This window comes from Dreissena polymorpha, chromosome 3, assembly GCF_020536995.1.
Source record: "Dreissena polymorpha isolate Duluth1 chromosome 3, UMN_Dpol_1.0, whole genome shotgun sequence".
NCBI classification, from domain to species: Eukaryota; Metazoa; Mollusca; class Bivalvia; order Myida; family Dreissenidae; genus Dreissena; species Dreissena polymorpha.
Window position 1 is genome coordinate 99,873,893 of NC_068357.1, and position 72,089 is coordinate 99,945,981.

Genomic DNA, 72,089 nt, shown 5'->3' on the forward strand with positions numbered 1-72,089 from the left:
ATAAATGGACAGCCGGCATGTGAGTCCCACTTGAGCCGGCTTGTTTGTTATTTAGGGAAAGGAGGAATTTAAAATCTAATTACCACAATCAGGGTGCATTCCAAATACCTTTTTAAAACAATTTTTCTTAAGAATTTCAACGAGTGCATAAAAGACAGATTTTTATGCTGCCTATCGCAATGTGAAATACATTAAAATTACATTTAAATTATTCAATAAACCAGTGTTCTTGTTCAAAAAGCCCATGCGTTCTGCACGAGTTTGCTTCACGAAATGTGAATTTTGTCGCCGATTTCAGACGTATTCAATGATGTATTCTCATACCCTATCTGCGGCGTCTCATCAGGGTCTACGCTGTTTGTCAAGGCTTTTTTTCTAGACGCTATGGATAAATGGGTTAATATGCACGACGAAAATATTGTAGCTATTACCTACTTATTTACTTTTTTTACATGGGAGATAACTTGTTATTTGTTCTGTCATAAAGTGTCATAAAACAGTACATTATTTAATTACCATTTATTTGTCTAATAACTGAATGTGCTCGGATCAGAGATTGCCATCATTGTTTGTTCAATGCAGTGTTTGGCATGATTTTCCGTTTACCAGGTAATTCAGTGTTTGTCTTGATTGTTTGCTGGATGTAATGTTGATACAGATGCATCTTTGCTGCGGTCTGAATGCATAAGTTAATGCTTTCAAGACAAAACAGAAACAAAAACGAGTTTTTATTTCGATATTGTATGTTTATTTTAACATTTTAATTATATTAACACACATATTTACTGACCAGCAGTTAAAGATGTTATAAGAAATAATGAAATGCTATTTACAGCGACTATATAAATATATATATAAGACAGATGCGAAAAAATAAACAAAAACACTTCCTCTGCCCAAAATATGAGGATCAGATTCAGTCTAAAAATGAATCTGTGAGTTGATATCTTTGAACACAAGACTTCGAGCTACCCAAATTCCAACATGAAGGCTCTATATCATTAGAGCATGGATACAAACACGAATATATTGATCACATAACTGTTTATTGATAACATATCTTTTTTAATGTATTATCTAGTTGGAGACACAAATGTTTGATTGTTCCTATCTTGATAACAAATTAAATGACCCGCGTCTTGTAAAAATGGGTTTCATTCCATATGCGACCAGTGTAGCTCCAATCCAGAACTCGCACAGTCTCATCATGAGCTCCTTTGCCCCTAATGAGACCGCGAAACCGGACTTTATAACAAACCGCGTAGCACCTGATAACTGCTCACGCTGGCCGCATATGTCATAATGGAAATTTTCGCGCAACGTGGGTCAAAATTACATTCATTTCAGTGTTTATTTTATAAATATCATATTGCAATCATAGAACTAAGCATCTCATCATCAAACGACGTCAACATTAGATATGGAAAGTTTTATGGTAATTGCACGTTCACATTATCCGGCCATTTTTAACATTCGTTTTACATCGAGTAGTGACCTCATTGTGTTCATCGCCGCAAAAGTCGGTTGAAAATGTTGCTTTTCTTTTTCCGACTCTTTAGGACCACTTTCACAACTGTTTGAAAAACATCTGAAATTCCTGTCATCGACGCAGACGAACATTCGATGAAGGCATCGGCTCCGATTGCCTTGGCAATGTTGCAACCTTCATCGTATGTCACGTGACTCTCGTTGTTTGGAATCCGGATGTCCGTCTGACAGCCAATAAGAATAATCGGCTTTTTCCGTTTCGTCTGCGTTGTGGTTTCCGGAATCCACACGTCCCGAACATTCTCCAATGTGTCTCGGTCGACGACGCTGTAGCAGACGATGATGACTTCACTGTCCAGGTAACTGTACGCCCGAACACTCTGGTAATCGTGCTGAAAATATTTATTATTTTAAATTGAAAACGAATACTTATATTATTTTCATTATACAATACATATATACTAATAATGAACATATAATGAACCCAAAACGTGGATTGTCTCCATGAGATTTGCTATGTCACGTTTTATGTTCATCGTTTATCAACAACTGTGAAGCTGTTATTGAGGGAATTGTGAGAATATGTAAGAATAATGATACTAAACGTGACTGAAGGGCCGACTGACATATTAGAAGACCGACATTTGATTGGGATGGTTTTGATAGAATATCTGGAAGGCGAACGTAAAATGGATATGTACTATAAACTATAAACTATTTGGTCTTCTCACAAGTATACAAGTATACAAGTGAACCAGGGACTTGTAAACTCTAAAACCGGTCAAATCCAAGATTATAATCCGTATCTAATCTCAGTCCAACTATACTTGTATCTTTTCAAAAATTCCTATCAATGAAAGCGGACCATTTTAGCCGATCAAAATTTAGAGATAATAAATACTAACATTACTTTTATCAAACAGGATGGCACATGAAACAGTCATGCGCTTATCAGATACACCTATCACACGCTAATGAAATTGCTAAATTAATGTGACTTTAATTGTCATATATCGATTTTAAAGTTGCTATCGTCACTTAACAATTCTCACATGACCTTCAAGCTGATTAATTTTAGCCCGATCGTGTTGTAAACAACGTTATATTTTGTAATTAGTTAAACCTGCAAATAATGTGTCGCCTATATGTATATATTTACTTTATTTTGCTGCGCAGATATTCCAGACCCTTTTATAAACCTTGTTTGAAAAGTATTTTAATAGTGCGCCGTATCCGTTCACAACGCAATAAAAGCAAAACAGACGCTTGGTTCAAATGTATTTTGCTTTGTTAAATAAGGAAAGCACGTCATAATAACAATTGCTGTTAGCAAAATGTGTACCTTACTGCTACTACGTATTTGCATTTCCTGTGTTAAAAATAGCAACCATATATAAAAAAGCAACACCCTAGCATTAATGCATTGTTTAATTACCAGGAGATCATATTCGTATAATTCGGTCAAATAATTTAGAGATTCGCGGAAAAAGTAACGAGCGTTCCAAGTAGCTCCATTATATTCCAAATGGTTATTTTGAAGCTGTTTACGGGCACTTTGCTAAAAACCGTGGCATCAGTTGGTTTATTAACCATTGCTTTATTAGCGGCATTTTCGTTTTCAAAGCATAATGAAACTTTTATGACATCCTTGAAAAGTTTGCTTGTCATAAATCCTGATGACACGATGGTTATGCTCTCAGAGGGGAAAAGCGAGCGCTCAATTTTCTACTGGAATCGATGTGTTTACTTCCAGATTTAGTAGAACTTTGCCCCTGGAGGAATGTAATCCAAGAGGAAACGCGTGACCGAATTAAGTTGCGTCTGTAAGGCGATTCTCGGTACGGAGATTCGAGGACTTGTTTTGCACGGTAATTTATAATGACTTTCATTAGGTAATAATTTCCCATGCGGTACAGCAAATAAATTCTACCTTATATATTTATATATTTGTGATTGTGGGTTTTGAAAGTTAGATGTATGAAGTGTGTTTTGGTATCCTGCCTAATAAGTAGATTGTTTAAGTAGATTGTTCTTTAAATAAAACTGAATTGGTTTCAATCGGTTAACAAGTTGTTATGTTTTATAGACCTATTTAATTGCAAGTGTAAAATATCATTGTTGATCGTTTCGTTTATGTTAACCATGTTAAACGCATACTCTTGATTCAAAAGTATATTACCGCAGTCTTACTTTTAAGATATTATTTTGATAGTAACCATCAATAAAAATTTATGATTCGTTCAGTTTTCACTTTAATGTATACTTAAACCGTTTCACCCACCATATATTATTCAAACCAAAGCATTTTTGCAATGTCATTGTTGTTTTCATTACAAACCAACCGTGTCCCCCTTCGAAAGTATCGTTTATGCGGTTGTCATGTTTACTATTTTGTACTACTTTGGGCACGTTTATTTCACCAAAACATAAAATGGCCTTGATTTATTTTGATATTATGTATCGTACGGGTATTCATACAATTTATTTCAGTCTGTAGGTGTTGTAATAATGTCATATACGTCTGTTTGAATACTAAATGTGTCATAAAACTGACGCTGTCAAAACATGTTAAAAACAGCGATTGATGGTTAATGTGTTTAATCTTTATGAGCCCACTGACTGGGATGCAGAAATTATTGTACTTGTTCGTCCGTCCGTACGTCCGCACGTCCAGAATCTTATGTTTTGAACTACTCTTTATGTACTTGGTAGATCTCGCTTAAACGTTCACAGCTGAATGACCGTAATATGTAAATGATCGTCAAGAGAATATGTGGGCAGCGATGAATTATGGCAGAATAATGGCCATGTGTCTGTCTTTTTACAGTCAACATATAACACATAGTCGTCAGTTAATTCCCCTTCAATATCTGGAGTGATCCTGCACATTTGAAATACCTTAATATGCAGATGATTTAATTGATAGCAGTTTAGCCTGCGACAAGTTCTGACAGAATAATGGCACTTTGTCTGTGTTTGTTTTAATGATGAAACATATAGTTCCAAAATATTGTGTTTTAAACTCTTCAATTTCTTTGTTAACTGCGCAAAAAATTTCAGAGCTGAAAGAGCTTAATTTGTAGATAATTGTTTAGAAAGGAATTATGGTTGTAACGAGTTTTGACAGAATTGCGATCTTTTTCTTTTTTGTCAACTGTGGAATATATATTTTGATTTGTCTATGCTCAAGCATGCGTCGTGTGGCAGTGTCTGTGACTTATTTTTTTTTAATTAAAATAAAGTTGCATTTCTGCGAAATAATTAACATCAATTACTCGATTAACTTCCGCGTATAATGAATAATTAAAGACCGAAAGCTCACGTTCTTGAATGCATTATATGCGTTTGTTCCTGTGTCAATATAATGCAAATATTTAATAAGTGAACACGTGACCAAATCAATAAATCAATTATTCAACATGTCAGTCGGCTCATCACACACTCAATCAAGTTGTACAAACATCAAACATGGTACAAGATAAATTATAAAAACACTACACATGCAGTTATTTTATCAGTTGTCTGTATATCCAGTTTCTGATGTGATATTAATTCCACGAAGGCAAAGAGTACTGATTGCAACAGTCTTAGATTATCAAGGAAGGTAGGGAACGTATGCTTCAAATGCATGTGATCCGATAACTGGGAAACGAGGCTTAATGCATGTGCGTTTGGTGTCGTCAAAGATTAGCCTGTGAAGTCCGTACAGGCCTACTAGGGACGACACTTTCCGCCTAAACTGGATTTTTGGTAAGATGAAACTTCCTTGAAACAAAAAATACCATTTATGTGCGGACTTCACAGGCTAATCTGGGACGACACTTTACGTACATGTATTAAGCCCAGTTTTCCCAGAACGGGGCTCATACATTTGCAAACCAGCGGTCTGCATTCAAGTTCTCAAATAAGAATTGTACACTTATAAAAGCCAGGGCTTGCAACGCTCTTAGACTTTTAAAGAAGGTATGGGGAACGAATGAAAGAATTACTGAGGTATAAGTGATTTAATTTGAAAACTAAAGAAGGTTTGTAAGTACCTGGCCTGGTGAATCGAAGATACTGATAGTGTACTGCTCCCCATGTACGGACACGTTGCCTGCAACGAAACAAACACTACAAATTGATTGGTCAATGCATCAATTATGAAGCACCATCAGTTTTTCTACCTATCACCTTAAACATTATCGTAGTAAAATAAGTTCTTTTTACACTAGTGATATCGTTTGCTATAAAATTGTGCATATAATTACACCGCAGGTGTCCCTGGGGTTTCATTGGAGCATTAATATTCATTACTGTTTCCAAGTAATGTTGTTCTGGGAAATGGGCGGGTGAAATGTGCCGATTTTTATCGGAAGAGTACTGCGAAGTACTTTTGACATGTTGCTTTTGAGAATTATGTAAATCCTGGCGCTATTGCCCAGTTAAGTTTGTTTAAATGAACATCACCAAAGAACCGTATCCTGGACATTTAATCTTTGGGAAAATCCGAGCGGGTTAATGTGCAAGACATCTTATGTTTCCCCCTATGATCGACAATTGCTGCCGAAACCTAGATACCTTTTGATAATAGAAATTCAGATAGACGAAGAATAGTCTTTTAAATTTTCCTCCTTTGTGTTTCATTTTTATTTTTATATTTCCGTTAAAGCGAAACATGATATTGATCTCCATAGGAACCAATCTATTTAGACGTTCAGTTTCTGCAGCAGTATGTTCCTGTACTGCTTGCGGTTGCGTCTGCTCGTTATAAGCGGCATTGTTTCCATGAGAACCCATGTCGTATTGAATATGGTACAGGGAGATCTGCTGTAATGATTATATTTTATTATTTTCCGAGGTATTTTACCTATATTTTTGTGTCTAAGTCGCTGCTTGAAACCAGATGGTGTCCTTATTTAGCATGTTAACAAACGTATCTCGCATTCCGGCTTTAAGTTACCCATGCATTATTTGTTGATACACTAGTGTGCTGTAATAACGTGTTTATTTGAGGGCATGGTATTATGAGGTTGGCTTATTCCAAGTCTAAAATATTCATTAATCATTAATAAAAACAGCTCAATTAAAACCATCGTGCATGTTTTTAAAAGAGAGTCACGAGAACGCACATTTGTGCGAGTAAGTGCCGCACTTTAGTTTGGAGTCTGATTGAATCATATTGCTTTAACTGACAAGAGAGGTTAGGGGAGAAAAATCACGTTTTCATGTACGTACCTGCATAGTTGTCAAACACTGTGGCCACGTAGTTTTCGTCCGGGGTCTGATTGTTCGTGAACGCTAGCGCCAGGGACGTCTTCCCGACCATACCGTCGCCGACCAAGGTGCACGGAACAACGCTGGAGTTCATATGACTCTTCATGACCATTTCTTAAATACGCATGCGCACAAAAATGTCAGCTTTCTAAACTTGTGTTTGTATGTCCAGAAAAAATCACGTTGTACACGTAAATCTATTAAGAGTTGTTTCTTTATATTGTTTCTTTTTGACGTCACTCAAAGATGTATCCCAATGCAATTTATTGATTTGCATTGAATCGTAAATATGCTGATACGGCGCGCCAAATATTAGTTTGTTGCAAGCGAAATTCCTTAAATACGAACTGTTCAAATCTGGGATTGTCATCAACACATACGACTTAAAATAAGTTCAGATCTTTCACATGTGTGACCCTGATCGATTGCAAGGCGCACGTACGTAAAACAGTAAGGGTTAAACTCTTAAATTAACCGCACTGCTTCTAATTCACAGCAAATGTCATCTGCAAGTTTTCACATGAAGTAAATCATATGAACAAATACAGGTAACTCTACTGAATCAACGCTTACTCGATAGTGACAGTAATCAGAAATCAGTTATGAACAACCTAGCCTTATATACAGCCTGTTTATAGCCTCGTTTAGTAGCCAATAGCGAGAGGCGGGCGAGAGGATTGTTTGAGGCGAATCCTGTACAGATAAAAGTTATCAGCAGAGTCATATGAAACGAAAGTATGTTAAGTGTATTTTGAAAAATCATTGACGTACATCACGTTTTGATAGCGTTCTCTGAAAGGCCTCGTTCCCTTTCAAAGTTTACATACTTTAAGTCGGATACACAATCTAGAAGGAAAATTGTTGATAAATTTAGGTATTATCTTACTTAAGTACTATTGAACACAGTTGTCTCTTTTTCTCTTCCTTTTCCCTCTAAATTCTATCACCACCATCACCACCATCTTCACTAACTATTGCTACTGCATTCAGTGATTTGGTATTTAAACTCATGCGTGCAACATATCAATAAAATAATTATTTTATCAATAAAATAAAATAGGCATAATGAAATTAATAGGTTATTTTCAATATGGACGTGTATACATGTATATGGCCGTATGTGCAAAATCACATGTCGTAATCACTCATGTGGCAAACGCTTGTCTGGTTGTATATCTCGGTTATAACATGCCACGACTTAAATAGCTTAACCACACCACAATCATAATATATCACATGTACTGCTAACAGTTCGTGGTTTCGATATTGTTTGAACTCACATCATATGACACATATATTTAAATATCATTTGAAAGAGCATGTGCTTACACATAGATGATATAGATTCATAAAAAATATAATGATGTTCATACTGCTTGTTTTTGTCTAGCCCATTTGCAGTTAGCTCGATATAGCTGTCTCAATGATCGTCAGTCCGTCGGTAGGCGCTGTCCTGACTTCATCGTTCGTCATGCAAATGCAATAAAAACAATTACTATTGTTTACCATTTGCAGACAATTTGTCTGGCGTAAGACCAATGATCCCAGATCAACGGTAAAAGGGAAGTTTTGACACTGCCAATCTGCCAATTAAGGCATACTACATTTTGTCCAGGACTTTTAATTCGTCATAAATTTATCGGACTACAATTTTAAATAACTTGGCACACTTTTCAGCACGAGGAGATGAGTATAAGTTTGGAATTAGCAATTTGACATAAGGAATTACATAGTCCAGACTGTAACTTAAACTCATAATTCAGAAAGCAATTACATATTACCAGTGGGTATATTGTGTGTTGCAAACGAACTGTGTCCGTAGCTCAAAGTTCATTTTCAAACTTGGGGGGGGGTCAAAGTTTAAATATGTGATTGATGCAGGTTATCCGATGATTTACTTCCATTTTATCAAAGATACGATCTTCAGGTGATCCATGCTCAAATATTGGAAACATGCATTTTCGGATGTATACAAACCCCCGACTTTGGTAAAAGTAATTAACCGCTGTGCTTCCATAAATATTTACGATGTGCATTGATCACTTCCGTATCTGAGGTGATATCAACGATATTTGTGGATTGTGCGCGTATTTTGATCATTTATTTCACGAGCGGACATAAACTGCAAACAGTTTTACAAATATAACACGCTATAGTAACAGGTTCCGCGACTAATAGTGAAATAAAATAAGTCTAACACGGAACGAAACCAATCTGCTTTTATGTCTATTGCGTGCTCGAGAGTAAATGTCTGCTAGCGAAGCATTGAATCTAACTTCCTGTCGCGTACCAGTATATGTGTTACGTTGTTTAACGTTATGTTGTTACTGACATTAATATTCCAAAAAAATGAGGTAAAAAAGTTTTTACAAGTGTTATCTTTTTTTCTCATTCGAGTTTTAAATGATAATGCGTTTCAATATCTTACTTTAAAATTCATTAATGATATTGAACAGTTAGCGAGAAAACTTGTCATTTTATTCTAAAATAGACTAAACATTAGTCAATATACGAAATTCAAAGTAATCATGAACATCATTGGCTACAATTTTTAATGTTTGTCTTAACAGCAAACCGGTTGAATTAATTTTTTACTATTAAACTATATTTTATTTGTTAGAAAGTCAATAATAGTGTTTATGATATTTCATTAAAAGTATGTCAGTAAATATGATAAATGTACTTTATCATTAAAACAAGTAAGGCAATACTCCATTAATTGGATTGCAAGAACTGGTAAGTGGTTAGATCTTTTTGTTATGATATATCACGATCTGTATTTTGTTTTCCAAGAATACAGGGAAAAAGACATGTTAAAACCAGTGTGAGTGAAATTAGCTTCATCAGCTGTGAGTGAAATTAGCTTCATCAGCTGTTGAATGTAGTCTAATAGAAAATCTGTCTCAGTAAAATAATAAAGAATAAATATAATTCACATTTGAAACACTGTCTCCAGCTGTCTACGTAATGCTTTGTCTAGAATTGTCTCATACGACATTTAACGATCGCATTTCAAATATTGTTGATATACACCAGAGTATCATATGATTTACTGAATTACTTTTTCTTATAAAAAACACAAAGGCGAAGGACATTTGACGTTGAATTATAATGTGGAATATGTCAAAAACACGATACCCAAAACCTTTAAATATTTTTCAGTTACTAAAACCTGAAAATGAACTTTTAATTATTATATTAATCATGTATGAAACACGTTTTACTTACTGGAAACTTAATTTATTGTCAGTAACTCTACCATGGGCCCGGAAACTGTCTTTTAATTAGCCGAAGAAACGCACATCTCAATATATGCCTGTTCGTCAGTTTTTAAGAAAAAGCTTGATATAGTACTGATGGTGACTCTTTCTGTTTGAGTGAAATATCAAGAAAACAAATGCAGATATAAATTACAATAGAACTTTCTCCGAAAAATGAAACTAGTGAGGATAACTCAGCTATTTTATAATAGCTATGATCTCTTTTAACAATTCGGTATTTAATGACACATTTACATGCTTGTAAATGTATATATATACAAGTAAATTACAAGTGTTTTTTCCTATGTGAATAACGTTAGTACATGTGGTTGTTTCCACATGTAATTTTAGGGTATTTCATGAAATATTTGTAAATAGAACACATACATACTATTCTACATATCAAAGATCTTGAACGTAATAATATTTTATGTCATGCCTTTATTTTTACGATTCGATAAGTATTCAAGAACAAAAAACAGCCAACCATGGAAACAGTGCATGTAAAACTGTAACCTGTTATTATACCATAGAGAGTTCGCCAAGAACAAAAAAGTGTCGTCAAAAATGATTGTGTTGTTGTCAAACGTCAACTTCTAACGTTTTCAGCGATTAAACGCCAGTTAAATAGACGTTGAAAACATTATCAACTAGAAAACGTTTTAAAAACACGATACATATTATAGGTCATTTGTGTTAAGTGTGACTTTAAAAAAGAATACATGGAACAAATCTTGAACCATTAACAAGAAATTCACTCACTTACTGTTCTTAAATACCGAGAAAACATTGAAGAGGTCGAACACAGCCTTATTGGTGTTCACAAGCGATGATATACCGAATGATAGCACACTAAATACGGAAGCTTCACTAGCTAAAATAGAAGGGCGTGTCCCGAAAGGGTTGAATCCATTGAAAAAATGCAAACCATGTTGAAGTTTAATAGATTTATAATATAAAGGCGAGCTAACCGCTAACCATGAATAATATTTGCTCCGTGCTTTTCATGTATTTATGTAATGGTTCTAAGTAAAAACAAAAAGTAAACGTCACGTTGAGGAATAACACAATGCTACTATAAATAAATTAGTATTGATATAATCTACGAGAAGTGGCCTTAATGAAGATACATGCATACACGAATCTAGTCATACACTCCTTAATCAAGTGAATTGTTATCTCTTCTCAAATTGGCTGTAAGTGTGATTTATTATTACCGATGTACAGAAACACGACATGAACCCGACACTGCCCTAAACAAAAAAAAATCCAATTTATTTAAGTAAAACAATACTTTAAGCTCTCTGATGAAATTTATTTAATTTATACTTTTAATGTAGTAAGTTTATTTTTGTAACTGGCAAATACATAAAAAGGTTCCCATTTGGGTTTAAAATATTGATGACAACATATAGGATAGGCAAGGGACACAGTCTGTCTTTTGCCGATATAAAACAGTTGTTTTTCGAAGACTGAAATTTACTGAAATAAAATAAACACTGTTAATAAGAAAAAAATGCTCCTGTCATTTTTCACAGATAGTTCATTGTAACTCTGGTAAAGCACCATTTCGATTAACCAGGCAGCAATTCCTAAAACTAATGTTCTTCGCAACACCACTTACGTTTCAAAACGTGTACGAATTGCAATCGATACATTTTTAAAACCCTATTGTAAAACAATTAAGTATATTGACGTAGACAATTTTTTTATATAAGTAGACAAACACAAAATTATCACTCTATATTCACAATGTACATGCATTTGCCATAACTTAGCTCATATCAAACAACAGTTAGGAGAGCCTACCATCCCTCCAACAGGTTTATTGTTAACGGCTCTTGCTCTCCCGCACGGCCCTGGTAGAGGAAGGTATAAGGCGGTATCAACATTATACGTTTGTAAAATTATATAGCGTTTCAAGCATGCAAAGTTTGAATAATTTTGGGGACTTATGTCGCAGTAGTTTTGTGGCATGCTTTAGATCACTTAAATTACGTATATTTAAACTGAATAGAAAAGTAAAATAGTCTTGATGGCCGAGAAGTTATGGCGATTTAAAAAAAAAAAGGACGTGGATTCGAATCCCGGTAATTCTATTTGTTTTACTTAAATTTTTTATTTTGTTTTAAAACTTAGATGTTTAATTCTCTCAATAAAGACATTTCATGACAATCTTAACATCTGTCAAATCTGTGTGAAAATAAATATCTTTAAGATAATCGACTAGGGTCATGTCGGCCTTGCCTTGACATTTTTTTGTACTCGCTGTTGGCTCGTTCAGCAATTCAGTTTACATTATCTGACTTTATTGAGATATTGCGATCATGTTGAGGCACAAACAACCCTGGGTTTGCGGAAAATGACTGTCCTTGCTGAATATTCATGGAATGATAATTGTTATCATGCACTATGCGATACTGCAATTTGGAAAACGAGCTATACACATTCATTAAATTAATAGTTTAGGATGGCTTTTACAACTATTTGTTAATACATTTAATTAGTTCATGCAATATTCGTGGAATTATCAAATTATTTTTCTTGCTGTTTTGGTGACAAATAGTTCGCAATGACAATAACACCTGATGTTTGTGTGTTCGGTAACAATACAGCACAACGTTTAGCTCATATGACAAATTGAACAGCATATTTCACCTTAATGGAAACCCATTAGGGACCCCCGCTTCGTTTAATGTAAAGAAACTATCAGGGTTTCATCTGTCGCGCGACTTTCCGCGAAAAATTAGTTCAGATACCTTAGGGATCCGCTCTGAAATGTATTCAATAAAATAGTTACCATCGGGATTCCGGACATTTTTATTTTTAGTGGAACTTTCATTTTCCACGAAAAAGGCTAGTATAAATATAATCAGTATAAATAATTATCGGTGAATTTTCGCACATTATCAACAGAACATTCACATCATAATAATCGGTATTAATGTGGAAAAAGTGGGCTATAAAAATCGCGCGGATCTTCGACAAGGCATAACAATTTAAATAAACTGTGAATGCGAAGTATATATGCTTTTGAGAAAATGGTTCTTGATGAAAACGACTAACGACTTAAGTTTGTCTATGTATGTCAAACTTCTCGGTTATCTCGATTCTGATATTTTAATCTGATTGAAAACCCCTTGCTGCCTAATTATTGTGTTGTCGGAATGTACAGTATCTTGCGAAACACGACTTTATGTAGTCCATGTAGCTGGTGGCCATCTTGCGTTTAACTTGAACTATGTGACATAACATGATTTGTTCAACTCTTTAGTTAAGCGGTAACCACGCAAACGATTCTGATTGTCCGTTGACCAACATAGGCCCTTGGATAAAGATTGCGAAATACTCTGACTAATTCTATGAAATATGCAGTTTATTTTAAGGGATAGTGTAAAAATCAACATCTATTTTCAAAATGCAAGACGTTTTGGAATGCTGAGATATATACATATAATTAATGACTATACCACTTTAAGACAAGTGTTGATCTTGGATTAACAGAAGATATTTGAATGAAAATGTAGATGTATTTGATGTACCATTACACGTTACGTTGATCAATACTGGCTGTGGCCTTACCTTTTGATCTGGACCACATAGGAGTCATCAGTTTAATCTAAATGTAGTAATTGTTTATTGTGCATCACAGGATGCAGAATTAACGGGTTTTTACACACGGGCTGGACATAATGTAATCACAAGAACTTCATTTTTGCAAATATCTCAAGTTATCGAAATACATTTGCAAAAATCTTGAGTGCATGCAATACAGTTTTTCTTGCAGTTTTTCTTGCAGTTTGTGCCGACATCTTAACCTATAAGAATAAATCCTTGAAAACGTCTGAAATCGGAGACAAAATTTTACGTTGCGTGAAGCAAAAACCGTCTAGTACTCATCGAATTTTGAACAAGAACACAGGTTTATTAAATAAAGTAATTCTGGTGTATTTAACATGTCCATAAGCAGCATACAAATTTGTATTTTATGCACTAGTTGAAATGCTTAAGAAAAGTTGTTTAAAACAGTTATTTGAAATAAAGCCTCACTTTCCGCCGTGTTTACATCCATTAACTTTAAAAGAGGGAACCCCACACAGTCACGTGATCTTGCATTATGACTGACCAATCTATACTGGCAGCATGTTCTCTTAAAAAACGTTTGTGCACTAGAGATGTTTTCTTTCCTAAAACCAATATGGCAGAAACATCGCATACAGCATACATTCATTTTAAACCGTTTCTCCCGAAAACCAGACTGGAATAAATGATCAAGTTCTATCTTTGAAATATTGTTCTACTCTGTTATGAACAATCTTTATAGTATTGAGGATACGATGTTTTGGATAGAACCCGGTCTGTCGTTTAAAACACGACGTACACAGAATAAGTTTTATTAAGTTTTTTTTTTTATAAATTATATTATTACTAATAGACTGTTGTATCATCACTGATCCATCTTTGTATTATGTATTATGTAATATTATGTACTATATATTTTTCCGCCAAACGACGTTACGTTATTGTATGACGTTGACGTCACTTCCTTTGTATTTGTTTATATTAATGTACTACTGATGAAGGCTATGGCCGAAACATGTTTAGTACCTAAGACATTTTAATAAACAGTGACGTGTTTGTAAGATTTATTTAATTTTATTAAAAAGGGGAACAACTCTAGCAGGCTAGATTGAACTTTACCGGTACGCAGTTGTTTACCACTATCGACAAAGCGGGGGTTTGGGGGCGGTAGCCCCCGATACTAAGGAAATATATAGGATAAAAAGGATTATAAGGTGTTGCGTTAGTTGGTATGTGTTTGGTGTTAAGGGTTAGGGTTAGGGTACGCTGTTTGATGTTATGCATAAGTGTTGCGTACCGGTAAAGTTCAATCGTCCCCTCTAAATAATCATGACCGCCATGCCATCTGTTGCCGTGTTTATGTCTAAAAACTGTATTTCAAAATAAAATCAACCGTGAGAGATATCATTAAAAAAACTGCTGTCATATTTATTGAGATTTTTAGGTGAAAGGCTGAATACATATTAAATTGTACACACTATCCTCAGAGTTCTCAATCACATATTTATGTTATTCACGGTTTCTTTCCTTAAAAGCTTGCAGATTAACAGATTCCATCTAAAGCACAATTCTTTATTGCGTTCTTAATTGTTTTCCTCATGCACTACAGGATCGGATAAAGGAATTAAGGTAAACAAAGTCGAACTAATTAAAATTAATAATTGTAGTTAAAACCAAAACAACAACAAACTTCAAACAACATGTGATAGCTTGATATCCGCACACATTTATTCATTTTAACACACAACTAGCAACAACACACATGTGAACTTCATTAATATATTAGGATTACAAAATTACAGGTCGATGCATTTTTTAAAACGGTTGCATCGCTCTTACATTTATAGTTTTAAAATAACACACGATCGAGTAAACGTTCAATATTGATTGGTCCAAAACAAATATAGGCATCGGTCTACGGCTTCGGTCCATATACGGTTTGTGGCTGCCTGGCTGGTCACTATAATGCCATAGGGACCTCAGTGGAGTTTACTATTTCTTAAGTATCACATCTTTTCCCGTCAGTGTCAATTCGTCGAGTTAAAGTTTCTGCAATCCTTTGCTTTGTGCATATCTTAATTGCACATTAAGGATCTTTCAGTAAAAACTCAAAACCTGTAAATTATTACTTTGATTCAAAATTCTGTTAAATTGTGTTTTAATAAGGTACGAGCGCGGGGACACACTCATGGTCGTCACATTATACAACGTTAGAGACGAAGGGACCTCGTAACTTTTAAAAATACACACACGCTCTACAAACATATAATTACAAACATAATAATTACAAATTACTGTTTCCATTAGCTAACATTATATGAAATATATGATAGGACGGAAACGCTTGCTAACTGGTAAAATGGGAGGCCTATCTCCACGCTAAGCCCAGAATAAATATCTTAACACGACTTCATGTCTCATGAAGAAGCCGAAATAAATTACATTTGATATTTAGGTAACATATTCTATGTATTAATTAAGAAATAGTAAACTCCCTGACATAACATAAAAACGTATGCAAACACAAGAAAAGTTAATCAAATATTTATCATAAAACAATTGTATTTTTTGAGGCAGCTATTAATACTAACTTTTAATGCAATTGTTTCGAGGACACGCCTTTGTACAGTTATTATAAAAATAGGAATCTGTATATTTATTAAAGCTACTAAAGAATAATACTAGCATCGTAATTACCAAAAAAAGTATAACATGTTTAGTTGACGAAAGGCTAACACAAAGGTTATTCTCATAACAAAAACAAGCTTTCATGCTAACAACCTTTAAAGAAAGAAATATGACAACATTGCAGATATGTACAATCATACGTTTGAAACGCAAAAACTGCACTGTGTGAGAGAAACTTTTATGCCTGGTTAGATGGCAATATATCGGGTCATGTCAAGGTTATGTTGAGTAAAGAAGGCATTATTTTGGACCCAACTGGTATAACGTGGAGTCAAAATAAATGACATTATTTTGGACCCAACTGGAATAACGTGGAGTCAAAAAAGGATACGGTCGAGTCTCGATGGCAGTTCGGTTGAGTCAATTATACACTTGGTCGAGTCAATTTGACATAATGTTTGCTTCAAAAATCATAATGTTGGAAAATGAATTATTTTAAGTCAAGATGACATTAGGTTGAGTCTTTCAGCTTTATGTTGGATTACATAACACATGATTGAGTAATTTAAGTTAAAACGAGATTACGTGTAGTCGATATTGCATTATGTTGAGTACTACCGGTACATCTATTTTTTGTCAAGTTAATATAAGATTTTTTGGGCGTTAGATTGGATCAAGTAAGCATTTAATTGGGTAAAAAATCAGTTTGATTAAGTTATGTTGGCATAATTTTCGTTAAAATTGAATCAAGGTTAAGTTTAAGTTAACACTACATTGAGTAAAATTAGCCTACAGCTGAAGTAATTACAAGGTTTAGTCTAGCTGAAATAGTGTTTAGTCAATGTTGGCATTATATTGAACAGACTGGCATTTTGTTCAATCAATTTGACATTGCATTGGGTCAAGTTTTTGGTTCAGTCCAGTTTTCGATATGCTCAGTAAAGTTTGAATCAGATCGGGTAAAATATGTATGATGTACACATTCTTTTGGGTTAAATTGAGTTAATCCGGCATAAGGTTATATCAAACGTTATACGTGTACATGTTGAGTGTTTTTGTTATTAATAGAAGGATCATTGTTTGCGATATACACACCAAGGATTGTCGAAACATCAACTTGAATTAGGCGATGGGTGAAACTTGTTTAAAGAAACACCAGGTATATTAAGGAATATATAACCGTTGATCTGCATAGTAAAATGTCAGTTGTTTATTCGGCAAGTTAGTTTGCATTTAAAACCATAACCGTTACTATAATGTCGTTATATAAAACTTCAGTCAATATAACGTGTTGTACTATGCTATAATTCTAACGTTTAGTTTTTATATGAACTGAACATAAGAACCACATCACTGAATAATGCATTTTATTGGTCGAAGGTATCATTTGTGGAAAGCAACATTAAAATACATTGACTTTACTTAAAGTTTATACAACTAGACGTTTTATGCTTTGTGCTAAACACAATAATTATATGCCTCAATATATTGTCTATTTAACCCGGCATAATCGCATCTTGACTCCACCAACTAGTTTATTGGCCCACCTAACTAACCTAATGCATAATTGGCTCAATAATATGTGAACTAAATTCAACATAATGATAATTCGACTCAACAATGTTATATTTACTGAGCATAATACCATCTTAACCTATAATTGTGTCAATTTTACTCAACACAATTCTAAATTGACTAACCATAATACCATCTTTACTCAACAGAATCAAACAGGACTCAACGTACATCAAGATTTAACATAAGTTCAACTTGAATAAAAAAATCTACTTGACTAAACATATCTAATGAACTTAATGTCAATAACCGAAATACACCATTAATAAAATATAAGTTTCTTTTAACAAAAAGGCGTTTTCGTGTTCAATCAAAAAAGCTATATCGCATCCACACAACACAGGTCAAATTTACGTAGAATTAAATATTGGTAAAACACATGGCAAACAAATAAATAAATAGGCGAAACATTCTGGCTAAATCACACAAGTATTTTATTGTAATCGAACATACATAATTGTGATAGTTGTACACAATTCCATTAAATAAAAATATTTAAAGAAAATGGCGTAATGGTATCAAAATCTAACACGAAATATCCGGACTAAAACGTAGAAATACATAACACGTTTTAATAGGGTAAATGTTGATGTAATCGGATATTTTTATCACCTTTCTGTGTACCTGGAATAATGCTTAAGATTTCATTGCGGATGTTGATTATACTTTCGTTTTTAACAAAATTCGTTTTTAAAATGAATTTTCTTGCTAGAATGAAATGAATAAGTACAAACATAATCACTAATATACTACATTTAAACTACACATAAACCTTGAAGTGCGGATGCAGGTTTAGCATGATTTCTATATTTCTCGTTTGTTTCCAAAATAAGAAACCAAACACACCATGACATATATTAAAATGCATAAGATAATTCATTATTAAATGCACACATAATTATATTAAATTATTAATAGTGAAAATCTAATAACTTGTTTTACTGTTGCTCACATTCGGCCTTTACAGCATGTGTCAATAATACTTCTTATTATGATTAAGGATCTGTATTACATATATGCAGCCATTTCTAGTACATGCATGCATCCATATACATGTACATCTAGTGGCATGAACGTATTAACAGCATACATTTAAACCCCTGTTTAACCTTCAAGTTCATGTTGGAGACTTGTTGAAATTCGTAATATTAATATGTATTGTGGTAACGAAACTATATCACAAATATCGCAATAGAAATTAAATTGGCAAAATGTGAATGGATTTTTTCAAAAGCAGATTAAGACAGAAATAAAATACAGACATCACCGTATGTCCGTTGCCTATTCAACTGTTCGACAACGATGTAAACGTTGTATTGACAGTGTTCGTTGCGACTAATACACAGACTTATTAATTAACTTTATAATATTAGACGAGAATTTGTTCAATTTGCTCGCCCCATACGAGTCGAGCCTCGCCAATAAAGCTCGAAACTCGCCTTATACGAGAAAAAGTCGGCCAATATGGAAAAAACACGGCAAATACGGAAAAAGGTCGGCAAATACGAGATTCAGCCAATCAGAAACCAGGAAAAACTCGGCCTTATATGAGAATCTAAAATTTCGACAATTTTGGACGCCTCTTTGAAGTTGTATGCTTAGTTTTGGTGCAAAAGTTTAAATCGTTAAAATATAATATTGCAGTTTACTTGAAGCAATCAGCCCCTTATATATTCAGCGTCCCTGTTCAGCTACCTTTTTCGACAATAACAATAGTGCAGTTTAACCACAACAGTAAGGTTCAATATTTGAGCATTTTTGCATAAATAACAACGGTACCCAAATAACAACAGCTACAATGAACGCCGACATCAAAACTAACTCGAAATCATGGAGGATTTACACATTATAAATGCAATTCCTGATGGCAATAAGTAAGTTTTCAATCCTTATTGTCTTTCTGAGTTGTATGAAAAAAACAACGGTAGTGGATACGGTGTGACTGGAATGTTATTCAGGTAAATTTTGCATAATTTCGCGACTTGTCACATTGTGTTCCTGCATCATGTAATGTCTTGAAAGCATCTTTCGTCATATACTAAGTATACATACTATTGTTCCTATGCTTTAGCAGTAAAATCGCCTTCATATTACAATATTAATGAAATAATAATTATTATTCTGATATTAAATGCATGGAACATTTGTTTCCTCTTGCAACAATATTCAATTTTCGTTTTAAATTAACAATATATCTCTTAAAAGGTATTTTGGTGTACATAAAATTTTCAAAGCATTTTGCATGGGAATATAAACAGGTAAAAAGTTAGACAAAGTTATAGAACAGAAATTCTGCTATTTTTCAAAACTTCATACTTCAATTAATAGCAAAAACCTGTAATTCAAAAGTAAAATTCAAGCCTTTCTTGCTGAATAATATTATAAAGTAAATTAATAAAATTGTCATTAATTAGTTGAATTCATATTGGCTTTGTTATTGAGCTTCAGACAGCCGTATTGTCCTGAGGCCGCAATACGGCTGTCTTCAGCTCAATAACAAAGCCAATATGAATTCAACTAATTAATAACATTATAATATAAAAATATCATTAAACCTTCAACCTTTAACTTATTCTACATGTAGTATGTATTTCGCCAGGTTATATAAACAATACATATCATACCCCATACACAGCCATGTGAAGTACTTTATCTATTCACTTTAAACTATTAGTATTACACCACACAATTTTAAGATTGTTTTCAGTTCCTAGTATTTCTTTAATATTAATTCCGTCCTGCTCCTTTATCCAGTGACTTATGTCTGTCTCGTCCGGAAATGCGATGTTGCAATAAAATAATGTACATTGTACGTCTCGTGTCTTTGACCATTTTACCATCGACTTAAAAACATGCTCGGAAACCATTACAGCGCGGTACTCTACACACCTGATTGATTCAGGCATATGGTCATGCAATTGTGTATCAACCAGTGCCGTATTTAATAATTCAAATATATTTAGATTTGGTAGATGTGGAAGAGCTTCACAGAGAAGGTCTATGGATTTACAAACGTCAATGTGAAGAAGTCTAATGTTTTTACCAGTGCCTTTCATCGCGTCGAAGACGCACTTTTCTGTTACTGGTGTTGCTGATAAAGAACATTCAACCATATTGCTGCAATCTACATTAGTTAAATCGGTCGCTCCCTCACAGCCAAGGTACTTGAGTTTTAGATCCTGTAAATTAATTTGACCCTTGTTTTCGAGACTCAGATACAAAAGTGTTTTTCTCGATTGGGAAATTATTTGCTGTAATCTGGTTTGTGAAATTATTTCCTGTGAAGTATATTTGCTGCAGATGATAGATGCATTAAGACTAACGATGTTTGCTATGTTCATATCTAGTAATGCATTTAACGGTGTGTCTGCGTTGATCTGAGCAGGTTCACATGTGATATGACTGATGAACAATTGTAAGAACGGCGTTTTAGTTGCATTACTTTCCATAAAGCCATCCAGTATCATACATTGTGCCTCATAACACTGGTCAAATGCACATTTGTTCTGGACTGATTTATCCAGCAATGTACTTTCCATGCCGCGTGTCATTACATCCATGATGTGCTTTGATATTTTTTCAGCCGCGGATGGACACATTCCGCACGTAAAGATGAATAACTGACCTATGTCCGTAATTGGTCTGCTTTCACTAAACGCCAGTTGTAGCGCGTTTAGGTTTGCATCCATTTCTACAGGATTTATTGCAATATACACTGATGCTAGATATTCCTGGATTGATTTGTGAACAAACATATATGGAACATTTTTTCGTGTGCTAAGTTCCAAAGATTTTCTCTGTGTGATTATTCCTGTTTTAAGTAAGGACGTACGTTCTGTTTCCGTCATGTGCTTTTTGATAATGTCTTCTGGAAAGACAAATGATGCTTGTCTATTAGTGTCTGTTAGAGTTTTAAACGCAAACTTACTTGCGGAATAAATCAGCGACATTTTACTATGCAGATCCTCGGTTATGTATTTCCTTAATATATATGGTATTTCATTATTCTTATTTTCCTCACTGTCAATTTCAATTTGAAGTTTTTGCAATCCTCGGGTAATGTGCATATCTAGCATATTGGTGTATATCGCACACAGTGATTCTTCTATTAAACGTCCAACATAAAACTGATGAACTAACTGCACACAATTAGATGGAATTTTGATAAGGTTTTTAATGTTGTTCGTGGTAATTGTTTTCAAGAATTCACTGTATTTGTGTTGTTGATCCTCTTGAGAAATACCGTCTTTTTCAGCTAAAACACTTACCACATTTTTCGACAAAGTTGTATAGTCCACAACGCCGGATAATTTACACAAACGCGTTAAAGTATCGCTCATGTTGACATCGGCAAGTTTCCATGGTTGTGCGGTTACAATATTGGTAATGTTTTGTCTTTGCAAATACTGTGGCATTGTTCGGTCTTTTAGGCACTTGCAAGCAGAGTCAAATGGCGGAGAAGGGTGATGCCATTCGTCAGCAGCATCGGTCAGAACAATACATTTATGTTCCCAAATACGGTCTGTCCAATCTAATCTGTTACGCTTTATAGCATCCTCAACCATCTGACTAACGTCACACGTGACTCCACTGTAATCACCTAATGACACAAAGAACAGAAATGTGTAGTCTCGCAAAGTATCAAGATCATCGAATGTCATTTTGTTTGATGTTTCCTTGCTGGTAGTGGCACTGCTCATGGTTTCCGAATGGGCTTTACACCAATCAAGAACGAGTTTTGTACAAAACGTTGTTTTGCCGCATCCCTGATCACCTTGAATGTAAATTGTATTTACCTCTTTTCCATCACGATGCAGTAGCTCCTTGTAGCTACTCAAATCTCTATCTCCTGAAGAGGAAGGCAACGCTTTCCTCCCGCCATTCTGGCCTCTCTTCAATTCACTGATCGACGGGGTCACGTATATCCGTGATAAAGGTACATCGATGCCAGAATCCAGCATCGAAATAGGCACAACACACATGGACTGGTATTGCTTGATTAACCATTTTTGTATTTCTGCAAGACATCAAAACATCGAGCTGTTAAAAAAATGACTAAATTTCTTAGGAGACATGTTGTTAAATATAATATACAATGTTTTAGAGAAAAAACACTTCGAAGATTGGCGCATACTTAAATCGAAATAGAATATTAAAGAAGTTAATCTGTTTTATTCATTCCCTTAATGATTTTATCTCTTGCAATTGAACACACATTTCTAATTTACCATCGTGCACAATCATACATAACACCTACTGATTAAAGCGCTGTTTCTTTCATACTTTATTGTCACATTAATATGTTCGCTTGTTAAGAGTGATGTAGGTTCATCGCCAGTCAAACGACAGCCACAGCAAAGTCGAAGAGACCTGCAAACTAAGATATAAATAGTTTACAATACATGGCCTTGTGTATGCCCTTATACCCCTGACCGTCCTCAAACGCATTTGTATGTTTCATGTGTTAGAGGCAATTCAGATAAACTTAATAATTATTTAATAATGGCTTTGTGCACTAAAATTCATATCACTTACTAGATGATAAACAGTTCCGATTTTCAACTGTAGGCCGTGTAGTCTCATCCCCATTTGACGATTTTGCTTTTGTGAACGTATTGTCTATCTTATTCATCACTTCATCACCTGTTCTTTCTATCCTATCAATTTGACTGTTTATCCTCTCAATTTGACCATCTCCAGTGTGAATGATTTCTTCAGTGATGTTTTTTCCTGTAATCTTTAACGCATCTGCCATGACATTTACAAGTGAATTTTTTTCTTCTTGAAGAACGTCTTTAATTTCTCTTGTCAAAGTTTCTTTGAAGTGTTCAAAGGTTATAGCAATATCCTCATCGGTTATAACTAGTGTTCCATTCTTAAGCTGTGAAAAATATTGGTGCGAGAATTATATCATAATATATACCAATCAATTAAAATAACTTAAGAATGTTTAAAGTGTGTATGTATCTTTGGGACAGATGTTAACGATGTTTAAAGTGTGTATGTATCTTTGGGACAGATGTTAACGAAAAAACAAATAATTGAATGCATAATTGCATAAAACGTCCGTTAAATATCATGTAGTCTTTAAATATGGGTCATCTCAGAATCATTAATAATAAAATGCAGTTTTGGAAATGTATTATATAAACTCATAATATCAATCATTAAGTAAGACATCACAGGATAATTAATGTAAAATTCCAGCAATCGGTTTTCTTCATATACAAACGTTTTTTAGAAGATGTTCCTTCGAATCGACAGTTTTGTTAATAAACACTCCATAATATTCTTGCCATTTTCGATCAAACCGTGCTAGGTGGTTCCAGAGCAGAAGTTTTATGAGGATAAAAACAGTCGCTAACAGAATACCCAAAAGCTGACCATATCACGGCGTTTAAGATTAAACTTTATTTTTATCTCAATTTACTACGATTCCGCGGTTGTTTTACTAATTAACATGGACGTCTTGGGAACAAATGGCACATGTACAAGTTTCTTCTTCATGATAATCATTTACGTTGGTTGCCATTGATTTGTTTCAAAAGAGTCAACTCCATTGATTTGTTTTAAGAGAGTTAAATTTAATTTAAGACCAAACGATTTGCAATAAGAAAACATAACGTTAACTATTATTCCCGATGTATAACCCGCGTTTCTGCGCATGTCAAACCTGAGTTAACTTGTCTACTGTCGTCCGTGACGCAGCTTGGTGATCGGCGTGTTTTAGGCTCTGCAATAGCGCTACAAGAGTGTCGATGGCACTGTTACTGTCCTGGCTGGTCATGGACATCGTGGTCTTATGTCGCACGGTACGCCCTACCTCTCTGGCCTGAAAATTATCAACAAATTTATGATTATCATTTTGCTCGTATTTGGTTTTTGAAGCATTTACGTAAACTTCGTACGTAATTATCCACCATGCCTCAAACTGGTAAGAACAACAATTGCTTTATTAAAAAAATCAATTGTAAACGCACACTCAGATTCAAGCGCAACCTTTGAGTGTCCAAGTCAGAATTATCGTACCATTTAAAATCGTTTACAACTTTATACCTTATTAAATAACATACTAGTTGTGAAGTATATAAGTGCAATTACAATATCAATCAAATTTTATTCCATATTCCTCAACACGATAGGTAGTTACATTTTATGGAATACAATAATATGCGATTTCCTATGATTAGATCTTAGTAAATGAATCGATTTTTGTAATGTTTTGAAGAAGTGTTAAGAAGAAATCTTCACTATAAATCTGTAAAAGAATCATTTAGTTATTTTGTAGGCTGAGAATCAATAAATGGATGGGTTCATGATCTTTACTTAAGGAGAAGTTTGGTTTCCTATTATCGATGAATTTTACGTTAAATAACCGACCATATATCGATCCGACGAAAACGCTATCAAAGCTAGTAATCTATCTTTAAAAATAAATAAGTAATTATGATTTACGCAGGATTTTTTTAATAATTAATGCGCAGTGATTGGATTATACAATCAATATTTATGTGCAATTTTGGATTGCAATACAAATGCTCAGTTGATCATACGTAATTTGTTGGGGCTGCTTCTGGTTGTATAAAAAAGAGTAATAACTAGGACCGTCGTGTGTTTACTGGTGCAGTAAGACAGCATTAATTAACGGGTAAACTGTCCTACAAGCTTAGATAAAATTTACAATAAGTCAAGGTAACAGAATGGAAACTCATAAGTGTTTTCGTATACAATATGCATAAATTTTAAAGCCTCATAAATATAAAATTGTCGACGATGCACGATGAAAGACCTTTCTAACAAGTATTACCTAACGATGCTTTGATTTAAAAACCCAGCTGTCTATGTGTGTTTAGAATGACCATAAAAACTGTAATTGTGAAGTTCCCAAGATAAATAGTTTGTGTTAAAAAGAAGTCCTCATTGAGAAAATATTTCTTTATTTGCAAACAATATTTAATATTTTATCATTAAGCATTAAATAAATATAAATCGCTTACAAAAGCGCATTCTTCGCTGAAAAATGTGTTTCGAATTGCAAAAGTATAACGTTTTGATAAAATAATTGCTGACCATTTTGTATAAAATATACCTTCGTGCAGACATTTTCCTTATCCGTCAGGTCGTTATTGAAATACGATTCATAGTATTCGCAGTTGTATATGACATTTACTAGTCCATTGAAGTCGGTATCTTCTGCTTGGTTGACGTCCTTGTACCCATCTTTGGGGAGAAAACACTTTGCGATATGCCAGGGATCTGTGCACCACTTAGAGGCATCCGTGTTTATCCAGGTTGGATTGCAAAAACGGTGTTGTTTTGCAATTTGTTGACGAATTTCATGGCATAAATTATTTATTGGACAATTTCGTGGCTTATGAATTTCGTGAAATGTGCATCTACCGCGATTGCAGCATTTGTTCTGAGGATCACATAGCACAACATTTGGAGTGTTGCACTGATTACATACAACGTTCTCCGGAATACCGTTTTGTTGCTTGATCTCTTGACGGATGTTATCATAATATATCTGCGCAATACCCTTTACAATGACGAGCAGGCAGTCACTTGTGATGTTCAAACCCATAGCCGCCTTAAACCAGTTCACGGTTTCCGGCTTACGAATTATGTCCTTGTAATCCGCCATGCTTATCCGCACCTGTGCGTTTCCTTTCTTAACTTGTACTAAAACGTGTTATTTGTTTAAAGGGTTTGTGTCATTCAAAACTGCCAAAATTATGCAACATTTCCTACAAAAATCTGAAATTGACAACAAATTATATTTACACAAAATCACGGATACAACTTTCTATATATGAAAAATGCATGCAGAGAAAAAAATCATTGTATTATTCGTTTGTCTCCCCTTACGTTTACAATTTGACGTTATCTTCATCCTTTTTTTAGATTAAGTAACATCAACTAAGTGTTAAGAAAGGGTACGTGAGCGGCTAAATATTGTTATCGCTCTGAGCCTAAGTCTGCTCGTCTGTCCGAACTGTACAATATATACATATATTTTCTCTTATCAGACGGCGTGTCACGCGCATGGACATTGTGGCTATCTTTTAGGTCAAGGACAGACTTTGAGGATCAAGGTCAAAACTCTGTAAATTTATTGTAAATTATAGGGTCTAAATTTTCTTAAAAATGACTTTTTGATGAATTATTTCAAATTACGTATCACACATGTTCATCTTTGAGACGTTGTGTCGCACAGAAGAACCAAGTGGCTTTCATCAATTTAATGTCGAACTTTAGGTAAAAGGTAAAAGTAAGTCCTTTATTGTGTAAATGTTGCTTGTTCGCAGTATTATTTGATTATGCAACGAATCATTTAAAAATTACTTGGCACACATTTTCGCCTATATGGCTTGAGCTGAGCTTTAAAATTACATCACTTTATTGCCAAAAATAGGGCTTTTCTATAATTTGCTTATGCATGAAAGTATTTGAAAACATTTCGGCACATATATTTACCATTTGCGATGGCGTGTCCTTCTAATATTTGTTTATGTGATTAATACGGAACATAATATTACAAGAGTATGAGATCAAGGTGTTATAATGTGTCACAAAGGTGTTATAATGTGTCACATAAGGCCGTGCAATTTACTTGAGCGGGTTAGAATTGAACTAAGAGGTCCCAGCAGATTATCATATTATGGGTGACATTATGGCGGCAACTATTTTGTTGATTGCATTTATTTATACTGGAAGATATTAAGATGTTATTTTTCCATTTTAGTAGTGTATGTAAATAAAGTTATCCCTCTTTTGTAAACCGTTAAACTGAAGATATTTAGCTTAATAATGGTAATTCGGTATGTAGGCGATATTGAGTAAAGGACATTTCGAATACTTGACATGGATCGAATGTCGTGTAATTGAGGCTCGAACTGGTTAATGGTTACAGTGTTGGTAATACCAGTTTGGAGTATGCTATTCCAGTATCAAAATAGTGCATTGAGGAAATAATTTACCATCTGTAAAATTCATCGATATATGTTATCTCTAGAGTGAATCACTACACGTAAGGTTAAGGTAACAATCATTTGGTAGTAGTAAACATGGGGATACACTGTTAAAACGAGCCAAGGAGTACAATTAAGACATACCTTTCTTATTCATTAATTTATTGTTAGCTCATATGTATTCATGTCTGATTTGGAAACTCTTTTCTAGTTGAGCAAAAATGTGGTGGGGCGGGGCAGCATTTCTTGCAGAAAGGAAAAAAGAGCGCATGCGCGTGAAGACAGACGAAAATTTAAGGCGTTAGTGCTGATACCAGGGTTCAGAATCAACGGGGTTTACAGGGGCTTACACACGGGCTGGAGAGAATGTAATCACGCCGTTAAGAACTAATTTTTGCAAATATGTAAAGTTATTGAAATACGTTTGCAAAAATCTGTAGTGCATAATAGACAGGTTTTCTTGCATTTTGTGCCGATATCTTAACTTACAAGAATAAGTTATTGAATACGTCTGAAATCGGTGACATAATTTCACGTTGCGTGTCACATAACCGTGTACAATGAATGCAGTAAAATGGATTTTTTAACCAGAACACATGCTTATAAAATAAAGTAATTCTGATGTATTTCACATTGCCATAATCAGCATAAAAATCTGTCTTTTATTCACTAGTTGAAATTCTTAAGAAAATTTTTTTTTTAAGTAATTGGAAATAAAGCACCACTTGCCGTCGTTTAAATCCGTAAAAGTTAAAAGGTGTACCCCCCCCCCCCAAAAAAAAAAAAGTCACGTGACCCTGCATCCTTGATACGTTGTGCAAGAAAATGGTCGTAATGGAATGCATTGGCATACTTGTCAAAATAACGTTGGGAATGCAATCGAGCAACAAAAATATTGCAATTTGCAAAACGATTCTTTGAATGCCTAAGATGAAGTAAGATGATGTCACTATTCTGACCTCAATGCTTTTCCCAAGTAAGTTCTTAAAGCCTGTTGAACTATTTAATAGTAATATGATCTCATGCGTTTGACCATGACACGTATTTCGCTGTTATTTCATAGGATTATAATTATTTATAAAAGATGAACATGGTATAAATAATATTTTCACCCACCAGAATGTATTTTATTGTACATCGATGATGAACTGTGTCAATGGTGCTTAAATATTCTAGTTGTGGTTGGTTTCCGTCCCCATTTGTAACTGTTAGGTCAACGCTCATTTTCATCACGTTAGACAAAAAAATAATTGGTGTTTTGTACTTAGTGTAGTTGTCGTTGAATCCGACATTTAACTCTGAACAAATTGTAATCTTAATATAATAATTATTACAATTAAATATATCCGAAACGTCCGTCTAGTACTTTAAAAGGCGAAAGTAGTAATGAAAAAATGTCGCCATCAACGCTTTAATCTTGCTTCATACGTTGTCATTTTTTCCTATCTGCCATGAAGATAACATACCTTAGCAAATGTAAATTACGTTATCGAGAAAAGAGTAGCTTCTCATACAAACTAAGAATAAATTAAATAGTTGCGGTTAGGAAATTAAACAAAACAAAATATTCCTCATATGCTTCATGTAAAGTTAATTACAAAGTGTAGAATCTTTCATTTATTCAATCACTGACAGTTATAGTAACAAAACACATTCTAACAAGTTCTATTAACATAGAAAAAACATCATTTACCAATATATATATTCCAAATTAACGTTTACACCATGTGAATTAAAATATGCCCACTTCCTTAATTGTAAGTATGTGTTCCTAATTATGTAAAGACCAGCGTGGAAAGTGTATTCAAGAAGAAGTTGATGAATTTAACGAGATTACAACGCCCACTTTAAATTAACAACTGACAGAGTTTAAAAGAAGTTTACAATACAGCAGTTAACTGCGAACGCTTTTTCGTAACTGGCTATGGGAAACAACTGCGACACAAACTAAATAATGACGCGGTCATTGTAAGCTCTCTTATAAGATCGTTTTTGCATACATAAAATACTTATTTCAAGGTCATCCAGGCAAAGATCCATCGTAGTTAAATAAGCTAACATTGTCAACACATCTAACAGTATTTTCTATTTTATGCCTGCACGATTTTGAAAACACGACATCCAGATAAGTTTGAATGACAATGACTTCAAAACGAACCGTTGCTTTGATGTTTAAGTTTCACCAGTGTGATAACATTCGTTTTTATTTCAAAGTCATAGAGGACTTCTAATAAGCGAAACTTCCTAAATCGGCCTACACAATGAGAATCGTGAAGTTGGTACATTCTCAATATATTATTATCGAAAAGGTCAACATTGTTTCTTTTATTAAGGACTAGACTAATTTCGATTGAAGTTGTTCCTTGTTAAAAACAGTCTTCTAAGACGAATATGTATAGAAGCGCGCTCTTAAGTAGAACGGTTTGTGTTTTGGTTTTGTAAAAAGGTCAGGTCATTTTCGCAGCATAGCAATACTTTGATCTTGGAAACTATGAAGTTGACTGTTATTGTGTTTCAGGAAGCCAAATCAGTAACCTTTATTAGCCGCATTTTCCACATACTACTCACTTCGCATGAAGAGATAGAAAATATAGTAAAAAGTCAATGCGCAGTTGTTCGTTAAGTATGGTAAAATCCATAGTTTAAACACATTCAAACGTGTTTTTCGCTTTTATTTGCTAAAGCATCTGTTTGCGGCTTTTATTTGCTACTGAATATTGTTTACACTTTTATTTAATACAGTATATGTTGATCGCTTTATTTACTACAGTATATTTAACCTGATTTGTAATTTTGAAAAACATGTTATGAATAATGTTCAAACGACAAAGGATGTAATGATGTTAAACGCGTTCGTGTTTATTTTGTAAAACAGTATTCTCTTCTAAGGTCATTAACGGAATCTTTCCGTTGTCAGATTTGATGAATTGAATGTCTGTAAAATGCCGTGTCTAGTATAAAAGCATTTTACCGAGGGAAATTACCTTTAAATCTAAGTCACGGGGAAGAGATTCTTTCTTATGCATTTATTGTTTACTTTACAAAAGTTATACACACTCGTCTGGTTGAACTTTAACGTCCTTTCCTTCACAAGATTTTTTAAAACAAAAATGCTATGGTTATTTTGTACGCTTATATTCATATATATACATGATTATGCTGACAATCTGCCTAAAGGGCTTGTGCATTGAATCTACCGTGAGATTTGTAGTACGAACATCTACCCCATCCCCACCTTATCGAACCAGAAGACTTTAAAGGACTTGATTACATTTTTTTTTAAATGCCATCACTTTGTTTACAAACAAAACTATACTATTTGAAATAAGTATCTGTAAAACAAAGTTCCACGGTTAACCTGAGTCCTTGAAGAGAACTCTGTACAAATACACCAATCTGGTATATTACTATAATATTGGGCTTTTTAAACGCATTCTACCGGTAAGTTCACATTTGCCTCTTTACGAACGCTTTATTATTTTACCGATTCCGATTGACGATTTTTCATAACGAAACCGATATTGTTAACATTTTGTTTATTCAATGGAGTTATATTGCTGGTTTAATTATGTAGAATGCGTTATACGTGTATTTTTATTTAGGACACTATTTCTTTTGAAATTTGTCATTTTGCCAAACTGTGGCCAAGTCCATGTAATACTTGGGTGACGGTGTTGGTACTTTTATCATGCTTTCAATGGTTCTCAGTGGTCTGTTAATGCCCTCGCTTGAAGTACCATTTATACTTCACATTGATTTTATATCCTTAGTGACAAAAATAATAGTTGGTAAGTTTTACTGGATATTACTGTTTGATTAAGCCCTAACATTACAACTTGATCGCGATGACCTCAAATCATGTGACGTCCCATTCGCTATAACATGTACTAAATAAAGCCTACCCCCATTTATTGCATACGCGATGACCTCAAATCATGTGACGTCCCATTCGCTATAACATGTACTAAATAAAGCCTACGCCCATTTATTGCATATATATATATATAAATATTCATCTAAAATGAGAACGTATTCTCTCGTTCGTTGTTTACATTATCGGAATCACCATTATCACTGATGCAATTTCATTTTACGTGTTATTGGCTGTACACATAGTTCAACGCATTGACCAATATAATTATGAATTCAAGTATATGATCCAGTAGCGTAAACGAAGGTTCAATCCGTTATTAAAATTGCAAAACATTATTTCAATAAGGCCGCAAAACGCCAAATCATGTGATAAAAACTTTTAGTCATTGTGACATTGAGATGCATCAAGACGAACATCTCAGGTACATGTCAAAAGCTTATCCTAGCGGCGAAGTAATTTTATGTATCTTACCGTGGACCGTGTTCTTAAAGATACTTAATCACGATGAGCGATTTTAAACACGTATTTTGATAAGATTTGGATTTGATAGATAACTCGTCAATTTATGTTTAACGAAATGCACATGTTACAAGAGAAGGCATCTTGGTGCTATTGTAATTGATCCTGGAAAAAGTCACAAGGTAGTACATTTAAGAGATGCTACGGGCTATTTATATCTGGTGGAATTCCTCATTGTGGCAAACCCAGCCATTTATAAAATAACAACTTTGGGAAAGCATGTACACGATTGTTTCTTTGTGAATGGAAGACATTGTTCAAGGTCATAAAACTAATAATACATATTTTAGGGACTAAAGCAACTTCAGCATATAGGTTTCTTTGAGCCTTAAGCTGTTTTTTTGACATTTTGTTTAACTTGTTCTGTTTAGTGCTCTTTTTGGGTTTACTGGTTTACAGATTCCGAAACGGATTATCCATATGCCAATTGAATACATGCTGTGACGGCACTACATCACACAAAGTTACTGTCATCTGTAAACTGATTCGTAAGAATGCTTATCAAATATTCATAACACTGCGATATACAAATACGAATACAATCATAAAATCAAATAATTCAGTTTGCAGTTTTGTTGATACTGTCCCTCCATAGTGGAAGACCAGGTCCTTTTTCTAAATCATGAAATAGCCCAGTGATCAAAAAATCAATAATTTCGGACTACAAATTAAATACGCGAAACAACTTTCAAGATGTGGTTTCCTTTGTCATAAAGTGTGCCTACCCATCCACCACAACGCATGAAGACAATTCATGTACGAAAAAGCGTTCGCAATAAAATTAGATATTGTTAATTGCTGTATTGTAAATCCTTTAAAAATCTGAAGGTTAAGATAAAGATGCATTCAGTGGTGAAGGAGTCGGGTTCCATTCATAACTACTAAAATAATCTTTAGGACTATATTTAAAAAAATGAACTGGAGTAACTATAAAAACCAATAATGCAAACGTTTGAGACAGAAACAAGCATTTCTGCCTGTTTCCCTACTCGTATTTGAGCTTTTCTAAAAGTTATATGGTACCGATTTATGTATAAATTAAATCAGTCAGTCATTGGTTCAGTCATCTATGGCTCGTCCATCCGCCATACATAGCGTTGTTATATTTAACAATCCTGACATATCTGTCTATATATAAGGTGCATTGACCAACCTCTGCATATAGCGATACTATTTGTTGACATTTTTACATTTAATAGTCTTAAACAAAATGTACGCTGAGCGCGCCGAATGTTGTCCGCTTTGACAAATCTCAAATTTTGGCAGTTTTAGTTTAACATGGATGATACATCAAATATAATAAACATGATATTTATAGGTACGTTAATATATTGTTTTATGGTGAACAAAGAATGCATTGTTTTTAACAACAATCATCAACAATAACAGCACCATACTAACATCGCCGCCATTATCTCCATCGTCTTCGTTATCAAGATTGTATCGTCATAAACGTATTTATTATTTATCGTCATAGCGAACGTATTCTGTGCCTATAGCGCTTTGATTTATACAGTTTATAAAACAAGTGTCACTATCAAAGATAGTCTCATGTTTCGGGGTATAGTAAATATTACCCCCTAAAAGATTTATGTCTACCTCCGCCTTCGGATTCAGTAAAGATCACTCTCCTCGGTAAGCAATATTTAATGAAAATGATACTATATTCAATGATATATTTCACTCCCAGTTCATTATCAGTAATAGTAATTTTGTGAAGTAGAACTCATCTGAAGTTGTCGTTTGAATAGTTCCACAATAATTGACCAAATAGGAAAGAAAACATTACAAAAAAATGCTGCACTTTAACTTACTCAGTTATCACAATGCGTGTAGGTCAGGGTTACCCAACAAATATTACGTTATGCATGCTTTAAGTTATCGTTTAAAGGTTTGTGTATCAGAGATGTTTAACAAGGCGATTCAAGTTTATTTGAACAACGATTTGCTAAAATGATCCTGCCATTAATACACTTCGAGACTTTTCTAACGCAACACTTTTCAAACTTGAATATCTCCGTTTTTAGTCAAGATTGCACCGAATGAAGTCAAATGATCACATCTAATTTTTTTTTAGCAAAACCTTTACACAATTATGAGATATTCAAGCTTTAAAAGTGGTGCGTTAGAAAAGTCTTAATCTGCGTGAATTAGGGCAGGCCCTTGTGGAAGAGTGGCGAAACAAGCCGCAATGTTTTATTCTTAATTACGTGGCTTCAATGAGAAAGAGATGTGTACACGTTGTTAGAGTCATGGGGACACATACAAGATATTAGACACCCGAATTTGTGACTTTTCACATTGTTATTATTTAACGTTGTACGATTTTGAGAATTTGACTTTTGAAGTGATGTTTTTAATTTGTTTAGTTAAATATTTTTTTGTTTATCAATTTCAATTAACATTACAATAATTATCAAATATGTGTTGAATTATTATTGGTCCAAATTTCAAACAAATCCGTTTAAAAATAAGGAAGCTATATTAATTTGAATACGTTGTGCGTTAGAACAGTCTCTTAAAAGTGAAAAGTGCACTTAAATCATTAATGCATAGTATAATAAGACAATATTAGCTGTAGTTTTACTTATGAACTATTTCAGGCCCATGCGTGCAATAAATGTTAAACTTTGCAAATTGTTAATCGAACGTAAATAGTTTATTACCACTAACTACTTATACTAATCAAAATCAACCATTCTTAATATGTGAATGGATATAGAAGTTAAATTAACTTACGTAGACTGTTTTAAAACGTGTAGTCCTTCATCATGATTGTCGACCCTTTTATAAGCATTCGGTTGTAACAGCATAATGATATCATGGTAGACAGCCAGCCCACCAATTGATCGTTTATTAAATGCTCAGATAAGGTTCATTATTGTGTGTGGTAAACTGTGTTTGCTTGTGAAGATATTGACATCGTTCAGAATTATGTTCGCGTTTTACATCGTGCAGAGTTCTGTCGTGCTTGTAAACGCGACAAACTAAGACGGTTATAAATAATCTGATAAAGCTAAACACTAAACTGTCTTAAAGGAAAAAAAAACGTTTTAGGTAAAGCTTTATGTGTTCTATGAATTTGAAGAGTGTCTATCGTAAAACTTTATTGACAAATGTTTGTGTAAATACGAAGATAATGTACGTTCGTGCATATGCCGGGCTTGCATGTATTTTTACTGTAAACATACATAGTATTTTCGCACGATAGCAAGTTCTCTTAGTATGTTTTGATTAACTTTAATTTCATACTGGATATGCATTAAGTCCAATTAAGTAAATATCTCGCATTTGTTTACTTATCGTGGCTTATTATCCCCCGCCATAGGCAGAGGGATATTATGTTGGCGTTGTTCGTCCGTCTTTCCGTCCGTCCGTCCGTCCGTCCAGAGCCATATCTTGGAAGTGCTTTGGCGGATTTCATTAACACTTGGTATGAGTATATATTTGGATAGGAGAATGATGCACGCCAAATGGCGTTGTACGCCATCAGTTAATAACAGAGTAATGGCCCTTTGTATCTTTAATTTTTTTGTTGTTTTTTTGTCAAGAGCCATATCTTGGAAGTGCTTTAGCGGATTTCATTGAAACTTGGTATGAGTGTTCAGAAGCATATTGGCGGGGGATATCAATTCAGCGAATTTGCTTGTTAACGACTATGTAGCTGCTTCATAAAATAGAGAAAAGATACCGGGATTAAAGCGTGAATATTATAATTTGTGTCCATAAAGAATTAAAAAAAATGGACGCTATCATGAAGTGGATGTAGAAACATGCTTCATCATCAACAAAGGTATGGTTCATGTTCAAATGAAAATCAATTAATACAATTGTGTTTATGTAAGAAGATAGAGTTATTAATGAGAGCTGATGGAAATAATCTGATGAAATATGAAGACGCAGTCTGGGGTAACTGCTCTCACTAAAAGGCAGAAATAGTACAGTTGTACAAAATTAGGCTTCGATATTATGTACAGACGCCACTAAACTGTATAATTTATTGTCTATTTAAGAATATTAAATGGGAAAAACTTTTAAAAGGAAGGCAGAAACACAAACTTATTCTCTTTTACAAAATGAAACACAGCTTATGTTCTGATTGCCTTCTTATTTCACAAAAACAACAACACGATACTATCTTAAAAATAGCGAATCGGTACATCTTATTCAGTTATATATAGTGTTATCAAAGCGTTTCACATAATAAATGGCAACAGCCCACCATATTTGTTGTTTGTCGCGGGTCCTTCTTTGAACACAGTCTTGCCTTCTTCATGCTATACCTCAAGATGCTTCATACTTACACTTCATATACAGTTGGTCGGGTAGTTCCAGATCTCGGGCATTTCCGACTCAACTCTATGATTTAATTAAAATATCAGTCTAAGAGATATTGACATATAAATATAACTGTGATTTTTGGAAAATGTGATCAATTTCAAGCAATAACACAGTTTTGCTTCTTAATTTCAACGGTGTTTTCATTGACAATCACGCTTTGGTAAGTATTACAATCGCTTCATTTTACCGTCGCACCTATCTACAACACGCGTCCACAATTGAAAGACGATTTTGAAGCACATTTCCTTGGTAAATGCTTGTAAATTTGGTATGAATGTTTTTATTTATTATTATTTTTAAATTCATGTGAGTGATTTTAGTATATGTTAATGATTTATGGAAATAAAAGCATGGAAATTGCACCTCTAGTACATGTTAGTTGCGGATCAGCTGATTAGGGAAAGTCTCAAAACAGTTGTTTATTGTTTTAATACTGTGTTTGTAATATTGTAAAGCTCCAGCTACCACTAGTTTATATATATATATATATATATATATATATATATATATATATATATATATATATATGAAATGAAAAGTGCCATGTTTCTCATAAATTTGATATATTATTCATTGGAATTATTTCATTATAATACTATTTGGTGACTTATATGAGGAATTCAGAGAATAAGATTGAATTTTGTTTATTCTGTCTGTCTGTCCCAAAACTTTAATCTTGCTTATAAAATGAAACTTTTTGGACATGGTTCTACAAACTGTACATGCCTATGCATCTGATTGAGATCTATTATGCAAACCAATTATGAGGCATTAGGTCAAAGTCAAAAGGTCAAGGCTAACTATACAGTAAGCAATTGTTGCATGCATATTGTTTTTGTTTTTTTTAAAGAATGTTTATGTGTGTAGTTATAAGTTATAATATTTAAACGTATAGCGGAGTAATAAAAAACCCAGAGTACTAAAAACTGTACAATAGAAAATGATATGAATTAATAAATAATGGTAAGATGTAGTGCTGGAAGGAGATTGGCAATATTTTAAACATTTATCCTATTTTTAATGTGTATTTATGCTGTGATTTTGTATTTCAGATAATTGTCAAGTTAGACTCATGGGTCCTAAAAAGCACAGGAGCCCTGCACAGTCAATGGCAAAGAGTCTGAAGCGGAAATACTCTAGAAAATCTCCCGGCAAGACGAATCGTGTCAAACGTGAATTACGAATGATAGAGAATGACAAGGTACCAATACGTAAAGCTGCTGAGCAGTTTGGTGTTTCTTATGGGTAACTTTATCGTAGGCTAAGTGGTGAAGTTAATGTTCATAATAGAAATGGACCAAGGCCAATATTTTCTGACGAAGATGAAGCTGCAATGGCGAGATGGTTAAAGGAAATAAGTGCCCGAGGAATGGGTTTGAATCCCGGAGATTTCCTTGACTTTGTCAAAAAAGTGGTGAAGGAAGAAAATAAAAGTACACCTTTTAAGGACGACCATCCAGGCTATGACTGGTATAATGCATTCATGAGTAGAAATAGCAACATTATTCAACTTAGGCAAGAAACCTCATTAGAGTCTTGTATAGCCAAATCAAGTAAGGAGTCCATTGACAAGTGGTACTCGCGTTACAAGAATTTTGTAATGAACTTTGGGTTAATAGATAAACAAAAACAAATATTAAACGCTGGTGAATCCAGATTTTCTATGGGCAACAAATGTGGTAAAGTGATAGGACTACTGAAAGCGGATTTAGGTCAAGTTCCCCATGTTGTTGGTGGCCATAGTAAACAAAGATTGACTGTGATGTTCAGTGGTTCAGCAGATGGAACCATTATCTCTCCGTTCTTCATCTTTCCATTACCAGTTCAAAGGGGAAACAATTCATTATCTGGTTCCATAGAAAACAGTGGATTTGCCTACACAAAGAAGGGATAGATGGTCGTGGCAGCATTCAAGAAGTTCCTTGAACATTTTGATAAGAAATGTGGTCTGAATATGCCAGTTGTGCTTCTCATCGATAGTGTGAGCAGTCATCTTGAAATGAAAGTCTTTGAGTATGCTTCATTAAAAGGTATTGAACTATACAGGTTACACCCAAATGCCACTCGCATCAAGCAGCGCTTAGACGTAGGAGTCTTTGGTCCCCTGAAAAAAGGTGGCATGAAGTGTTGCGGCGTTACAGCAGATACAATGCCGGTAATGCTGTAGGAAAAGATAACTTTGCTGAACTACTGAAGGAGGCCTTTCTGTCTTTTTATAAGCCACGTACTGTCATCAACAGCTTCAAGAGTTCTGTTATCTATCCACTAGACGGCACTGTGATCACATCAGACAGGCTGAAACCTGGCGTAACCTTCAATGCAGAAGACCATGTAGAATTCAAGTCTGCAACCAAAAAAGATGGCACCGACAGTGCTTGTTTATCAGCATTTCGTTTGCTTGAAAGTGCACTGGACACACCCATTCGTAACAAATACCAGCAACGAACAGAAGAGAGCTATGATATCAAAGATGTTTCACTCTGTTTAAAAGTATACAAGACCTTTTATTTGTAATCACATGAAATTACATCAGGTACCTCAGCCATTTCAACCACTTCGAGCTGTGATTATCGTGTATCAGGTTCATATTCATCTAAGGCACATGATGCTGCTGATTTGAACAATACTGTTACAACTCCAAATGGCGGTTGTAATAAATCAAGTTGTTAAAGGGGCCTTTTCACAGATTTTGGCATATTTTGAAGTTTGTCATTAAATGCTTTATATTGATAAATGTAAACATTGGATTTTAAAAGCTCCAGTAAAAAATCAAGAATAAAATTAAAAAAAGGAAAACAAGTAGCCGGTACCAGCGCTCGAACCAGTGACCCCCGGAGTCCTGGAGTTAGTCTGAAGTAAAAACGCATTAGCGCTCTCGGCTATTCCACCGAGCATACACAGTTTAAGTATTTTATACCTTATATAAGCAATCTTCGTAGTTTCGTAAATTTAAACGACAACAACAGAACTCTCCAAATTTTTCAATCGTTTCGCGTTGCAACGCTTTATAATTTTTAGGTTTTCAAATCGTCAAAAGATACATATAATGGCTATATTAGACTATGGTTAATGTTCAATAATACTGTCTCCTCACAAATATCATAACTAAAACGAAAATTTGCGAATCTGAAACAACTTTTTTCAATTTTGTCAATTTACCAAACCGTGAAAAGATCCCTTTAAGATTTGCTTGCATCTGTTGTTTGTTTCCAAACTGGAAATGAAAAAGGTGTACTAAATGACCAGTCTGAAACAAGTGTTCTGATGATACCCCCTGCTTTAAAGAAAAGATTGACTTACCCTGTAGCAGAAACATAAAAAAAGGCAAAACGGACAGGTCCCTTGCAGGATATGCCTGACAAACTGACATCACCATCTGCTTTACGGACAATGGCATTGAAAGAGTTCCTTACGATAAGACAGTTTGCCAAAAGAGAAAAAATGACAAAGTCCAAGTACTGAAAAATCTTAGTAAGAAGTTAAATAATATTATAAAATCTATGACTGTATACCTAAATTATCAAAAGGTGCTAACAAGAACGGTAGGAAAAATTCAAGGAACAACCCTTTATGGTATGGGGATACGATGTTTAAGATAGAACCATATATGTAGTTACCGACGGACACAGTATCATGTTTTATTAAAAAGGGGAACAACTCTAACAGACTTATATAATACTTTAATAAGTATATAACATGATATAAAGGACAACAATAACAGGTGGCCCATCTCTAAGAAATCATGACGGCCATGCCCACTGTTGCCATATTGTGTTAACACTTAATTTCAAAACTGTATTTTCCGAATATGAAAAACTCTGAAAGATATCATTGAAAAAATGATGTCATATGTATGTACATCTTTTGGTTAAAAGTTGTGTAAAAGTTTAATTCGTACACACTATCTTAAGACTTCAAAATCCCATATATAGTTCAGTCAATGTTTCTTAAAATCTTGCAGAATATCGAATCTCATCTAAAGCAAAATTCTTTACTGCGTTCTTAATTGTTTTCCTTTTCACAGATTCTGGCATGCATTGATTTTTGTCATTAAATGATTTATATTGATACATGTTAACATTGGTTCTAAAAAGCTCCAATAAAAAAAACAGGAAAAAAATTGAAGAAAGAAAAAAACACACCCTCAACTGGGCTCGAACCACTGACCCTCGGAGTAAAAGTCAAACGATAAGACCACTCGGCCATCCATGATTATACAATGAATGATGTATTTTATGCTTTATATAACAAAGTTATATAGTGTCACAAAATATAACGACAACAACATAAAAAATCATATTATTCAATCGTTTCGCGTTTTTAAATCGACAAAAGATGCATATAATGAAAATTTTCGAGCATGGTAAATGTTCAGTATTACTGTTCCCTCACAAATATCATAACTACAGCGAACATTTGCGAATCTAAAACATTTTTTTCATTTTGTCAATTAACCAAAACGTGAAAAGGCCTATTTAAGGTTAACAAAGTCGAAATGATTAAAATTAATTACTGCCGTTCAAAACAAAACAACAACAAACTTCACCCAACATTTGATAGCGTGATATCCGCACACATTTATTCATATTTACACACAAGTAGCAACACCACATATGTGAACTTCAGAAATATAAAGGTTACACAAATACAGGTCGATGTATTTCTTAAAACAGTTGCATTGCTCTGACATTTATAGTTTTAATATAACGCGAGTAAATTTTAATATTGGCTCTAGATTGGTCCGAAAAAAAAATTGGGCATCGGTCTGACAATTGGGAACAAGCATGATTCGCTCTCGGTCCGAAATTAGCATAATATTGTCATTCCAACAAAACGTATGTGTTATTCAAACTCGGATTGTGGTGTTACTACTGATGGATTGTACTATAAATTAAAGCGAAAAAATATTTAAACCTCTCGTCTAATGGGCTCCCGAAGGATTCATTGAAACAAATGGCAAAACATACGATGCATATATTTAGTTGTTTCGGTCCTGACTTTATCTGGGATTCTATCTTATCTTTTTCCGTCAGTGTCAATTCGTCGAGTCTAAGTTTCTGCAATCCTTGGATGTGTGAATATCTTTATTGCAAATTGAGGATCTTTCAGTGGGAACTAAACGGCTGTAAAGGACTACTTTGATTCAAAGTTCATCCAAATTGTGTTTTAATAAGGTACGAGCGCAGGAATACAATCCGGGTACTCACATTATCTAACGCCAAAGACGAGGGGACCTCGTAACTTTTTACTAGCGTGTTAACAAGGGTTTACTATAGCCATATAAGGAAACAATGCCCCGCCACCTTGCGGCCATGTTTTGCAACCAACCGGAACCAATGTCGAACTCGTCCAAGAGTTCATTAGCACAAATGTTCTGACCAAATTTCATGAAGTACGGAAATAAAAATGGCCTCTAGAGTGATAACAAGGCAAATGTTGACGCCGCACAACGCACGCCGCATACCGCACGACGGACAAAAAGCGATCACAAAAGTTCTTCATGACCACATTGTGCTCTGGAAAGCTAAAAATACATGTACACTCTACACTACAAAAAAAAGAATTAAAAATTACTGTTTCCATCAGCTAACATATGAATCAGGATCAAACGGAAACGCTTGTAAACTGATTAAATGGGATGTCTAACTTCACTCTACCCCCCCCCCAAAAAAAAAAACAACATAAAAAACAACAAAACACGACTGCATCATGCCTCGTGAAGAAGCCGAAATAAATGACATGTTAAAAACTTAGTTACATATTGTATGTAAGAATTTGTTTTATATGTATAATATTTATATAAATAATTAAGTCAAGTGCAACAGTTCAATGCCAGTCTAAGACGACCTTGAGCTCATATACCTATACAGAAATAACATAAAAACGTATGCAAACAAAATAAAAATTAATCAAATACTTATCATCAACCACTTGTATCATTTTGAGGCAGCTATTTGAGAAACTTTTAATGTAATTCTTTCGCCTTTGTTCAGTTATTATAAAAACAAGAACCTGTATATGTATTAAAGCTACCAAAGTATAATACTAGCGTCGAAATTACGAAAAAAAGTATGACACGTTTAGTTGACGAAAGGCTTACACAAAGGTCATTCACATAACAAGATCGAGTTTTCTGCTAACAACCTTTAAAGACAGAAATATGACAACATTGCAGATATGTACATTCATACGAATGGAACGCAAACACTGTATTTTGTTGAGAGAAACTTATATGCCTGATTAGTTGGCATTATATTGGGCATGTCAAGTTTATGTTGAGTAAAAAAGACATTATTTTGGACCCAACTGATATAACGTGAAATCAAAAGTGGACATGGCAGTTCGGTTGAGTCATTTATACATTTGGTTGAGTCAATTTGACCTTATATTTGGTTCAAAAATCATAATATTGGGTGAAGATCAGATTATTTTAATCAAAATGACATATGGTTGAGTCTTTCAAGAATGTTGTTGAATTAAAAAACAAACGATTGGGTCATTTAAGTAAAAACGAGATTGCGTGTAGTCAAGATTGCCTTATGTTGAGTCAAACTGAAGTGTTATGTTGGGTCAATTTGATATAATATTGACTATTTTTAGCGTTAGAGTGGATCAAGTTGGCATTTAATTGGGTCAAAAAAGCAGTTTGATTAAATAAAGTTGGCATATTTTTCGGTTAAATCGGAAGAATGCTTAGTTAAAGTTAACACTAGTTTTAGTAAAATTAGCCGATTGTTGGTTGAAATAATCATAAGGTTTGGTCTAGCTTAAATAGTGTTTAGTCAATTTAGCATTATATTGAAAAGACTGGCATTATGTACAAGCAATTTGACATAACATTGGGTAAAGTTTGTGGGTCAAGTTTTCGATTTGTGCAGTCAAGTTTGAATTTATCGGGTAAAATATGTATGATATCACATTCTTTTGGGTTAAGTTGAGTTAATCAGGCATAAGGCTTTATCAAACGTAATACATGTTGAGTGTTCTTGATATTAAAGGGACTGTCAACCACGACAAAGAAGAAAAGAAAAGTTGTAAAATAGCGTATTGTTTTACAATTATTAGTTTATATTGATTAAAATATCACGACTGGTATATAACATTACTTGAAAAAAGTTGTTAAGTTTTCATATTTTCAGTATATTCGGTAAAAAATTTTACTGGGTATGTCTACAAGGTAACTATCAGTTAACTATAAATAACGCCAGTAGATTGATCATGATCGTCACGTGGTAAACCCAGGAATGCAAATTGTGCATGCGTAGTGAGTTGTATATATTTTATATATAAAATGATCAATCTACTTGCGTTATTTATAGTGTGTATATCGTTATGTCACCTCTTTTCGCGATGTACTTTCGATTTCACATCACGAATTTTTTTTACCGAATGTACTAAAAATATTAACTTTTTTCAAGTGAACCAAGGATTGTCGAAACTTCAGATTGAATTAGGCAATTAGTGAAACTTTTTTAATGAAACACCAGATATATAAAGACATATATAACCTCGGATGTGCATAGTAAAATATCATTTGTTTATTCTACAAGTAAGTTTTCGCTTAAACCCTAACCGTTACTATTATTTCGGTATTAAAATCTTCAGTTTATGTAACGTGTTGTAGTATGCTATTATCCTAACGTTTAGCTCATATGACAAACTGATGACAATTGCTTAACCACACATCTGTTTTATATGAACTGAACATAAGAACCACCACACTCAACAATGCATTATATTGGTCGAAGGTAACATTTGTGGAACGAAACACGAAATACGTTGCCATTACTTAAAATTAATACTACTAGACGTATTATGCTTTTGGCTAAACACAATGACAATATGCCTCAATATATTGTCAAGTTAATCCGGCATAATTGCATCTTGACTCCACCAACTATTATATTGTCTAAACACAACTCTAACCGTACTAAACCTAAGGCATAATTAGGCTCAAAATATGTCAACTAAATTCAATATTATGCTAACTCTACTCACCAGTGTAATATTAACTTACCATAATACCATCTTGACCTAGCATTGTGTCAATTTAACTTTAAAAATAAATTGACTGAACCTAATACCATCTTTATTCAAAAGAATCAAACATGATTCAACGTAAAGCAAATTTAATTCAACATTAGTTCAACTTGAATAAAAAAAATCTTCTTGATTGAACATATCTAATGAACTTAATGTCAATTCACGAAATATATCATTAACTAAATATAAGTTTCTTTCAAAGAAATGCCGTTTTGAGGTTCAATAAATAAGCTATGACACATCCAGACAATTCAGGTCAAACTAATGGAGAATTAAATATTGGTAAAACGCAAGTACAAAAAAATAGGCGAAACATACAAAAGTATTATATTGTAATCGAACATACATAATTGTGATAGTTCAACACAATACCATGAAATAAAAATATTTATGGAAAATGTCGTAATGGTAAGTTAAATCTAACACGAAATATCTGGACTAGAATGTAGAAATACATAACAAGTTTTAATAGGGAAATTTTTTATGTAATTGGATATTTGTATTACTTTTCTATGTACCTGGAATAATGCTGAACATTTCATTGTGGGTGTTGATTATACTTTCGTTTTTAACAAACGTTTACATGGAATTTTCTTGCTAGAATGGATTTAATAGGGACATACATAATCACTAATATAATGCATTTACACTACACATAAACCTTGAAGCGCGAATGCAGGTTTAGCATGATCTCTATATTTCTAGTTTGTTTCGAAAATAAGAAACCAAACACACCATGACACAACAAAGATTATTCATTATTAAATGCACAAATACTTAAATTAAACTAGTAACAGTTTACATCTTATAACTTGTTTGTCTGTTGCTCCAATTAGGCCTTTTGAACATTTGTTATACTACTTCTTATTATGATTAAGGATCTGTACTACATATATGCATCCATTTGTATTACATAAATGCAGCCATATACATGTAGTGGCATCAACGTATTAACAGCATACATTTAAACACCTGTTATACTTTCAAGTTCCTATTGAAGCCCTGTTGAAATTTGTAATATTAATGTTTATTGTGGTAACGGAACTATATCACAAATATCGGAAACGAAAATTCAATTGGCATAATGTGAATTGGTTTCATCAAAAGCAGATTAAGTCAGAAATAAAAAACAGACATCACCGTATGTACGTTGCGTATTCAACTGTTCGACACCGATGTGAACATTGTATTGACAGTGTTCGTTATGACTAACCCACAGAGATATACACATATCATTAAACCTTTAACTATAAACTTATTCTGCGTGTAGTATGTATTTCGCCAGGTTATATAAACAATACATATCATACCTTATAAACAGTCATGTAAAGTACTTTATCTTTTCACTTCAAGCTATTACACCACACAATTTGAAGATTGTTTCCAGTTCCTTGTATTTCTTTTATAATGATGCCGTCTTGCTCCTTTATCCAGTGACATATTTCTGTCTCGTCCGGAGACAGATATGCAAAATAACAATAAAATAATGTACATTGCACGTCTCGAGACTTTGACCAGTTCACCATCGACTCAACAACATGAGCGGAAACTTGTACGGCCTTGTACACTACATACTTGATCTATTGAGGCATTACCTCGTGCAACTGTGTATTCAAAAGTACGGTATTTGATAATTCAAACGTATGTAGACTTCGTAGATTTGGAAGAGCCATACTGAGAAGGGAAATGGATGTACACTCGTCAATGTGAAAAAGTCTAATGTTTCCACCAGTGCCTTTCATCCTTTCGAAGACGCACTTTTCTGTTAATGGCGTTGCTGATAACGCGCATTCGACCATATTGCTGCAATCTAGATTTGTTAAATCGGTAGCTCCCACACAGCGCAGGTACTTGAGTTGTAGACCATTTAAGCTAATTTTACCATTGTCTTTGAGACTCAGATACAAAAGCTTTTCTCTCGATTGGTAAATTATTTCCTGTACTCTCGATTGGGAAATTATATCCTGAAAACAAGATTCGGTGCAGACAATGGATGCATTAAGGCTAACGATGTTTGCTATGTTCATATCTAGTAATGTTTTTAAAGGTGTGTCTGCATTGATCTGAGCAGGTTCACATATGATATGACTGATGGTCAGGCGTATAAAAGGCTGGTTATTTGCATTACTTTCCATAAGGCCTTCTAGTATAGTACATTGTGCTACATAACATTGGTCAAATGAACATGTGTTCTGGTTTGAGTTATCATGTAGCGTGCTTTCCATGTCGCGTGTTATGACATCCATGATGTGCTTTGATATTCTATCAGCCGCAGGGGGACACATTCCACACGTAAAGATGAATAGCTGACCTATGTCCATGACTGATTTACTTTTACAAAACGCTTGTTGTATCGCCTTAAGGTTTGCATCTAATTCCTCCTTATTTATTGCAATATACACAGATGCTAAAAACTCCTGGATCGTTTTGTGAACAAACATATATCGTACTGTTTTTGAGAGCCATTGTCCAATGATTTTTTCTTTGTGATTATCCCTGTATGAAGTAAGAAATCAAGTTCTGTTTCCGTCACGTGCTTTTTGATAATGTTTTCTTGAAATACCAATGAGGCTTGTTTACTAGTATCGGTAAGAGTTTTAAACGCAAACTTACTTGCAGAATAAACCAGCCACATTTTAGTATGCAGATCCTCGGTTATATATTTTCTTAATATATCTGGTATTTCATTAAAGCTGATTTCCTCGTCGCCAAATTCAGGTTGACGTTTTGACAATCCTTGGGTTATGTGCATATCTAGCATATTGGTGTATATCGCACACAATGATCCTTCTATTAAACGTCCAACGTAAAACTGATGAACTTACTGTACACAATAAGACTATATATAGAGTAGTTTTTTTATATTGTTCGTCGTAATTTTGCTCAAGAAATCTATGTATTTGTGTTGTTGAACCTCTTGAGAAATACCGTCTTTCTCTGCTAAAATACTAATCACATTTTTCACAATGCCGGATATTTTAAACAAACGCGTAACAGTATCGCTCATGTTGACGTCGGCAAGTTTCCAAGTTCGTGCGACTACAATGTTGGTAATGTTTTTCCTTTGCAAATACTGTGGCAAAGTTCGGTTTTTACGGCACTTGCACGTAGAGTCAGGTGGCGGAGGAAAGGGTATATCGGGATGATACCATTCGTCAGCGGAATCGGTCAGAACAATACATTTTTGATACCAAATGCTGGCAGCCCAATCTAGTCTGTTACGCTTTATCAACCTCAACCTCATCCTCAACCATCTGACTAATGTTACACGTGGCTTCGCTGAATTCGCTCAATGATACAAAGAACAAAAATGTGTAGTCTCGCAAGGTATCAATATCACCGAATGTTGTTTCTGTTGGTGCCGTCTCGCTGGTGTTGACATTACTCGTGGTTTTCGAATGAGCTTTACACCAGTCAAGAGCGAGCTTTTTACAAAACGTCGTTTTTCCGCATCCCGTATCACCTTGAATGTAGATTGTATTTACCTCCTTCCCATCACGATGCAGTAGCTCCTTGTAGCTACTCAAATATGTACCTACCTTTGTGGTACACAACGCGTCACTCCAAACATTCATGTCTCTTTGGCCTCTCCTCAATTCCTCGATAGACGGGGGAACGTAGATCCTTGATAAATCTCCATCTATGTCAGCATCCAGCATCGAAACAGGCGTGACACACGTGTCCTTGTAGTGTTGGATTAACCACTCCTGTACTTCTGCAAAAAACGAAAAAAGGTACATAACAAAATGACCAAATGTCTAAGGAAACACGTCCCTTAACTGCAATATAAAATTGACAAAACTATCGAAGATAGTGGCATACTAGAAATAGAAATAGAATAGTATACACGTAATCTGTTTTTGTTGATAATTTTATAGATGTAAAATTGACGCTTATTTCTGAATTGCATTGTGCACAAGCATACTTGTTAAAGTACTCTTTCTTTCAGGCAGAATGTCCACTGCAGTTACTTCGTTGATCACGAGCGCTTTGTAATCTTCGCCAGTCAAACAACAGTAAAATCGTAGAAAGCAGCAACCTAGATAGAAATAGAATTTGTAAACAATACGAGTTCTTCTGTTTGTATTAATTCCCTTGTTCGGCGGACATATAACCCACATTTATGTTAAATGTGTGAGAGAAAATTCACACTAACTGAACAAGTATTTTTAAATGGCGCAAACATTTATAACACTTACTTGTTAATGTCCAATGCCGAGTTTCAACGGTAGGCGACGTATCTTTGTAGTGTTCAAAGGTTGTAGCAATATCCTGATCTGTTATACTTATGGTACCATTCTTAAGCTGTGAAAAGTAATGGTTCAAGAATTATATGTTTGAATTTCCCACTAAATTCATTAAATTGGATTTAGTTTAAAGATGATATTACCGTTTGTCAATATGAGAATTTTTACCGAAATAACATTTGAAACGGAATGCATTTGCACATATACATTGTATTTATTTTTTTATGAATTCTTTGAAAAATGTCCATCCAGGATAATTTTGTTAATGCAGTTGTGCTAAAAAATTAATCATGTCTGTAAATCTGATAAAAGAAGATCATCACACGATATTTTCTGTAAAAACGTATTTGAAATCCAGAAAATCAGTCAATTTTTTTCAAAGTGTTCCCTTAATTTTTGTACTCTACTGGCTTCAAACGCAACGTATTTGAGAATTTTTTCCTTCGATTTGATTTGATTAACGGCCCTCTCATAACATTCCTGCAAAGTTTCGTACGTATGTGCAAGGTGGACAAAGTTCTATAAAGATGAATATTACAAAAGGACGAGAGACGACAGTCACCGGATAGTCATAACAAAGTTCACCATAGCAAGTCGTTATAGATGAGCTTACAAGTGTCCGAAGTATGAAACATGGATTACAATTAAAACGTTCTTTTTGTTTGTCCATTTACGGAGATTTCGATGTTGATTTCCTATTTTACAGCGACTTTTTAGAAATAAATTGAAGATGTTAAGTTTTCTTCCTTCCTTAAAATAATTAACGATGTTACTATTGATTTGTTGTGAAATAATGAAATTTCATTTTAAGTAATAAGTATTTTTAGTATGCACACATAAGAAAAGTTATCAACGGACCTGTTTTATACAAAATCAAAGCACACACACAGCAAGTACATGAAATGTAATATGAGCTCGCGTATATTAGTATAACCCTGGTTTCAGCGAATGTCAAACCTGAGTTAACTTGTCTACTGTCGTCAGTGACGCAGCTTGGTGATCGGCGTGTTTTATGCTCTTTAACAGAGAAACTAGCGTGTCGATGGCTGTGTCACTGTCCCGACTGGTCATTGACAATGTTGGCGCATGTCGAAACTTACGCCCCACATCTCTGGCCTAAAATTATCAACGAATTTGTGATTTGGACTGTTCTTGTACTTGCTTTTTGAACATTGTACGTATACTTCGTGAGTAATTTTCAACCATACTTACTATTAAGAAATACAATTGACTCATAAAATAAGCCATTTCAAACACAAACGCAGACTCAAGTGCAACTTTAAGGTATTTAAAATAGCATGCTCTTACCCATTCAAAAATCGATCACAAGTTTATATTGTATTACAATAATTAAATAGCTGTCCAGTATATAAGATATCAGTCAATGTGTCTATTTTTTTTAAAGGTTTTGGCGCAAGTGTTCATAAGAAGTCTGCAGAAATCTGTTAATAATAGCTGATAAATTTGTTAGAATTCAGAATATATAACGTTGCGATAAAACTAAAGCATTTTTTTTTGTAAAAAAGTACCTTTGTGCAGACATTTTTCTTATGCGTCAGGTCATCATTGAAATACGTTTGATAGAATATGCAGTTGTATATGACATTAACTATTCCATTGAAGTCGGTATCTTCTGCTTGGTTGACGTCACTGTACCCATCTTTTGGGAGATAACACTTTGCGATATGCCAGGGATCAGTGCACCATTTCGAGGCATCTGTGTTTATCCAGGTTGGTTTGCTAAAGCGGTGTTGTTTTAGAATGTGTCGTCGAATTTCATGGCATAAATTATTTATGGGACAATTCCGCGGCTTATGAATGTCGTGAAAGTGGCATTTCCCACGATTGCAGCATTTGTTCTTTGGAGCAAATGCCACAACATTTGGAGTGTTACACTGACTACAGACAGCGTTCTCCGGAATACCATTATTTTGCTTGATCGCTTTACGGATGTCATCATAATATGCCAGCGCGATACCCTTTGCAATGACAAGCAGGCAGTCGCGTGTGCTGTTCAAACAAATAGCCACCTTTAACCAGTTCTGGGTTTCCGGCTTACGAAGAATGTCCTTGTAATCCGCCATGCTCATTCGCAGCTGTTTATTTCCTGTTTTAAAAAGTGCATGTTAAGCGTGCTATTTGTTTAAATTGGCTGTGTCATTCAACATTGCCAAAATAAGGCAACTTTTCTTGCAAAAATCTGAAATTGATAACAAAAATAGTTTCACAAACTAACGGATACAATTTTCTATAATGAAATGAAAAGTATTAATGCGTTCAGAGGAGGAAAAATCATTTAACCAAATAGGGCCTGTTAGTTTGGTTTTCTTTATGCTAACAATATGACGTTATTTTCATTAGTTTATTTTTTTTAATAGACTTGACAATGTTTAACACGCATGATATCACAGTTGGCTACTGCGAAGTCTTAAGTTACTTTTTTCTTCGTACCTTTCTTTGTCTTGAGTTCGATACCGCTTGGGGTTTTATTTTTTATCTCATTAGTTGTCTTCCCCATTAATATATTTTGTCTGACTTCGTTGACCAGTGATACATGAATAAACTATTAAATTGCTTCAAACTAAGTAATGCATGAATTTTTCAGGCAAAATAAACATGTACTAAAAGTTGTATATTAAGTGACATTACCTAAGTTTGTAATTACACAACACACTTATTTTTAACACAACAATAATTTGAATATCAAGTCCCTTGTTTATTGTTCTTTAAATATTAAACATGTTCACCTGAGCGGTTGTAAGGGGGATTCGGGTTGGACAATGTAATGGCTCTTTGCCTAAGTCTGCTCGTCTGTCTAGACTGTAAATTGGAAAATATATTGTCTCATATAAGAAAGCGTGTCACACTTACAGACTTTGTTGCTACCTTTAAGGTGAAGCATTAAGGTAAAAGATCCAATTACTGTAAATGTATTGTAAAAATGGACTACATTAACTTACATATGACTTTGCGATGAATTATTTGAAATAACGTAGCATACATATTCACTTTGAGACGTTGTTTTGCCCAGAAAAAAAAACATGAGGCCTCCATCGATTTCAATTTCAAATTTTAGAGGTAAATTCAAAAAACAGTGCTTTATTGTCTAAATAGTGATTGTCCGTTGCATTAATTTGCCATGCATTGAGTCATTTATAAATAATCTGGCACAACTTTTCCTATATGACGAAGTATGTTGCGTGCTAGAACAATGTGGATGACACCAAACTTAAGTCAAGCCTTGATGTCTGCGTTCCAAATACTTCACTTTATTTTTAAAAATATGGCTTGTATTCCACATAACTTGACCATGTATGATATTTTATTAAATTAGTTTGGCACAAATATTTACCCTAACGCGATGTTGCGTCCCTCTAATCCTTGTTTAAAAGGTCTGTGTTTTATCACACGCTTTATTATAATTATGCAGGAAATTGAGTTCAGGTTTAAATAATATATCAGATAAGACCTTGCAATTTACCACAGTGGGTAAGAGTAGAGGTCCCAACATAATCTCTAATTCTGGGCAAATTTTAAGTAGATTGCATGTATTTGCTTCAAGAAATTAAATTGAGTATGTTACTTTAATGTTATTTTCAAATTTAGTAGTGTATGTAAATGAAGTGATAAACCGTTAAACTGAAGATGTTTATGTTAATAATAGTTGTATGACTTCTATATGCGTTATTAAGTAAAATACATTTCGAATACTTGATGAAGAGCATCGGTCGTGTCATTGAGGCTCGAACTGGTGAATGGTTACCGTGTTGGTGATATACCTACGATATAGTAATACACTAATAAACATACATGAAACCAAAAGATGGAGTGCTTTTGAATATAAGTATAACACAATATTATTACTGTTCAAACACCCAGACATATACCTTTCTTTTGTTTTTATAACAGTATTAGCTGTTTCATTTTATGCGTGCACGTAGTTTAGACAGTAATTTAAAACCAATTAAACGTGTACTCCTCACTGTGGTATTAAGATTTGATTATTGTTTTTATTAAAGGGACATGGTGACAATTTAGAAGTACCTGTTTGGGATTATGGTATTCCATTATGAAGAAAGAATATTGCATTGAGGAAATATTTAACAATATGTAGATTTCATTTGAATGTGTTATCTCGACAATTTTGCTGTACATTTATATCGAAATTGTAATCTCTAGAGTGAATCACTACACGTTAGTTCAACGTTCAAGGGGAGATACTGTTAAAATGGTCCAAAAAATACAATTAAGAGTTAGGTTTATTTTTCATATTTTATGTAAATTTAAATTTGTTCATGTCTGAATCGGAAACTCTTTCCCAGTTAGGCGAAAATGGGGTGTGACGGGGAAGCATTTCTTGCAGAAAGGAAAGAAAGAGCGCATGCGCGTGAAGACAGACGAAAATTTAAGGCGTTAGTGCTGATACGTTGTTCAAGAAAATGGTCGTAATGGAATGCATTGGCATACTATGTCAAATTAACGCTGGGAATGGGATGGAGTAAAGATATCGAACACCGATTCTTCGAGTGCTTTTTTGCATGTTATATGACGAGCCGCTCTTTTCAACTCAATGCTGTTTCCCAATCAAGTTCTTAAAGCCTTTTTAACAATTTAAAAGTAATATTCTCTCATGTGTTTAACCATGAAACGTTTTTATTTCATATAGTAATGCTTATTAAGATGACCATGTGAAACATAATCATAACATGTAAAACATAATCATTTTACCTATCAGACCGTATTATATTGTACATCAAAGATGAATTGTATCAATGGTGCTAAAATACAATGTGGTTGTTGTTGGTTTCCGCCCCCATTTTAACTGGGAGAGTTCAACGCTTATTTTAAGCAGTTATGACATAAATATAATTATTACTTTATACTTACGTTTACGTGTCAATGAATCCGACATTATAATCTGAACAATTTGCAATCGCAATATAATATTAATTACAGTGTATAATTAAATATATGCTACATGTCCGTCCAGTCTTTCGAAAAGCGAAAGTAATAATTAAGAGTCGCTATCAACGCTTTTATCTTGCTACATCCTACTGTGTCAAAAACTTTCTATCAGTCATGATGATAACAGACCTGTGTAACTGTAAATTAAGTAATCAAGAAAAGAGTAGCTTCACATACAAATTATGTATTTATTATCAAAATAAGTTGCGATCATAAAATTAAAGGAAACCTAAATATACAGTATGATTAATTTTATTCTGAATTATACAGAGGACCATACTTCATTCATTCACTCACTCAATGACAGTTAGTGTAACGAAACAAATAACAAGAGCTATTAACATAGAAAAACCCCCATCACTTACAGATCTATATCTGCTAAAATAACATATAAACTTTGTGAATTATAAAGTGTGCGCTTTCTTATTGTTAGCACGAGTTCTTTATTATCTAAAGAACAAGTGTGTATGCTCGAGTACGTTGATGAGTTAAACGAGATTACAACGCTCACATTACAGTTACAGCATTAATAATGGCGGGTGGGCGAGCCATATATTGATGATTGAACCAATGACTGACTGATTAAAGAGATAGATTAATCGATAACATGTACCTTTCAAAACAGGTAAAAAAACAGAAGATAAACAGACACAAATGCGCTTTTAGTTTTCAGAAATTGTTATAAAAAAACGTGTCTGCATTATTGGTTATTATTGATAATCCAGTTAATGTTATGCATATAATCGTATAGTTTTTAGTTGTTTTGTATGGGAACTGATTCCTAAACCACTATAATATTCCATGAATACACGTTTACCTTCATCGGTTAAGAAAAGTTAACAATACGGAAGGTAACAATATCCAATTTCATTGCGAATGCTTTCTTGTTGCTGACTATCTAATGGGAAACAACTGCGTCACAAACTAAAAAGTGATGCGTTCATTGTGCGCTCTCTTTTTAGATCGTTCGTATATAAAAGACATATTCACGGCTGTCCCTAGATCCATCGAAGTTACATTAGCAATTTACATGTCAACACATAAAACAGTATTTTCAGGTTAAGTCTTCACGATTTCTATAACATGACATAAAGAAAAGTTTGAGAGACAATGACTTCAAAACGAACCGTCGCTTTGATGTTAATGTTTTTGTAATTTATAACTGCCGACTTGTATTATAGTCCCTTTCTTATAAATCAAATGTATGATGGTTTAATCATCACAAGTGTGATAACATTCGTTTTTATTCAAAGCAACAGAGGACTTCTAATAAACGAAATTTCCTAAATCGGCCTGCACAATGAAAATCGTGACGTAGGTATATTCTCAATATATTATTATCGAAAAGGTCAACATTGTTTCTTTTATCAAAGACTAGACTTAATTCGATTGAAGTTGTTCCTTGTTAAGAACAGTCTTCTAAGACGAATATGTATAAAAGCGCGCTATTTAGTAGAACGGTTTGTGTTTTTGTTTTGTAAAAAGGAAAGGTCATTTTCGCAGCATCACAAAACTTTGATCTTGGAAACTATTACGTCGACCGTTATTGTATTTCCAGAAGCCAAACCTGTAACTTTTATAATCTGCATTTTCCACATACTTCTCATTTCGCATGTAGAGATAGAAAATATCGGTAACAAGTCAATGCGCAGCTGTTCGGTACGTATCGTAACATCCTTAGTTTAAACACATTCAAACGTTTTTTCGCTTTTATTTACTAAAGCATATGTTTACGGCTTTTATTTGCTAATAAATATTTTAACCACTTTTATTTGTAACAGTATATGTCTATCGCTGTATTTACTACTGTGTATGTTTACCTGATTATTTGCTACAGAAACTGTTTGCGAAAACGCTCACAATTGTTTTTTTGAAAACAGTGTATAAATAATGTTCATATGACAAAGGATGTAGTGATAATAAACTCGTTGGTGTTTATTTTTTTAAAACATTATACCATTTTAAGGTCGATAACGGCCAACGTTTATGGAATCTTTCCGTTGTCAACATTGATGAATTTAAATATCTGTCAAATGTCGAGTCCAGTATAAGTGCATTTTACCGAGGCTTATTACCTTTAAAACTAAGTCATGGGGGAGAGATTCTTTTTTATGCATTACTTGTTTAATTTACGAAAGTTATCCATAATGTTTGAAGCTTAATGTCCCTTCGTCCATAAAAAACTATTTTTTTGTTTACAAAAATGCAATGGCTATTGTTTAAGCATATATATACTTGAATATGCTGACAAATCTGCGTAAGGGGCTTGTAAATTGAATCTACCGTGACGAAAATCAACCCCACCCCCAATTTATCCAACCAGAAGACTTTATAGGATTTGTCTACGATTTTGAATTATTTTGATGCCATCATTTTGTTTACTAAAAAAATAATTGGTATATGAATAATTATATGCACAAGAGAACAAGTATAAAAAAGTTCTACGGTAAACCCGAGTTCTCGAAGAGAACTCTGTATCAAATTACCACTCTGGTATTTGGCTTTGATGTTGGGCTTTAAACGCGTTGAACCGGTAAGTTCACGTTTTTCCAAATTATCGACGTAAAGAATTACAAACACTTTATTATATTACCGATTTTGATCGACGATTCTCGATTATGAAACCAATATTTTTTACATTTTGTTTATTCAAGAGTGTTATTTATCTGGTTTTATTACAAAGCATGCATTATACATTTATTTTTATTTAGGACACTTTTGCTTTTGAAAACTGTAGAAAAGTCCATGGAATACTTGGGCGACGTTGTTTGTACTAGCTACAAGCTTTCAACGGTGCTCACTTGAAGTACCATGTTTACTGCACATCGGTTTAACGTTCATTTGCTGGTTCTGTTTCCCTAACATTAGCGATGACCTCAAATCATGTGACGTCCCATTAGCTTTATCATATACTTATCCGCAATCCCATTGATTGCATAAGCAATTCATATTATTCAACCTCGCATGGCTGTATTCTAAGTTTATTTCGTGCGTAAAGTGTTGTATAATGTGATAAATATTTCATTTAACACGTGAACATATTCTCTCATACGTTTTACATTATCAGTATCTCCATTATAACTGATCTCATTTAATGTTCAGTGTTATTGGCTGTACACATAGTTCAACGCACTGACCAATCTAATAATTAAAACATTATTTCAGTGCGGCCTTTAATCGTCAAATCATGTGATAAAAACGTTTAGTCATTGTGACATTGAGTTGAATAAAGACGAACATCTCAGGTACTTGTCAAAGGCTTATCCTAGCGGCGAATTAATTGTGTGTATCTGACCTTGGACCGGATCCTTAAACATGCTTTGTCACGATCGGCGATTTTGTATAAAACCATACCTCGTTGACCGTATGTTTAAATGTATTTTGATTACATCTGGATTTGATAGATAACTCCTCAGTATATGTTTAACGAAATTCATATGTTACAGAAGAAGGCATCTTGGTGCTTGTGTAATTGATACTAGCATAAAGCCGTAAGGTAGTACATTTAAAAGATAATACGGGCTATTCATATCTGGTCGAATTCCTCATTGTGGCACACCCAGCCATTTATAAAAAAATAACAACTTTGGGAAAGCATGAACAAGATTGTTACTTTGTGAACGGAAGACATTGTTTAAGGTCATAAAAATAAAAATGCATTAGTGACTAAAGCAGCACCTAAATATGAATCATACAAAAATATATTTAGAATCACAACCATGACTTGTTTTATCTAAAAAAAATTTTTTTACATTGCAATAAGACAGTTCCACACGTTTTTCCATAAATTATTGCATTTTGCGTGATCTAAACTTTTGTACTAAATTGTTTGAAATCACTTTCGATACACATTCTGTGTTGTTTTATCGTATTAAATCTCGCAATGCATCACCTTCCATGCATTTTAAGTCTACACTCACTTTCTTGTCTATTTTTATAACAATTTTATGTCTACACTAACATTTTGGTCTATTTTTAATAACAATTTTATTTAAATACTACACGTCATACTCCCTTTTAACTCTTCCAATACATTTGAATTAATGTATACAAGAGTGATGATTTTATTGCAAAACGGGTTTTTGTAAAAAAAATCAAATTGCAATAAGACACTCCAATCCGTTTTGCAATAAATTTATTGCAAAACGGATTTATTGCAATACGGGTTGTTATAAAACATTTCAAATTGCAATAAGACACTCTAACCCGTTTTGCAATAAAACTATTGCATTAATCGTTTTTTTTCAAATAAGTATTGCATTGGTTGAAATCACTTTCTACAACAATTCGGTGTTGTTGTAGCACATTGACACATGAAATTGATCGTTTTAACTGCATTTTATTTGTAAGTCGAATCTTACACCTCTGTATTATTAAAAAATCCTTATAAACAACATTGAGACTTTCTTCGAAAAGTGTCCAATCTATTGGAATCAATTAGTACAGGTGTGATGCATTAGCGCAAAATTAGTTTATTGTGAAACGGGCTTTTATTTCTTTTTTTACATCGCAATAAGACACTGTAACCCGTTTTGCAAAAACATTATTGGAATTCTGGGTTAAACTTGCTTAATCATGAAAGTGTTAAGATCACTGTTTATATACATTCTGTGTTTGTTTATCACATTTTCTCATGAAATTGGTCATTTTAAATGTCTGTTAATTTTTGGTCGAATCTTACACCTCTCTCTTATTATATGTATACAAACTCCATATATACGACATTTGAATCTTTCTTTTCAGCGTTTCAAATCAATTTGAATCAATAAGTCCATGTGTGTTTGAGTTTATGCAAAAAGAGTTTAGTGCACAGCGGTTTGTTATAAAAAAGCACATTGCAATAAAACACTGCAACCCGTTTTGCAATAAAATTATGCACTTCTTTGTATTCTTCACTTACTTTCCAAATTGGTGAACATCACTTCATAATAACATAAAGCCCTTTTTTTGGTCATATTTCGTTAGAGACGACATTTAAAACTTTCTTTATACCGTTTCAAATCAATACGAAACAATTAGTATAAATGTGATGATTTTATTGCGAAACGGGTTGTTACACAAAATTCACATTGCAATAAGACAGTTCAACACGTTTTCCATAAATTATTGCATTTTTCGTTATCTTAACTTTAGTACTAAATTGTTTGAAATCACTTTCGATACACATTCTGTATTGTTTGATCGTATTAAATCTCGAAATGCATCACTTTCCATGCATTATAAAGTCTACACCCACTTCCTTGTCTTTTTTTATAACAATTTTATTTAAAAACAACACGTCAAACTCCCTTTTAACTATTCCAATACATTTGAATTAATTTATATAAGAGTGATGATTTTATTGCAAAACGGGTTTATTGCAAAACGGATTGTTGAAAAAAAAAAAAATTGCAATAAAACACTCCAAACCGTTTTGCAATTAATTTATTGCAAAACGCGTTTATTGCACAACGGGTTGTTATAAAAATTTCAAATTGCAATAAGACACTCTAACCGGTTTTGCAATAAAATTATTGCATTTCTCGGTTTTCTTCAATTAATTATATCATTGGTTGAAATCACTTTCTACAACATTTCGGTGTTGTTGTATCACATTAACTCATGAAATTGATCACTTTAATTACCTTTTATTTGTTGGTCGAATCTTACACCTCTGTCTTATTTTGAAAAAAATAATAAACAACATTTGAGACTTTCTTCGAAAAGTGTCCAATCACTTGGAGTCAATTAGTACATGTCATGTATAAGTGCAAAACGAGTTTATTACAAAACATGCTTTTATTTCTTCAGTTACATCGCAATAAGACACTGCAACCCGTTTTGCAATAACATTATGGAATTTCTTGGTTAAATTCGCTTAATCATGTAAGTGTTAAGATCACTGTTTACATTGTATATACATTCTGTGTTTGTTTATCACATTTACTCATGTAATTGGTCACTTTCAATGTCTGTTAATTAAATGTCGAATCTGACACCTCTGTCTTATTATATGTATACAAACTCCATATATACGACATTGGAATCTTTCTTTTCTGCGTTTCAAATCGATTTGAATCAATAAATGCATGTGTAATGATTTTATTGCAAAAAGAGTTTAGTGCACAACGGGTTGTTATAAAAAATGCACATTGCAATAAAACAATGCAACCCGTTTTGCACTAAAGTTATGCCCTTCTGGGTATTCTTCACTTAATTCCCCTAATTGGTGGACATCACTTTATATAAACATTCAGCCTTGTTTTATCATATTTACGTAAGAGACGAATTTAAAACTTCCGTTATACCGTTTCAAATCAACATGAAACAATTAGTATTAAATCTCGAAATGCATCATCTTCCATGCATTTTAAGTCTAAGCTTACAGGTTTGTCTATTTGTATTACAATTTTATTTAAATACAACACTTGAAACTCCTTTTTAACTCATACAATCCATTTTAATCAATAAGGCATTCCAACCCGTTTTGCAATAAATTTATTGCAAAACGGGTTTATTGCAAAACGGGTTGTTGTAAAAAAATCAAATTGCAATAAGACACTCCAACCCGTTTTGCAATAAATTTATTGCAAAACGGGTTTATTGCAAAACGGGTTGTTACAATGCTCCCATGTCAAAGTTTCTTTGTCTTTATACTTTTTTTGAAAATGAGGTTTGTTTATTTTTGTAAACTAAATTAACGATGAATAACATTTTATTAATACTATATCATACGAATACCGACACGTTATGAATATGTAGTCAAAATCATGAAGGTTTAAAGGTACATCGCAGCTTCCGATTTTCCATTGAATTGTGCAACGTTTGACACACCATAGGGTAGAAATGCCTTATATTACTGTAAAACTTAGCAATATGCATAATACGTCATTTATTTATACGTGTTGGTATATATTAATTACATGTTCGTCAGAATGCAGACGAAGACAACGGAACCTATATTTAAACACGGTTGCCGAATAACAACTAGAAAGGTCTCCTTCCATAAATGTCAGAGTTTAAAAACAGCACTCATTGTTTATTGCCTCTGATTTTTGTTTATTGCATCTGTTTGTGGTTCGTTTAAGTCTTAATAAAAAAAGGGCATGATGGGAAGCGTATTAAAGATCTATTCAGATAAAGGCATTTAATTTGCATACTAAAATTTCAGATACTATGATATATCATAGAACAACTGTTGTGACGGCTGTTTTGTAGTTACCTCTTAGCTTGCAATCTCTTCCATTTGTTTATTTAGGGGTTGATTTCACGTTAGTTAATATGAAAAAATGATCACATAGAAAAATAATTGGTAAATATAATGTTCCCTACGTGAAATCCTACAATCTCACTAATATTCATTTATACTTGTCTACTTGAAAGCGGTTGATTCATTAACACATTTTGCCTACAAAAGTAAGTAAATAATTGCATTTTAATACGCTTACTTGAATAGCCCGCGGAGTTAAAAATAAACCAATAAACAGTTTTACTTGATGTTAAACGTATGCTAAAGCTTAATTATAAGCACTTAATTTCTATCTTATTAAACAAATGTTGCGTTTACGTGCATAATAAGAAGTATGAAACAGTCACACATGAATTACGAAAGCACCTATATAATTTAGACAGTAATGCTTATACTGAAACCAATTTGTCAAACACAGCTTTACGGCCTACGAGCAACAGGCCATTATGGGCATCTTAAAGTGATAATGTCGAGAAGCCATAAAGCCATTGACCTTACACTAAATTGCAGATACTCCAATGAATTGCAATACATAACGCAATTAGATGGAAAAGAACCCTAAACAATACTTAACATTTCCACGTAAATGTTGAAATAGAAAGCTAAATTACCAATGATCACACTTGATTTGTGATTTGAGGTGAATCAGGGGAGTGTATAACTATAACATCAACAAGGTTAGTTTATGTTGTTCTCAACTATCGATTCATAATTGGTGAGTACTGAATGATGATGCAATATATATATATATATATTAGATTGAAACTACCGCAGTCTGATACCGCGACATTTTTTATTAAATATTTATACATTATTTGAAGTAATTTGAATTTAGAAATACTACTTATACCACTTTCAACACGCGTCACATGCCAACACAATCGTTTAATGCAGATGAATAAATAATCATTATTATAAGAAGAGTATTTAAGCGAATATAAAACTACTAAACATCTCAAATGTTTTAGCTAAAAGTGCCCGATTGATAGCCTTAAGATTTATCATCGCAACGCACCAGTGGATTCCCTATACGATACAACTTAATGTGTACACCGCTCATGATTAAAGAGTTTTTGTTTACTACCGGGTAAGTAATACGTAGTTTTTTATATGGTGTTCTTCTTGGTATCTTCTATAGTGGAGCCTTCGTGAGATATTTCCGCGGAGACACCAAGAACTGTCGCTTCCCAGGAAATGGACCTAAGAGTATCCCTAAATAAATTAGTTTACAAGCAAGCTTTTTAGGTCGGCCAGTACAAATCTAATCACCTTAATATTAATCAGACAAATAAATATAGAATCTCAACCATGAATTGTTTTCTCTGAAAATACCGTTATTCACATAAACAATGCCCCCTTCCCTCCCCGTGGGATTGCTTTAAAGCGGGTATATACGATTTTTTATATGTGTTTAATTGTAATATATTGATAAAATATGTTACAATAACACAAAATAGGCAAGAAAAATTATACATTAACGCCGAATTTCATAAAATGCAGCAAAGACAAATTAGCGCCCCGAGCCGATAGTGACGTACATATTTTCCTACAATAACCGAAGCATTCGTTTTTGTGTATTATAAACCGTTAAACTTCGTAAGTTTAGATGCACATCGTACATGTATGATATACATGCTGGCGAATTCGGCTGTACAGCCGTTTTCAATTTCAGAATTAAATATCTGGCGTATTTCGCATTTTTCGACACATGTTCTTCTTAACTTTTATTTTAATTTATATTGAAATATCTATATAATAAGTTTTTACACAGTTTATATAAAGTCATAAATATTTGAAAAAATCGTATATACCCGCTTTAAAACAGCATGTTATCGATGGGAATTTTAGAAGAGCGAATTTGGAATTAATAAATTTAGGTTAACTTATAGTTTTCATCTGTTGCAATCAACACATCACGAAAGTAGATTCAGTATTACATGTTCTCATACCAGCCGAAAAGTACACGCGTATACATATGTTCCATATAACTTTACATTATCACAAGAACATTAAACATCCATTAGTGTTCTGAAATGAGCTCAGTCAAACAAAAAGACATCTGGCTATATTAAGATGTTCCCTTGCTGGCTTGGCGCAGTCTTTGTACCTTATCAACATTTCCACAATTGCGATTGCACTTTTTAGTTTTGACGTTTATACATATTGTACAAAACACTGGCCAAGATAATTAACATAAATATGATTTATCCCGTTGCATTTATGTTTACGTTCGTTGCGTTTTCCAGAAACGGTATTCATGCTCTACAATATTGTTTCACTTAAACTGCACATCTTCTGGTCAGGGTGATACAAATGGGCAAGTCATTGAGACATTGATTACACTTCAGATGAAAACATCTGGCCATTTTAAACAGCGATCCATGGTAAGGTTTATTTACATCGACAAAATGACAAACTTTCTACATTTATAATCAAATAGGTTTAATGGACCATGTAAGGTTATCTCTCAAAATGCTTCATCACTGTCCGTGATTGTGCACTTTGCCATAGTTCGTTCGAGGTCAATATGCGTTGTAACTGAAACAAATTGTTTATTTATTGTTAATACACGTTTTTGGGCTTGATGGATTACCCGTCAGTATAAGTTACACGAAATGCACTTGCAACAGATGTCATTTCGGTGCTTTTGTTACACAACCTGGCATGAAGCTAAAGAAGCTTTGAGGTCTTACATCATTGACACGATACAAAGAGATATTGTTACTTTTGAAGTCTGTTCCACTGTGTCACACCCAACCATTTATATAATTTATCTTATTCAAACATAAAAAAACAACAGAAGAATGTTTTTTGTTGACGGACATGATTGTTCAATGTCACAAAGAAAATTATTTACCACAGTTCGTTGTCATGTTTAAGAACGGACTTAACGTGTTTCGAAAAAATTTAGCATAGGTGAATACATACATTTAACATGTTCATATTTTATTCTTCATGTTGTTGTTCTAAATGTTGACTTCCGTCGAGATTTAAATTGTTTTGGAAATGTGTCATTATGTTGTTGTTTATTGTTATTTTTTTCTCTGACATCTTTTGCACTAAGGGTAAATAAGTATCGAGCTTTTGTATGATTGTATTTTAGTTACGACTACCATACCGTATTTAGCAGCTTTGTTTTAATCCGTTCTCAGGTGTGGTATAATATGTAAACTAAGTATTCAGTTAGTTGAATAGTTTATTTAATATTTGATTTTACTATAGGTTTCCATAGGTTATAATAATTCCTACTGGTAATTTTATTTAAGTGTATATGATATAAATGCAACTAGTAAGTAAACGCGTAAGTATTGGTATACATGTATATACACATTATGTTCGGATAATGACATGGTATTATGTCGTTGTCAATTTAATTTATAAAAGTATAAATATAAAGTATAAAAGTAAAGATTGTTTTATTAAGATAGCACTTTTATGCGTTGAAACTCTTCTTTTCAAGTACAATGTATACACTTTCACTAATACCATTCGAACTGACTTAATATAAAGTGTATTATTGACATAAATAGCAACAAGCAATTTGTGGTGAAAATAAAAACCGAAGTGACGATTATTAGTCATTATTAGTGACGATTTTGTCTGAATTTGCAATATATAGAAAATATCAATAATCTTAAAGCTTTGAAGTTATTAGAAATAACATGCAACATTAAGCTACGCCTCAAAAGGGTTCAAATTATTGTCATACTAATTTGTCTCTGATATATGCTGTATTTACACATGTCAATTACTATAAATCATCGTGCGGCTATTTATGCACAAACGCTATTTTTACCGATTCACTGTGTGTACTTGACTATATTGGGATGCCTACCAATAAGATGTCACTATGAATTTTCCTATAGAATGTCAATACTTCACTGTTGTCATCTATGTGTAAAACTGTTCGATTAACTATGTTTGAACCTCTCCTCTATTCATTTTTTTGGATATTTGTTTTTTACCTATTTTTTGGAATCATATTGTAGCTTCCCGTTCGTGTTTATGACATGTCAATGATTCAATAAAAAAGTAAAATTTAACAAAATCACTGACATAATAATATCACATTTTAAGCTGTAGTTTGCATTAAATATGATGGCGGAATGATTAAAATACATTTTGTTGTAACGAAAATTTTTGTGTTGGCCTTTACGCGAACACAGCATAACAACGGCAACATTAACGGCTACTCAAAATTAAATAGTAAATGATGATTTATGTTTTCAAACACAGATATTCCCGCAAATAGAATTTGGCAATGGTATCGAACAGAACACATGATCGTTGACAGGTTTGTGGGACAATTTTTAAGGTATAGTTTAATATTTCGTCAAAACATTTTATCAAAATATTAACGTTTATATTTTGCTTTGTTTTCTCTAGGGAATCTTATCAAACACGTGTTGATTACGCATCCAAAAATATGGTTTGGTTAAGTTGACTGTCGCTAATTGATTATGAGACATTAACATGCATATCATACATAATTATGCAATATATCGTGCTTTTATTTAAATCCATGTTAATGTATTATTGGATTTCCATGTGTTTAATGCATTGTTCATTTAGTAATGCAACGGACAATCTTCCAAATGAAGGTTCAAAAATGTATCTCACATAATAAATGCATGTGTAATATATAGTGTTATACAAACGATAAAAACAATATTTTTGATAAACATCATCTTAAGTAACGACAACAATTATTCTTAAGTTTCGAAAACAAAACATTTAATGGACGCCTACTTACTAATTAGAGACTACTATTTCGAACACCGGGTGTGATTGTAGTAATCAAACAAATATGTAATTTGACTTTAGACCGATGTAATATTAGACGCGCATTGCATTCAGATTTTGACATTATAACGAGACTCAGTGCGAAAATCGAAGATTTTTTTTTCAAACTGAAAACAATCATTTCGTGCTATTTTAGACCGATCGTCTATATATGCAATAAAGAAAGGATAAAGCAATGAAACATTATTAATTCCAAAAGCTCTGAAGACATCGATACATTTGTTGGAAACAAAGGTCTATTGAAAAGTGAAAGCATTGTAAATACCTATTGATATGCTATACGTTTGTTGTTCAATTCATCATCATTCGTATTTGTGTCGTATTTGTGTCAATAAAATAAATCACGTTTGCTTTTCAATTGGTGCTCTAACGTCATGTCATAATGTTGACTAATTAATTATATTTAAAATATTTTCTCGGATGCTTACAATGACGTTGACGTCCTTTGTTGTAATGCTTAACACATGCGGAGTTTTGAAATCGCTTTGAAAGAATTTATTATACTGACCGGCCGATTAAAGCATACGTCATTAAAACGAGCACACTCCATATTAAAGCATACGTCATTAAAACGAGCACACTCCATATGTGTAAAGTGTCCTTACAGATTAGCATGTGCAGTCGTATTGTAATATGTAACAGTTATGAAATTATCAATTAAATCTACTTACACATGTTTTATTAACTCCAGATACTTGCTAACAATCCATTGTTTGTTACAATTCAGTAATTCCAATCCAAAAATACGCTCCATGTTTGTTTACTATGACGCTGTCAGCCAGCTGTGTAGGAATACGACCTACATTTTCAATTGCACAATATAATTTGTTATTCCTAACTATTGTTCTCCAAAATTAATGGCTTTCACTTGTATTATTAATCTAAGGATGCATTTGTGTATTGCATTTTGGTAAAGTTATGTTCCAGTTGCAAATGCTTTGGAACTATTTCGTTAGGCGTAGAAAGCCTATTCATCATTTAGTTTCATGTTTCCATTGTATTATTAAAATGTTTAACAGAATTTAAATGCAGAACATTTCTGCCTGATATTATGTATTAATGTTATGTTTTTTAATACAAATTGCTTTTTATAATGTAACAACTCATATTATTGACTTACTTTGTTGATTTAGGATTCCGAAATGCTGTTTAGGAAAATGGCTCTTTGTAAACTTGTTTTATTGGTTAAGGAATTCCTAAGTGCACGTTGATTGGTTGGGACGCCTAAGTTTCGGAATCCTAAAGCATCTTCACTATAAATAGCGCGCAGCATCACGGATTCTTCACTTCGGTCAATGACTCAAAATCCACGTCATTTAAAAGTCGGAAACCAACCAGCTTAAGCTAAAGCCATCATAATGGTAGGGAATAGTTCTGTAAACTCATTAATATTATTTTAAGTTATTTAAAATATTAATCAAGTAACAGTGATGCTGCGAACCTTCATCATACTTATAGTTATTTATTCGTAAACCAAACTTCTTAAGTCGCGTTCTACGATTTGAATAGATTTGTTAAACCTTAACTCGGTCGTTTGTTCTATCCTGACAACTTAGAAGTGTCTAAGTATTACAGTATTAAGGTCTATTAAGGACGACACTCTCCGCTTTGGGTAGATTTTCGTCAAGAAGCGACTTCCTTTCAACGGAAATACTATCACAGCAGAACGTGTGGTCTCTAATTATTTTTTTCTAGACTGCACAGGCTTTTCATGGATTGCACTGAACGCGGCTCGAATTTTTTGGCCACTTATTACTTTTACAATATGATACTAAAACACAATGGCCCCTGTCCGAATTCATACAGAGGCAATCGTGTCTATACACAACTGACCAGTTAACCGAAAAGTAGCATGAAGATATAGAAAACTGTAATTTTTGTTTTATAACATCTTTCCGGTCATTTGACCTACAAACATGGCATGTGTTAAACGTGGATAGACGACTAAATAACACCTTCTGTTCACAATATAAATTATAAATGTGTTCAAATTAATACCATTTATCTTCTTTTGCTGCACATGATTTTCGCTACATTTTTAAAGAAAACAATCAATGTTGTCGTATGGTTGTCATTCTTAAATGACTCAAACATAATTTTAGGTTCGAACTATTATCATTTTGAGTGTAATTGAATTTAAAATTGAATGAAATACAAGATGCTACTTCATTTCAGTTTGAATTTGTGTTAATATTTACGAATATATCACTTAATTTCGTGATGACCAACTATGAATCTATACACTGGACGAAATAGTATATTATAATTACAAATCTTTCGTTTCCCATTTTCTTCATTACATAGAACTGGCATAATTAATCTGAAAAAAGCGAAACATTCCTAATAAAGATTGGTATGTGACATATTTTTGTAGCATTCCGATCATTGCATTAACACGTAGTCGTTACTTTGCCCGATATATTGCCCTCAAGGCAGGCAGGCATTCAGGCCAGGCCAGGCCAGGCCAGGCAGGCAGGCAGGCAGGCAGACAGGCAGGCAGGAAGGAAGGCAGGCAGGCAGGCAGAACGGAAACAAACAATATACCCCCGATTATTCGATCAGAGGGCATAAAAACCTACTTATAAATCAGAGACAGTGCAATGTTGAACTCACGGAATTCTAAACGCGCAATACATTCAGATTTGTACATGTGTACCAGTATTGACAAAATTGTAAATGCTATTTTAGGCAGATCGTCTAAATATGCAATAGATTGTGTAATTAAATACTTAGAAAACATCCACAATCTTAACACAACAGCTTTGGAGTCATAGATAGATTAGTTTTTAGGCAAAGATACTTTGTAAAGTGAAATAATTGTACATATAAATAGCTACACCATCATTATAGTTCATATATCATATATTTTTGTTTGTGCAAAAAGGTACCGTGTACCTTTTTATTTCAATAGCACATGATACATTTTAGTCACAAGGGAGCGATTTTTTGCTCAATGTTACCATTATCTCTTTGTGAATCTGTGTCAATACGATAAACAACTTTTGCACTTCAATTGGTATTCTAACATCATGACATCATGTTGATCAAACAATTGCTTTTGACATACTGTTCACATGCATTCATTTTTAAAACGACGGTGCCTTACGTTGGTGTAAGGCTAAACACATGCGTATTTTTGGATTTTCTATGGGAAGAATTAATTGTTCTGGTCTGTCCGAATTAGACAATCGTAATTAGAATTAGCCTGGTGTCGAGAAGACCGGGCTTAATGTATGTGCTGAAAGTGTCTTCTAATATTAGCCTGTGCAGTCCTCACAGATCAGAAATGACACTTTCCGCATGGAATGAGTTTTAATTTAAAGAGCCTTCTTTTCGATAATAAACGTACAAAAAATAATCACAATTATCTTCTGGCGCTGCAAATTTTCAAAAGATTAGTTTGGTTATAAAGTACGTCTGATGTTATCATACTTAACTTACTCATAGATAATTTCCTGTTCGATCCAATTATCATTTTGAGTAATTTTATGTTCAACTGAATGAGATACAGGATGATAGTTCATGTCAGGTTGATTAATTGTTTTAGCGAAATTTCTTTATAATGAATAACGGTTATATACGTAAACAACATGAAAGTACTTATCATTTACGAAAATAGCTCTTTAATTTTGTTATGTCATTAAATTTGAATCAGAGGCGTTTATTACGTTTTAATCAATAAGGTTATTATATGTTTATACGAACTTGTGATTTACATTCAATGATAATGTTTAAGTGAGAGGCACATTATGTGTATTTTATTTACGCTCGTGGTTTAAGTTTTTAATATATGCAAAAAATGCAATAAGAACATCGTTGGTATTTTAAACAAAGGTTCTTCAATTGATTTGAATTACATTATTCAATTTAAAAGAACACAACATTTGCCTACAAAATCGTGCGCTAAGTCTACTATAAATAAACTGCTATTTGCCAGGTGACTGCGTGTTTTGAAGACATTACGCAGCTTATTGTTTATATTAAATGCAATTTTGTTTTGAAGTATCTAATATAAACTGATTGGTAATTAAGTTCACATCAACCTAAAAAAAAAAACCACATAAAACATCAAAACACGAAAAAAACACGCTCTATGCAAGAGTGTCTAAATATAGCGTTCATTACATACTTTTTGTATAATTGCATAGCGTCGATGAGTGCTATTTTTTACAAAAAGATGCATTTACTCAACATGTTAACTGAACGCTCAATAAGCCTTCCACATTATATGCATACAATATACACGTTTCGTTTGTTTTCATATGTATGTCGGTATTTTAAAATGTAATAATCACGTTTATCGATAGTAACACAAGCTCTTAAAGTAATATCAGCGTCGCTGCGGCTAACCTTTTATTCTTATATCGAATGATGCAAGTTTTTAAAGAAGACTCACACAATGCACGGACCTTTATCAAACGTTTCTATACTGTACATATAATACAGTCTCAATATATCGTGTATAAATTACATACAAAAACAACATGTAATTCGTTGTGAAAATAGATGACAATGGTCTTTGGGTGAATTCGTCTAAATATAAAATATATAGAAAATATTAATAATCTTCAAGCTTGGAATCAATAAAGTTATGTTTCACATCAAACTACCTCTAAAATTATTTCAAGCAATTGTAAATAAAATTGTTCACGACTGTCATCAATTGTTCCTGCAATAGGCTGTATTTGTACATGTCAATTACTATAAATCATCGTGCAGCTGTTTATGTACATGACGTTCGATATTTTAAGAGATTAACTATGTTTACTTGAACTATATTAGGATGCATAGTAATTAAATGTCACTATGAATTTTCCGATCGACTATCAATTCTTCATTTTTGATTTCTCTATTTGGTAAACTATTCGATATACTTTTTGTTAAATGTTTAAACGTCTTCTCAACACACACACTGACTATTTGTGATATTTCGGATTCATATATAAATCTGTCTTTTGTATATTAACTATCTTTCAATGATTTGATAAAACATAAACAAAAACAAAACAACAAACAAAATCATAATTGTGCATTTTACATCTGCAGTTTTTATTAATTTAAATTATACTTTGTGTTGACGTACATAATTATCTAAATGCTTTATTCTAAAGGCTCATACAAAGTGACGATCCGTAATTATTACCGACTTTTTAATATTTTTTGCATATGTTATTTTTAGAGGTTATCAAATATATATATATATATATATATATATATATATATATATATATATATATATATATATAAACTTAGAAATAGACGATCTGTCCATGAACAACAAATGCGAGACCCCTCAACAAGACAGATGCCTTTAAGTAAACATTTAGATGAATGTTCAACTTATGAACCAAAATTTAAAATATTTCCATTTTATAAGCTATTTTCGAAAAATATTGCAGCTAGGTTAGCCAAAGAACAACATTTTATACATGTATTTAAACCCCAAATAAATTTCATTTGAATACTTATTGACGTTATGACGTCATAATTGATATGACGTTATCTCCATGATATTTTGACGTTGTAATATATTGTACTATGCAATCATGAGCTGTGCGAAACGCGTTGGCTATATCAATATATATTTAAAATCCCAGACACGTGTTTTTACTTTTATTACATAATATTCACAATCTGGATGATTACATTTTACTTATATAACTATATATATATATATATAACTATATATATATATATATATATATATATATATATATATATAGATATATATATACTATCTATATATATAACTAGATATATATATATAACTATATATATATATATATATATATATATATAGATATATATATATATATATATAACTATATATATATATATAACTATATATATATATATATATATATATATAAATATATATATATAACTATATATATATATATATATATTTATATATATGACCGTAAAAAATGAGCAATACAACTTGTTTTGAGCTCAAAATACAGTGTTCTCAAAGTCAATTGTGTTTACAAACAATCAGTTTATTTACATCGCTGTTTACTCGGGATAGAGCAAGCGCTCCGGTGACTCAGTACACCAAAAATATATCGTTGATTTTCAACGTTTTCCGGTATCACTCACAAAATAGGTCTCTTCGAAATGGTTAACACGTTTGTATTGATCTAATAAGTTACTTTCTGCTGGTAAAAAGTTGTTTGAAATAGAATTTAAATTGCATTCTCTTTCGGCCATTTTTAACATACGTCTCCGCTTTGAGGCTACACACCACGTTAGTTGCAAAAGTGTAAACATTTCTTCCAATTATGATACGGGCATATCTTCCATAATTCT

At 33.3% G+C, this 72,089-nt stretch overlaps 3 protein-coding genes across 11 annotated transcripts; all 3 read right to left on the reverse strand.

The window, feature by feature from the left end:
- Positions 1-725: 725 nt before the first annotated feature.
- Positions 726-7,348, reverse strand: LOC127870743 (cell division control protein 42 homolog). The gene is made up of 3 exons (XM_052413182.1): positions 6,706-7,348; positions 5,526-5,584; positions 726-1,880 (listed from the first exon to the last, which is right to left on the reverse strand). Exons 1-3 carry the CDS (start codon positions 6,854-6,856, stop codon positions 1,506-1,508), a joined length of 585 nt encoding a protein of 194 aa, XP_052269142.1. The 5' UTR covers positions 6,857-7,348; the 3' UTR covers positions 726-1,505.
- A 7,944-nt stretch (positions 7,349-15,292) lies between these two features.
- On the reverse strand, positions 15,293-35,075 carry LOC127870744 (uncharacterized). Of its 3 annotated transcripts, XM_052413186.1 has the most exons (7): positions 34,893-35,075; positions 25,879-26,546; positions 24,463-24,621; positions 23,325-23,670; positions 23,047-23,166; positions 22,586-22,806; positions 22,188-22,389 (listed from the first exon to the last, which is right to left on the reverse strand). In XM_052413186.1, exons 2-7 carry the CDS (start codon positions 26,431-26,433, stop codon positions 22,336-22,338), a joined length of 1,455 nt encoding a protein of 484 aa, XP_052269146.1. In that variant the 5' UTR covers positions 26,434-26,546; positions 34,893-35,075; the 3' UTR covers positions 22,188-22,335. The 3 variants fall into 3 exon arrangements, with proteins under 3 accessions (XP_052269143.1, XP_052269145.1, XP_052269146.1); XM_052413183.1 differs by having other exon boundaries at positions 15,293-22,806; XM_052413185.1 differs by lacking the exon at positions 34,893-35,075 and adding an exon at positions 29,454-29,598 and having other exon boundaries at positions 15,293-22,806.
- On the reverse strand, positions 15,293-53,808 carry LOC127870745 (uncharacterized). Of its 7 annotated transcripts, none has more exons than XM_052413191.1 (8): positions 53,672-53,795; positions 52,485-52,563; positions 51,532-51,604; positions 50,314-50,891; positions 49,742-49,900; positions 48,737-48,842; positions 48,463-48,576; positions 40,160-48,252 (listed from the first exon to the last, which is right to left on the reverse strand). In XM_052413191.1, the coding sequence occupies exons 4-8, from the start codon at positions 50,872-50,874 to the stop codon at positions 47,756-47,758; spliced, it is 1,437 nt and encodes a 478-aa protein (XP_052269151.1). In that variant the 5' UTR covers positions 50,875-50,891; positions 51,532-51,604; positions 52,485-52,563; positions 53,672-53,795; the 3' UTR covers positions 40,160-47,755. The 7 variants fall into 7 exon arrangements, 6 of the variants coding, with proteins under 6 accessions (XP_052269151.1, XP_052269149.1, XP_052269152.1 ...); XM_052413189.1 differs by having other exon boundaries at positions 50,314-50,984; XR_008044899.1 differs by lacking the exons at positions 51,532-51,604; positions 52,485-52,563 and adding an exon at positions 15,293-18,561 and having other exon boundaries at positions 45,199-48,252; positions 53,672-53,787.
- Positions 53,809-72,089: the final 18,281 nt, after the last annotated feature.

Excerpts from the sequence above, each read along its gene's own strand:
- LOC127870743 (XM_052413182.1), bottom strand. The coding sequence starts at position 6,856 with ATGGTCATGAAGAGTCATATGAACTCCAGCGTTGTTCCGTGCACCTTG. Across the intron at positions 5,585-6,705 it reads AGTGTTTGACAACTATGCAG|GCAACGTGTCCGTACATGGG; the intron begins GTACGTACATGA and ends GTTTCGTTGCAG. Across the intron at positions 1,881-5,525 it reads TCTTCGATTCACCAGGCCAG|CACGATTACCAGAGTGTTCG; the intron begins GTACTTACAAAC and ends AAATATTTTCAG.
- LOC127870744 (XM_052413183.1), bottom strand. The coding sequence starts at position 26,433 with ATGGCGGATTACAAGGACATAATTCGTAAGCCGGAAACCGTGAACTGG. Across the intron at positions 24,622-25,878 it reads AGGAAAATGTCTGCACGAAG|GCCAGAGAGGTAGGGCGTAC; the intron begins GTATATTTTATA and ends GATAATTTTCAG. Across the intron at positions 23,167-23,324 it reads TCGGAACTGTTTATCATCTA|TTTGCAGGTCTCTTCGACTT; the intron begins GTAAGTGATATG and ends TTTATATCTTAG.
- LOC127870745 (XM_052413187.1), bottom strand. The coding sequence starts at position 53,696 with ATGTCGGATTCATTGACACGTAAAC. Across the intron at positions 48,577-48,736 it reads TCGGCATTGGACATTAACAA|GTTGCTGCTTTCTACGATTT; the intron begins GTAAGTGTTATA and ends ATTTCTATCTAG. Across the intron at positions 48,253-48,462 it reads AAGAAAGAGTACTTTAACAA|AAGTACAGGAGTGGTTAATC; the intron begins GTATGCTTGTGC and ends CGTTTTTTGCAG.